The 70,155-nt window shown below is 46.0% G+C and overlaps 4 protein-coding genes and 1 long non-coding RNA gene across 6 annotated transcripts; 3 read left to right on the forward strand and 2 right to left on the reverse strand.

Annotated features, from left to right (window-relative positions):
- The first annotated feature begins 10,435 nt into the window (after nt 1–10,435).
- Nucleotides 10,436–12,403, forward strand: LOC136472512 (uncharacterized). Of its 2 annotated transcripts, none has more exons than XR_010762371.1 (3): nt 10,436–10,902; nt 11,591–11,820; nt 11,894–12,403. It is a non-coding gene; the product is annotated as an uncharacterized lncRNA (long non-coding RNA). The 2 variants fall into 2 exon arrangements; XR_010762372.1 differs by having other exon boundaries at nt 11,609–11,820.
- Nucleotides 12,404–15,745: 3,342 nt separating this feature from the next.
- On the reverse strand, nt 15,746–17,279 carry LOC136472523 (indole-3-acetate beta-glucosyltransferase). The gene is made up of 2 exons (XM_066470222.1): nt 16,611–17,279; nt 15,746–16,510 (listed from the first exon to the last, which is right to left on the reverse strand). The coding sequence occupies exons 1-2, from the start codon at nt 17,277–17,279 to the stop codon at nt 15,746–15,748; spliced, it is 1,434 nt and encodes a 477-aa protein (XP_066326319.1).
- A 27,367-nt stretch (nt 17,280–44,646) lies between these two features.
- On the forward strand, nt 44,647–47,781 carry LOC136540578 (uncharacterized). The gene is made up of 3 exons (XM_066532609.1): nt 44,647–45,242; nt 46,654–46,716; nt 47,479–47,781. The coding sequence occupies exons 1-2, from the start codon at nt 44,703–44,705 to the stop codon at nt 46,672–46,674; spliced, it is 561 nt and encodes a 186-aa protein (XP_066388706.1). The 5' UTR covers nt 44,647–44,702; the 3' UTR covers nt 46,675–46,716; nt 47,479–47,781.
- A 53-nt stretch (nt 47,782–47,834) lies between these two features.
- LOC136540482 (uncharacterized) lies at nt 47,835–52,425 on the reverse strand. Its single transcript, XM_066532516.1, has 4 exons — nt 51,812–52,425; nt 51,089–51,190; nt 48,687–48,953; nt 47,835–48,329 (listed from the first exon to the last, which is right to left on the reverse strand). The coding sequence occupies exons 1-4, from the start codon at nt 52,331–52,333 to the stop codon at nt 48,114–48,116; spliced, it is 1,107 nt and encodes a 368-aa protein (XP_066388613.1). The 5' UTR covers nt 52,334–52,425; the 3' UTR covers nt 47,835–48,113.
- A 12,345-nt stretch (nt 52,426–64,770) lies between these two features.
- Nucleotides 64,771–69,725, forward strand: LOC136472532 (uncharacterized). The gene is made up of 9 exons (XM_066470232.1): nt 64,771–65,040; nt 65,369–65,455; nt 65,600–66,001; nt 66,825–66,960; nt 67,065–67,227; nt 67,730–67,858; nt 68,592–68,786; nt 68,956–69,078; nt 69,190–69,725. Exons 1-9 carry the CDS (start codon nt 64,794–64,796, stop codon nt 69,289–69,291), a joined length of 1,584 nt encoding a protein of 527 aa, XP_066326329.1. The 5' UTR covers nt 64,771–64,793; the 3' UTR covers nt 69,292–69,725.
- The last annotated feature ends 430 nt before the right edge of the window (nt 69,726–70,155 follow it).

The raw sequence follows: 70,155 nt of genomic DNA on the forward strand, positions 1-70,155 counted from the left end.
GTGGTCTTTGCTATGTCTTCTTCAGCCATGAAAATTTGGTTGTATCCTGCATTACCATCCATGAAGCTAATAACCTTGTGCTCGGCTGCTGCATCTACTAACATATCAGCTATCGGCATCAGATAACCATCCATAGTTGTGGCTTTGTTCAGATCCCTAAAATCAATGCAAACTCTCAATTTTTCATTCTTCTTATATACAGGGACAACATTCGATATCCACTCTGTATATCAGCACGGTCGGATAAATTTTGCTTCCAGTAACCTTTCAGTCTCCTTTTTTATATCATCAAGCACGTTTGGGTTGAATCTCCTTAGAGGTTGTTTAAACAGCCGATATCCAGGTTTGATTGGCAACCGATGTTCAGTAATTGACTGGTCTAAACCATGCATCTCATAGTATTCCCAAGCAAATCAGTCTTAAAATTCCTTTAATAAATCAATTAATTCCTGCTTATACTCTGGATCCAACTTAGCACTTACGTACGTCAGCCTAGGTCTATCTTCAGGACCAATATCTACTTCTTCTAATTCATCGGCCAATGTGGAGCCATATCCTAGTTTGTCATCTGTGCCATCTATTGGATTATTCATTAATGCAAATTTTCAAAGCCGACTGCTTGGATCGACTGTTGGCTTTTACCATTGACTTTGAATTCTGATGGCAACAGAAAAGTCATTTGGATATTAGCCGATGATTGCTTTCTATCGGCTATTTGCTTGGTACGCCACACATATTTTCTTTCATTGCCTTCCTCTTCATGATCAGCCTAGTTCTGATCAACGACTCTTTTTCCAAGCCGATCATGAACACTTTTATTTTTTAAGCGCCGATCTATGTTATTATGATGATATACATCTTGAGCATAGATAGACCGGTGGTTGGTTTGAGATTGTCTATACTCCCATTATTGATTGGTGCATTCTGGACAATCATGTCTGGTAGGCAACTTCAAACCTTCATTCCAGCAATGTCTGAAGAAAGAATAATTCCAATGTAATTCGACTTGTTCCCTTTCATACCTCCCTTCTTTCAGTTGATGCTGGTATGCTTGATCTTTCAACCAACACTGATAATTCTTTTCCTTCTGTCGCTGCTATTTATTCAACAGAATCTGAGATGTGACCCACGGCTTTGTCGTCTCTGCTTTTGACGTCTTCCCCTGCTCGTATTAGCTCTTTTGCTCGGCAGGACATCTTCTAATCTCTCTGTACTCGTCAGACGATATTTGCATCTTGGGATCGACTGTTCCAGCTTCTTTTGATTTGGTTGATGTTAGGACCTTAGTTTTTCCTTTGAATAGCCCAGCATCAACCATGTTTTGATCTCCTAGGAAAGGATTATCATCAACTTTCATTTTTTGAGGCGTATCAAATTTGAGCCTCCCCTGCTGAATAGCTCTCTGTATATGTTGCCTAAAGATTCTGCATTCATTAGTGGAATGAGAAGTAGTATTATGAAAATTGTAGAACTTCTTTTTCTTCAACTGATCAGGGGGCAACATGACATGACCATCGAGCAACATGATCTGCCCTCTCTTAAGCAAGAAATTGAAGAGCTTGTCTAATTTGGTGACATCAAGTTGTCAAATTGGCTATTGAGCGCTGCTACTCGTTGAGCCAATTGACCCAAGTTGTCAAATTCTTATCCAAGCAGCTTTTCTTTCTACATTGGCAGCATTCCTTGAATAGCTAAAGCAGCTAATTGATCATTGGCCAAGTTTAAGGAGAAGCACAAGTTCCTGGTTTCTCGGAACCTCTGAAGAAATTTAGTGCCCGATTCATTAGTCTTATGTCTTATAGTTGTCAGATCGGTAATCTTCTTTTCTCCAGTCCCAGTGTAAAAATATGTATGAAACTTCTTCTCTAGGTCAGCCCAATTAGCAATGGAATTGACTGGCAATGATGAAAACTAAGTGAAGGCTGGCCCTGATCAGGACAGAGAGAAGAAACGAACTCGATGGGCATCCTCAACTGACGCTTCGCCCAATTGTGTAAGATACCAACTAATATGTTCTATCGTGCTTGTACTATCTTAGCCAGTGAACTTAGCGAATTCTGGGAGCCTATAATTTGTGGGAAGAGCGACCAAATCATATCATTTTGGATATGGACGTTTGTACGAAAAGGTTAGCCCTTTTGGCATTAGACCGAACTGATTTTTCATCATCTCGGTCACCCTCAGCAATAATTCATCAGCCTACGGATTTGGATTCCTCTACATCTACTGACTTATCTATGGATTGAAATCCCGCGTGCCTTGATATCTTGGATTTGGCATCATGTGGAGGGTGTTATAATCCATGACATAGTGATACCCTTGTGGAATCTCAATCTGTTGGGTCCTTTGCTGGCTTGCTGCTTAAAGTCTCTGATTGTAGATATAAGGATCTATATCTCTATGGATCCTTTGGATTGATGGTGCTATTTTTTGAGCCGATGATGGTATGTGACCTGATGTGCCAAAATTCATCACCTGGTTCTAACTTTGCCCCGCCGGCTGTTGCACATGCTGTACTGACAGTCTAGGATTGTACTGTGCCTGATTTGTAGTAGTTCCTTGAGTTTGTTTAGATGAACCCTAAACTGTCTGGACATCACCACTACCAGTTGGTGCTGCTTCTTGAAGGCTGTTATCGACTTGATTAGTCCTTTGGGTCGACGGATCTAGAATGTTGTAATAAGCCGGTCCGCCTTGACCAACTAGAAATCCATGAATCGCTTCTCTCATGGCATTGTGGAATATGTCCACGAAAGCTTCGTTATGGCTTGATATGGCATCACGAACAGATTTTTTTACAACTTCCTTAAAGAAACGTCTGTCTTCAGCTTTAGTTGTGTCTGTCTACCCGTGTAACAGAACTCTTGGTAGTGGAAATTTCTGAACAAATGTGTTGTCATGTGTTTTTGTGTAGGACAACAAAAACTTGTTCTAAAATTCTTCTATAGCTTTGCTGATGATACCCTTATCCCCATGAGGTAGATCTTCATAATGCAGCATAAGGATGTCGTCGTTGTTGTGAACCACCATGATGATTGTGGGGTCCCACCGGGCATGCCAGAAACATGTGTTGACACAGAATTTTTGTTCCGTGCTGAGGACACACGCAGCAAGCCGGAAGGGTCTGCTCGATGGAGCTGTAGATCCGCCTAGCTTCAGCGCAGGGATAGTCAATCTTGCGCACTCCTCCCGAGACGTGCCAGTCAATTTGACCCCATAATTGTCAAGGAGAGAAAGTTCATCAGTAATTAAGGGCAGAACTTGCCGGTGTTGCCAGACAGTCCCAAATGTGCGGCTCTGAGAGCCGATATGAGAGGAGATCGACTAAACAGCCGATTCCAGCATATTCATGAGAATAAATTGGTTAAAGCTCATTGGATTGTATAAGAAGAATCGGTTATCATTCAAGATAAATGTCGTTATTTGAGCAGATATTAATCAATGGCAATAAGATATCAACAATGATTAGGTTATGCTGAGCCAATGATTACAAGCAACTGAACTCCTTTTATGTAAAGAAACAATTCAACATCATTTAACCATTTAATAAAGATAAATCTAATAAACATGTTAGATCTCATTTATCCCTATGACCAATGGGGCATGAGACAGAATCATGCAGGCCATAGAAATAACAATAGACTCGACGACCCTAACTCATTACTAATATCAGTGGGGCATGAGATAGAATCATGCAGGCCGTAATACAATAATAAGATCATGGGGCTAACATATCTTTCAACCTATCTTTACTTCAACGGTCTCATGATACGAACTATTCGTGAAAGCACTTGATATCATCTAAAACAGCCAATTCAGGTATAGCGCATAGTTAAAGTCATGCCTTATCAGGAATAGATCTATCAAATAACGATCCCCACTCCACGGTGCTAATAGTGGGGTGTGAGGCAGAATCACACAGCCCGTGATAACGGACCATGGAATGATTCTCGCTAGCCAATAAATCTACTCAAGACGCAACATGCTTTAACCGCATGCTATGCACGATCAAGATTGAAGTAAAACAGCCGATAAAACATAACTCATCATTTAAGGTATAGATTAGATCAGTTTCAGATTAACAAACGATGGGTTAAACAAGATATAAGGCCGATCTAGATCAATCTCAATCGGGCAGAGTGATATTGCTATAATTAGATAAATAATGAAAGCAATAAGCAATATCGGTAACTTAATGAATCTACCAAAGACTGTCACTCTAAGGTAGAGCCGATAATTTGACCTTGATCTAGTTCATGTAGTGGGGGGGTCGACCGGATCGATGCAGCCATACTTGAACTAGGCAAGAGTCGATAACTAACTTATACCAGAGTCGTAGTGGAGGTCGACCGGATCGATGCAGCCGTACGAACAGAGGTATAAGCCATGACGGTACTTACAACAAGCAGTGGAGGTCAATCGGATCGATGCAGCCGTACTTGCTGAAGAACTCGCCGAGATCTACTCTACTCCTACTCCTAAGGGGTGGCCGGAGCCGAAAAAAGTAAATAACTTATATATTGGATTGATTGTTGTTCTTTACAATAGCTGGGGTTTGGTATTTATACCCGGGCCCTATGCATGACTCTTGTCTAAGCACGACTTATTATAATTTTTTACCCTAGAGAAAACATTCCTAATTTAAGATAACTTGGACTCTAATGTTTCTCTTTTTGTAGAGTCCAACATGTTTCGTTCTGGCACCGAACATAGCCTTTGTCGTTATCCGCTGGCGCTATCTGAAGAAAGCTGATTCCAGTTTTTGCACCCGAATCAGCTGGTTTTGATCTGCACGCAATTGATCCCTTGATGACATGATTTTGGGAGCTTTCGAGTCCCTACGACTCTTCTTCCAAATTTTGGTGTAAACAACAGCTCGACGGCGATCGGCAACTCTCACGCTCATGACATCGCTCATGGACACACACGCGAACACGAGGACACACAGGCTTTCGTCGCCTAATGTTGCGACCTTTTCGATGGTTCTTTCTTTCCTTTATTCCACGGTGCTTATGATCTAAGATCTGAGATCCCTGCCATGCCCACCCATGCTACGTCATGCCTGCCTAAAGCGTAGGAATGTTTCATGCGTGGCATGGCGAAGGAGCCGCTGGGCCGCATCGTAAACGCAACACGATTCTGGCCTTTACACCATTTCAGTACATGCAACAACTAGCTAAGTTTAGAATGTAAACATGAACATGCAACTAACTATTTACATCATGATCCAAGTGTGCACGGGATTGAGTTCCGCATTTCACCCCCTAATCCCGTAGCACCTCAACTACTCCTACCTGCTGACGAAGTTCCACAAACCTGACACGCCCAAGAGCCTTTGTCAGAATGTCTGCAAGTTGTTCAGTTGTGCTTACATGATCAATGTCGACTTCACCTCTATCAACACAGTCTCGAATGAAATGATACCGTGTGTCAATATGCTTGCTTCTATCATGGTGTACTAGATTCTTGCTTAGAGCAATGGTCGATTTGTTGTCAACTAGGAGCCTCACTTTTGGTACCTGAATACCAAGCAGTTCACCTAGAAGCCGGCTAAGCCAGATGCCCTGACAAGCTGCATTAGCACTAGCAATGTACTTAGCCTCACAAGATGATAATGCTACCACCCTTTGTTTCTAAGACACCCAAGTTACCAGGCTTGTACCTAGCAAGAACACTAATCCACTGGTACTCTTTCTGTCATCAACATCACCAGCCAAGTCACTATCACTGAAACCAACAAGTTCTGATTCAGATGTGCCTAGCTTCCTTTAAATGTAGCCATAGTACACTGTACCAGCTAGATATCTTAGTATATGTTTAACTGCTGCCCAATGGCTTGCTCTAGGTTCTTCCATGTATCTGCTAACAATACCCACGGCATATGCAATGTCTGGCCTCGTATTAACTAGGTATCTCAAGCTCCCAATGATACTCCTATATTTGGTTTTGTCAACAGGTGGTGACTTGTCATTCCTGCTCAATTTCAGTCTATTCTCCATTGGCACATGACAAGAGTTGCATCCCTTCATGCCTACCTAATCTAGAATTTTTAGAGTGTATGAGCTCTGACACAATGTGGTCACTCCCACCTTTTGATCAACTTGAACACCCAAATAATAGCTGAGCAGTCCCAAGTCACTCATACTAAAGCTTCTCATCATCTCCTTCTTGAAAACTTCAATGTTTGTTTTGCTAGAACCTGTGATTATTAAATCAACCACAAATACTCCCACCAGAAGGAAGCCATCATTATCTGATCTTCTATAAACAGCATGTTTTAGGGGATTTCTCACAAACCCAAGTTTCAGCAACTCACTGTCTAGCCTTGCATTCCATGCCCTTGGAGCCTAACGCAGCCCATATAAGGCCTTCTTCAGTTTGAGTATGTTTCCACTGCCACCCTTGACAACAAATCCAGGAGGCAGCTGAACATACACCTCCTCCCTCAGATCACCATTTAGAAATGCCAACTTAACATCCATGTGATTCACCTGCCAACCCTTCTGTGCAGCCAATGCAATCCAGGAGATAGCTCCCAAGTTTTGTTGGCCTGGATTGAATCCATTTCTGCTACCATAGCTTCTCTCCAACATTGCTCACTCAATGCTCCCTCCACACTCCTTGGTTCTTCTGCTGCAAGATAGCATAAACCACTATACTCAAAATCATTGACTTCATCAGTAGTGTCATTGATGTTGTCTAGTGTTCTGAATCTCATTTGCACTCCCTCTGAATTCATTGATTCTCCAGTTGGTGGTGTTGCAAACTCAACCTCTTGTGCAGCAGGGCTCCCTGGAGGTGTTGCTTGGTTTGATGCAGCACTTGAGTCAGTGTTGATTGACCACTGAACTTGGGAAGGTGATCCTTGATCTGGAAACATAGGTACTACTGTTTGTTTAGTTTCTGATGCACCTTCAGTTATTGTTCCTTGTACGGCAACAATATACTGCTCCACCTCAAACACCGTTGTCGCTGGATTAGCCCGGGCCTCTTGCTTCCAATCCTAAGCCCGGCTTTCTTCAAAGATGACATCACGAGATATGTGGAGTTCTTGGCTACAGGATCATGACCCGATAGCCCTTTGTCCCAGCCTCATAGCCGATGAACACCATTGGTGTGGATCTATCTGACAGTTTTGAGATGCCAGGCCCTATCTTCTTGACATGAACAACGCAACCGAATGTACGTAGATGGTGTACCTTGGGCTTCCTATTGTGCCATGCTTCATAGGGAGTTCTCCCCTGTAGGCTCTTTGTCGAGGCATAGTTCAGCAGATAGACAGCTGTCGACACTGCTTCTCCCCAGAACTCGCCTGGCAGGTTCTTGCTTTTCAGCAAACATCTCGCCATCTCCACCACAGTATGGTTGCGGCGCTCAACCACGCCATTTTGTTGTGGTGTGTACGGCGTGGTGGTTAAGTGCTTGACACCATGCTCATCGCAGTACTCCTTGAACTCGATGGAGTTGAACTCGCCACCGCGATCACTGCGAAACGCACGGAGCTTGCCACCACGCTCGGTCTCCTCCAATGCCTTGACGCGCTTGAAGCATTTGAACGCCTCATCCTTCGTTGTCAGAAGCTCCACCCACATATAACGACTGTAATCATCAACAATGAGCAGGAAGTAATTCTTACCACCTGGGGTTTTTGGTCGGATCTGTCCATAGAGGTCTGCGTGTACCAAATCCAGAGGCTTGCTCGCACGGTAGTTTGCCACTTGTGGGAACGGCTGTCGTTGCTGCTTGCCCAGAGCATAGCCATCACAAAATTCTTCCACCCGATCCAGCAGCGGCATGCCTTCCACCATTCCCTTCATACCGAGCTCTCGGAGCGCCTAGAAATTGAGATGGATGTATCGGCCATGCCACAGCCAGGCCACATCATCTGCCTTCGCCGCCAGACAGATAGGAGCAGCTAACTGCATCTTCAGCAAATACAAGCGGTTCTTGACACGGGGTGCTCGCGCCAGCAGAGAACGCTCGACGTCGAACACATTACAGAACCCCTCCTCAATCACAATCTTGCAGCCGCCCTCCTCCAATTGGCCTAAGCTCACGATATTGCTTTTCAGCTTGGGAATGAAATAGACTTACTGTGAGTACCTAGTGCCCATCCTTCTTAGTCCGTAGCATCACCAATCCGATGCCCTCGATCTCGACGAGTGAACCATCACCGAAACGCACCGTGCCGCGCACGGACGTGTCCAGTGACGCGAGTGCCTCGTGGCGCCCTATCATATGGTTGCTAGCCCCCCTGTCGAGGACCCAGACATTCTCGTCTTCATCGCGATCGGTGGGGTATACCTTCTTTTCGTTGAGGTGCACGACCTGACGTGTCGCGCACGCCACCGATGGCTCGACGTCGCGCGGCTAAACGTGCACGGCGTTCACCATGGCCAGCAGGAGCGCTGGCTGCTCACCCTCCGCCTACACATGATGTGCTTCCTCCTTGCGCTCCTTCTTGGGCCTCTTGCAGTCCTCCTTCCAATGGCCATAGATGCCACAGTTCCTGCAACGCCCCTTGCGCCTTGGAGTGCCTTCAGACGTCAGCTTGACGACGGGCTCCTGCTTGTCGCCGCTCCAGCCGGACCGTGAAGCCGGCAACGTCCTCCGCCCCGAGCGCCTCCGCGAGGTCAGCATCATCTCGGGCCTCACCGTCATCACCTTCGCCTTCGTCCCGGGCGACGCCATCACGGGCTACGTCGTCGCGCGCAAGCTCGACTACTCCGACCCGCGCCTCACGCCTGGGGACCTCGTCTGGGGCATCTCCGGCTGGGAGGACTACGGCGTCGTGACGCCGGGTGCCACCAGGTTCCTCGACGTTGGCCACCACGCCACTGAGCAGCTGGTCACGGAACCCGCCTTCGCCGCCTTCTTCCACAAGCCCGTCGCCGCGCTCACCTCCACATGGGGCATCGTCCGCCTCCGCGGCGCCTGCTCCGCCGCCTACTACGTCACCAACCCGGTCGCCTTCACCCGCGACTTCAGCGCGCACGGCGACCCCGCCGTCGTCATCGCCTTCAACCCCGACCCACGCGACGCCGACGCCATCTACATCTTCGAGTCCTTCTCGTCCAGGGCGTGGGCGTGGACCATGGGCACCGTTGTCGCTGACGTCGAGACTGTCGTGTCTGGCTCCGGGGTCGGCGCCCTCGACTGCGCGTTCTGGCGCCCACCATGGGGCTGCGCATTCCGCCGCGCCACCATGGGCCCGTTCCTCTGCTACGAGCCCATCTCGCGTTGGTCCGATCTCGTCCCCGTGCCCGCCGAGGTGATGCAGCGGGTGGCGGCGGCGGCACGGCAAGTCTCCCCTGGCTGAAGTGGTAGTACATGACGCTGACCACGCACGACTGCGTGGAGAAAGGGACGGCGGGCAGGCCCATCCGCCGCGCCACGGGCGGCACCCAGTCCTCGTACGAGTCGTACACGACCCACATGAAGGGGTCCTCGTATGAGCGACGCCAACGACGCCGACGCGGCGGCCGCCTGCTTCTCCAGGTACTTGCCGACCCTCGCGGCCGACGCGAACCCTCCCTCGTCGTGGCCGTCGGAGATGGCCTCGGTCACCGCCGGGTGCGCGTCCACGACGGACGTCCTCGCGATGAAATGGGTGAGGACGAGCGTGGTGGCCACGCCCTTGGACGCCAGCCTCTTTGCAAACTGTGCCATAGGGTTTATGTGGCCCTGGGCAGGGAAGGGAACAACGAGGACATGCCCCATGGCTCTTCTTTCTTTTTTTTTTTCTTTTTGATCGGGTTGTTCTTCTTTCTTGCAACAATGGAGATATACGGAGTAGTTCCTAGGGCAAAGTTTCAGCTGGTTGCAATGTTATCCGGGGCTAGAGTTCAAACCACCTCGTATAACCTGTGATGGAAAGCTTGCCAGATGCGTTTTCCCAGTTATACAAGCTGGCAAAACCTTTCTCAGACTTGGCATTTATACACCACAAAGTTTAGTAACTCTTGTCGATATTAGCCATGATACGTCACTACGTGTATGACCAAAGTTCTAAGCTAACAAAGTTTAGTAACTCTTGTCCACATTAGCCATGCACGTCACTACTCGAGAAATGCATATGTTTTTTTTTTTTTTTTGGAAAGCATGAGCTGGGTCCCATTTGAAACAGACTTGTGTGTGTTTTTCCGTTCTAAAGGGCGGCAAGAAATTGCTGCAAATCTCCTAAAATCCCTCACAGCTAAAAAGACTAAAGATAAAAACACTATTTTGGTGTGATAAAATTTCGCCTCACCTCGTCGAATTCCACCTACGACCCCGCACGGTAATAAAAGAAATCGCCATCCCCACATTGCCCGTCCGCTTCCACCGCGATTCGCCAGGACTATAGAAAAGGAAACAACAATCCCTCTCACGGTCTCCTCCTCCTCAGCCTCCTCCGCCTCGTGCGACGCCGCCGCCTCCACCTCCTCGCGATCTCCTCCTCCTCGCGATTCATTGGCCCAACGGCAGCAAGGACCCATCGATACCGTGCTTGATCCGGCCTGGCGTGACCGGCTCTATCCCTCAAATCCCCAGCCTCCTCGCCATCGCCGCCTGGGCCTTCGACGTCGACCCCTCCTCCAACTCGCCTCGCCCTCACGCCGCCACCGTAGATCACCCACCCAGTGTAAGGCCATCTCCCTTGCGCGCCCCTGCACCGGCGGCGGTGCGACCCCGCCGTCGGCTTGCCTCCTCCAGATCACCTCACCCTCACGCGGCCGCCGCGGAGCACCGAACCAGCGTTCCACCATCTCCCTCGCGCCGCCCCTGGAGCAGCGGCAGTGCGACACAACCGCCCTGCCTCCTCCAGGTCACCTCGCCCTCACATACCTGCCGCCGAGCATCGACCTAGCGTCCGGCCATCTCCTTTGCATGGCCCCTGCACCAACGTCCCCTCCACCTCAGGTATGCTATGCCTTTTTCTTCTTCTTCTTCTTTCCTGAAATGATAATATACAGGTCACTGTATGTGCAATTGGATGTCAATGTCGACTGTATATAGCCCTCTAAATTTTCTGTTTAACAGATCCGCTTACCATTGCTATGATTCAGGTGTATAATCTCACTCTACCACATATAATTTGGAACATTATGCCATTCTGCTTGCTAAATTCTTGAAAAATATGGTATTCAACTGCCGAGTGCCATTGCAAAATTGTCAGACTATGCTGACCATTAGTAAATGTGGTGACTGCTATTTTCCCTGTTAGTTATTTGCGCAAGGTTTGACATAGGTTCTTTACATAATGAATAGTTTGAATTCATGAGTAAACGATTAACTGATGTAGACATATATTTTTATATTTCTTCAAATTAATATAGATATTTAGACATTGCTGTGAGAATGATATGATAATTTACTTATTTCAATGATGACGTCAATTTTGTTTCTGCCAAATGGTATGCTGAAGCTTATCTGCAATTATTGGTTGTGATACAATCCAGGTGAAACCTGAGAGTATGGTTAGCCTTGTTAATATCAACCGTACTCTGTACATGCATGTGATAAAAAAAAAACTAGGTGATATTGACTCTGGCAAGCCTATCATTAAGTTTGTGCTGAACTCACACATAGCTGTCCATGCTCTGAAAAGGCCCATCGCCATTTGCAGCCTGTCCTGGCTCTCACTCGTCTGTACCGGGACGATCATTGGAGATTTCAAGAGCACCTTTTGCCAGAATGTGTGATGCGTCCTGGCTCTCGCTCAATTGTAACCCGGATGAGCATTGAAGATTTCAAGAGCACCTCTCTAAGAGATGGATGGAAAGTAATGAGACGGGTCAATCCAAATATGTAACTCGAGTCTTTTGTCGAAGCTTCACAGTGAGTTCTCTTTATTGGTTACTTGATCATTTCCTACCCTGCCTTGCTAATTCTTGGTCATTCAAACTTTCAGGAGACATAACCAATGCTTACATCTTCAATGTGTTACTGCTTTGTATCTAATAATTTGCAATAATTGTACATCTTTGATGTGTTATTGCTTTGTATCTACTAATTTGTAATAACTGTGCATACGTGGTCTCGGTGTTCGAACTTTCATACAACACAGAAATAATTTAACACTTTTTTCTTTAGTTCCACCGCTTGCAGTGGTTTGAACTTCGAAACCTCTGTTTGATAGCCTGAGTTGATGCAAAAAGCAAGAAAGAGCTAAAAGGATGGAAGAAAAGAAAGTCAATGGAGGCGCTTGTCCACATGGCGAGTTCGATGCTGGATGAACCTGGCCTTGAGATCAAACGCTCAAGGGCAATCGAGCGTACGCTGTGCGTGCCCAATTTGTCGTCGTGGATAGAGTGTCGGCCTGTGCGCCCGTCGACCTCAACTGACCGCCGCTCGGTCCGCGTTTAGGTCATCAGTCTCTGCACCGCGTAGTTTCCTGTGTGGCATGGTTGTTAGACCGACTCCTTTATGGAAGATAGCCAGGCAGCAAGTTTTTTTTCTTTGGTAACAATACAACACATGTCCAAATTAAAATTGACATGCCATTATTTTGTTTCCGTTGCAGCGCACGGGCATTTCATGAACTTCGTTTTTTTGGATTAAATGTCATTTTAATGTTGGTATTTAATTTTACAGTATTGTTATTTTATCGTACGATCCAATGTGTTTTTATTATAAAAGTTTAGTTATCCCGTAGCAACGCATGGACACGCTACCTATATATTAGAAGGTAGAAAAAAACGACAATCGACTTAGCTTTGCGTCCTGCGGCCCCAGACAAGCCTAGCCACTTTTTCAAACTCATCTTAAGAAAACAAACTAGAAAAAAAAAACAACTAGGAGAAAAGAAAATAAAAGGACCTGCCGATCGCCACAAGAAAAACAAGGGTTATTTGGATTCACACCATTACAATTTTCGTTATTCTGAGATGTACCATTACAATTCACCTATTTGGAAACTTACCATTACAATTGTTCCCGTACCCGGTTCATACCATTTTCTACTCTTGGAACAACACCGGACCCACTTGCAGACTGCTGTATTTTCATATAGCCAAAAATACCCCTCTGACTACCCTTTCCCCCACTCAATGACATGTGGGCCCGCATGGTCATCCCCTTCCTCTCATCGGTCACCACTTCCCACCACCGCCCACGCTGCTCCGAGCCGCTGCCGCCGCCCATGTCCTCACCAACGTGCAGCCCTTGGCTCTACCATGCTGCCGCTGCTGGCCGGCCCGGAGCTCGTGGCGCACCTCCGTATCACCTACCGTTTGCCGCAGGGCGGACTACGACGTGGCTGCGACCGCCGGCTCGCCCAAGCTGTGGCTACGCTCGCCAAGCCGGACCCGAGGCGCTGACGACAAGTGGAAGGGGGTCCGCCCCGATGTCGCGGACTGAGATGAAGGGAGAAGGGGGGGGCTCTGGGCGGACAGGGGGCGCCGGTGGGCAGGGGCCATCTCCGGCGAGGTGCAGATGGGGGGCGGGGCGGGGGCGGGCAAGGGAACGCTGATGGGCGAGGAGGAGCACTGCCCGCCATGGCGCGTGGGAGCTCTGCCAGCCATGGCCGCGCGAGAGCTCGAGGCGGAAGAGCTCCGGCCCTCCATGGCTGCGCGGGAGCTCGAGGCGGAAGAGCTTCGGCCCTCCATGGTCACACGGGAGCTCCTCCCCGCCATGGCCGAGGGGCACGACGGCGGCCGGCGCCCACTGGTCGCCATGGGAGTTGGGGAAGAAGTTGTCATGGAGAAGTCAGGGAAGGAAGGAGGAAGAAGATGACTAGTGGGGTCCACAAGTAAGTGACATAGAGAGAGTAAGGTGGAAGGGGTTACTTTTGTCCATACGAAAATACAATGATGTCGTGTACGCCTGCAGCTGGGCCCGAGGCCTCTCCAAACGTATACCGTGGCATATTTGAAACATAGGAAGAATTGTAATGGTGAGGTTCAGAATAGGTGAATAGTAATGGTATTTTTCCAAACTTTGAAAATTATAATGGTATCAATCAAAATAACCCGAAAAACAAATAGAAAAGAGAGGAGACCTTGGACGGCTCTAGTAACACAAATAACAGCTACAAACACCATCCATCGTGGGTTGTATAGTCACTCCTAACGAGTGCTGATAACATACTAGTTTGCGTATCTCTATATCTATATATCTATATACAACTAAAATATATGAATTGTCAACATCTACCTAGCAGGACCAAAACACTCATGCGATTCATATCCGGCAGGTAAATAATCACCGCATGGTGGAAGGCAAGTAAATAAAATGGAATAAAACTTACGGAATCACCGGCAGGCAAATAATCACCGCATGGAGACACTGGAAGGCAAGTAAATAAAATGGAATAAAACGGAAAGAGAATTATGGGAAGAGAAAAGAATTTATTGGAATATCACCACGCAATGATCATGATCGTGATCCAAATCTCGTTCGTCGTCCTTCGCGTTGCGTGTTGACAACAAATATTTTTTTCCCAAAAAATAAATTATTGCCATGCCTCATGCAGGCTAGGATATTATAAGTCAGAGTATATATGTTTTGGCAAGGCAGAGCATGGATAAATTCAATTCGATGTCTAGCAATAAATTTTCAGCCTTTGAGGCAACTGATGTTTGTCGTAACTTTCAGACAACAAGCTCCAAGCCTAGCTTTTATTTCAGATTCATTACGATAAGGAATGTGTTTCTAGACATTATCATGGTATAATACATGTGAAAAATTGAATTGATATACTTTTGATTTTGACTTGGCTAACAAACATCTCATTCAATCTATGTTGCACCCGTTGCCACGCACAGGCACTCATCTAGTTATTATAAATTTGTATATATGAACATCGATGGTCACTCTGGTGATTCAAGAGTGGTATGTGCTTGATTTTTTATAAAGCACGTGCTTGATTTGGAAGGGATTGGAAAACGTGTGAACCTTTTCAGGTGAAAGTGACAATGTAGCTGGTCTGTATTCAAATGTATATACACTATGAAAAATTTGAATTTAGCTATACAGTATAAAATTGGATGTTAAAAACATTTGCACGTTTGCTTCATAAAAAATAGTAGGGTACTGTCAATGGTATGGACAAGGGGTATACTACAAGTCAGCTACCTCAACCCAATGATATAGAGAGGGGTATACGTGCTACTACAAAATTGAATTTTAAAGGCACTAGGCACCCATATTTATTTTCAGAGATGGGCATCCACGTCTATAAATGTCGCCAAGGTATTGTGTATGAAATTAAGTCTAAGAGTATTTTTAAGAGTCCTTCTTCAACTCGTTCTGTAAATCATCATATAGAGAGTTTTTGAATAAAATTAATCGATCTCTATATATTTCACTCTTCCATAGTTTCTCTATTTATTGGCCTCGTTCGCCGGAAGGAATTTAGAGGAATCTGGATGAATCGGGAGGAATTTGTGATAGAGTGAACAGTGTTTTCCAGCCATGAACAGTGAATTCCGACTGATTTTAAGGGCAGGTGAACGGGGCCATTATGTGTAGTCTAGAAATCTCGCTCTTCATCTTTAACTAGCAATAAACCCATGCTTTTCTGCAAGCTCTCCACATACACATAAAAACTGTATTTTCACGTAGGCACGATGTAGGAAAACTATAAAAAAATGTATCTTTTTAAATATAATAAAAACTGTATTATTATTATGGTAGAAGCTTCGAGCAAAAGAAACATATAAACCAAACCAAACCAAGTATATAAACTGTATTATTATTATGCAATCCCTTGCATCGCCTCGTCACATGACTCACGTCTCGGACCCTGCAATCTCACCTCCCTTCAAACCAGCGCCTTGCACTTCTCCATGGCGCTGGCGCGCACAAACTGCACGAACTCGTCCAGGTTCCGGTCAGAGCTGCCGCCGGCTGCCACCGCCGCGCGAGCCTTGTCCCTCCATTTCCCCGCCGCGTTGCGCACGGCAGACGCCTCCTCGCCCTCGTCCATAACAGCGCGGACGCACCGCTCGACTTCCCCGTGCAGGAACATTCCCGCGCCAGCGTCGCGGCGCGCGCGCACACCGGCGCGCCAGGCGAGCTCGACGTTCCGAGCGTTGGTCGGCTGGTCCGTCCACAGCGCCATCGCCACCATGGGCACGCCGAAGCTGAGCGCCTCCAGCATGGAGTTCCAGCCGCAGTGGGTCACGAAGCAGCCCACGGCCGGGTGAGCCAGCACGTCCAGCTGCGGGCACCAGGGCACGACCATCGCTGCGCCCGACGCCGTCGCCTCGTCCAGGAGGTGGCGCGGGACCTGGTGCTCGTCGGTGGCCCTCACCACCCACAGGAAAGGCTTGCCGGCGGCGAGGAGGCCGCGGGCGAGCTCCTCCGTCTGGGCGGCGTCGAGGGACGCGAAGCTGCCGAAGGAGACGTAGGCCACGGAGCGGTGAGGCTTGGTGTCTAGCCACTTGATGCAAGCGTCCTCCGGGTTCACCAGGTTGGCGCCGTAGGTGATCCGGCGGCCAGTGGCGCCGGCCGTTTCAGCGGCGGGCAGCGGCACGCACGGACCGATGGCTCGGGCCTTCATGTAGTTTGTCAGTCCAGCCAAAACCTTGGCACATGAACAAGTGGTCAAGAATTCAAGATCCTTAGTCCATTTCAAAGAATTGAACTGATTAAACGAAATCTTCCAATTCGTGATTAACACTAACCTCGCTTTCCAGATCTTCAAACGAGTTGTACAGCACCCAATCATCCTTTCCCTCATGAGCGAACTGTTTCAGCGCTTGCTTGGCAATCATCGGATACGGCCCATGGTCGAACACGAACGACGGGAACTCTGACCTCTCCATCTCCGGCAGCCCCAGGAACGCCTCGCTCCGGGCAGCAGCGGCACCACCGTCGCCGCCGTCCGCAACCGGTGGCGGCGGCGGCGGCACGGCAAGTCTCCCCTGGCTGAAGTGGTAGTACACGGCGCTGACCGCGCACGACTGCGTGGAGAAAGGCACGGCGGGCAGGCCCATCCGCCGCGCCACGGGCGGCACCCAGTCCTCGTACGAGTCGTACACGACGCACGTGAAGGTGGCCGCCGCCGACGCGCGCGCCTCGATGAGCGACGCCAGCGACGCCGACGCGGCGACCGCCTGCTTCTCCAGGTACTTGCCGACGCCCGCGGCCGACGCGAACCCTCCCTCGTCGTGGCCGTCGGAGATGGCCTCGACCATCGCCGGGTGCGCGTCCACGCCGGAAGTCCTCTGGATGAAGCGGGTGGTGACGAGCGTGGTGGCCACGCCCTTGGACGCTAGCCTCTTGGCGAACTGTACCATGGGGTTCATGTGTCCCTGGGTGGGGCAGGGCACGACCAGGACATGCGCCGCCATGGTTGTTTCTTCTTGCTTTCTTGCAACAATGGAGAGGTGGAGTTCTAAGAGCAATGTTTCAGGTTGCAATGTTACCTGGGGATATATGTCAGATCAAAGATCACCTTGCAGAACATGTGACGGCCGGCAAACTCGCTGGATGCGTTTCCCAGTTATACGTACAAGCTTGCTCTAGCGACACCCTTTTCAGTGGTGGTATACACCATGGAAGTCTTGTCCATCTTAGCCACGCTATGTGCATGGCCAAAGCTCGCCTTCGACTACGGGAAATGCATGAGGTGGGTCCCATTTGTAACTGATCTGGATTCATGTGTGCTGTACCAGTAGATGAATTACACATTTGCCCGTTTGTTTAGAACACAAAGAATACTTTTTTTTTATTTTGAAACAAGCACCCAGTCAAACTTTCGAAAGTGCCTATTAAAGGGAAGGCAGTTTTTTTTTTTTTTTTTTGCCCTTAAGGGCATGAGCGAGCGTGTGGCCGGCGCGGTGGATGAAGCTCTGGCTGCGCTTGGGGAACGCCGAGGCGCGGGAGCTCATGATGGCCTAGGCCATGGAGTGGTCGAGCCCGAACACGGTGTTGGGGCCGACCATGGGCGACGTCGGCATGTGCAGATGCGTGTCCGCCATGGAGCTGTACGCCGGCATGTCGCCGGCCTGCTTGAGCGACAGCGCGTGCAGCTAGGACAGCATCGCCGGTCGACGGAGCCGAGCAGGTCCGTGTAGTCCGGCACGGTCCTGGTCGAAGAGCTTCTGCTGGTACTGGTCGAGCGCGAGCAGCTCGAGGTCGAAGTCCAGCTCCCCGCCGGCGAACGCGTTCTTGAGCCTGCTGGCCGGGGAGGAGGGCCAGGCCGGGTTGAGCATGCCGTCCCCCATGTGGAGGCCGTTGGGCGGCGAGGAGTGCGGCGACGACACGGTGGGCTGCATCCCGACGGAGACCGCGGAGGGGTTGACGGCGCGGAGCTCCTCGGGCTTGTGCGCGAAGAAGCAGATGCGTCTCGCGCAGCCGACCTCGTCCTTGCAGAGGCGCGTCCGGTACTGCGCTGGGTGGAGCCAGCACTCGAAGACGCCGGGTTGCAGTTGCAGGAGATAAGCACGAACTGACTGCCATCGAGCTGAAACTGGGCACGCACTGTCTCTGTGACTCTGTGCCCGCGCCTTGCCTGCCTAGGTAATTATCGATGACGATCCCATCTGGGGCACCATTTGTCATTTTGATATATATCGCGATCTGCAACAAGACGGGGAGGGCAAACTGCTTATTGCAGGAAAGATGATGCGTGAACAGAGCATGTCATGCTTATGCTGAAATACATGTGCTTATGCAGACAGCAGCTGCTATCTGAATGAATATATGTTTGGAGGATTGCAGGGTCGGATATCAACAGCTCGGATCACACGAACGGCCCTGATTAGCCGAGTTCACTTAATCACCGGTCACCATGGAACTGCCAATCTGTTTGGGAGACTGGGCCAGCATGGCCATCAGCAGATCAACTGCCTGTCTCACTATTCAGTTAGTAATGGGTATATCATCTATGGCTTTGTTTAAATTCAGGGCGTAAAGTTTTCGGGTGTCACATCGGATATCATATGGGGGTGTTGCATGGAGTGTTCGGACTAATAAAAAAACAAATTACAGAATCCGTCAGTCCGTGAGACGAATTTATTAAGCCACATTGTCAAATCATGGACTAATTAGACTTAAAAGATTGGTCTCGCAAATTAATCGTAAATTGTGTAATTAGTTATTTTTTAATCTATTTAATATTCCACGCATATGTCCAAACATTTGATAGGATATGGAATAAACTTTAGAGAGAGGAACTAAACAAGCCTATATCTTCCTTCCAACATCTGGTTTTCTGCCGTGGTCGGGCCGCATCTGGGCGCGTAGGCCCTGCGCCACCACGACCGACTCGGGATCCTTCGCGTGCGCCATCGCCGACTATGGCTCGGGCACTGAGTGCTCCGGCCGCGGCGCTGCACCGCCGCCCACGCTGGCGTGCAAGAGCATGAGTGAGCCTTCCACGGCGGCTACTACTATCGTGGCGTGTATATATGTGTCCCCGGCAACGTGCGCGCCCACGCCCTACTCCCGCTTCTTCAAGGCCATGTGCAGGGGAAGGCGAGGGAGAGAGGGGAAGGACTGGTATGTGGGCCCTACTTGTCAGGTGCACAGTCAGCAGCCATGCAGACAGCTTAACGCTAACACATGATGATTGGGACCTCACATGAATTGATTAGCAAGTTTAGGGACCTTTCGTAGGCAGTTTGAAAGTTTGAGGACCACAAAAAGAACGAGACCCCACATGGCGCAACAAGTTTAGGATTTAACTCCCCAAAAAGCACCACCAACAATTCAATAGTAGCATATTGGCATGGCAATCTAGATATATGGAAGGAACAAAGCTAAAGGATTTTTTTTTTAAATATAGTTTCCAATCAGCTCTACGGGTGACCCGGACAGCCAAAGATGACATCAACCAATCAAAGAGTGTGTTTCATTATATTCGAGCATTAGATTTTTTATGTCGTGGCTCCCGTTCTTCTTCTCTAAGTTCTTTAGGCTCATTTTTTTCCTACCCTCGGATCATTTCCCTTTGGGTTTTGGATGTGTTGCTGGATCCCTTTGGGCTTTGAAATTAGCATGTACTGTGTTTTGAACTCTCTTTTCTCTCTTAATTGAAAGACAGAGTTCCTATTCGTTTTTTGTTTTAAAAAAAAAAGGCCAACACTACACAACCTAACTCCATCTAGCTGTATGGACCAGGGACTCTAGCTTCATCTCTCTCGCTTGGATCCAAAGCTGAACCACGGAGTTGATTCTAGCCAGCAGATCTGTGACGGAGGTGACCTCAAGATTAAACAATCTCGTGTTCCGTTCTTTCCAGATGCACCAAGTGATCAAGGCAAACAGTGAGTCAAATCCTTCCTGATAGGCCCCATCCAGTTGCTCCCTAGAGTTCGCCACCAATGCTAGAGGGAGTAACCTTGGTTCATGTTTGCCATCGGTTAGTTTGCTAAGAGCACACAACACCAGAACCAAACTTGGGCTAAGAAGCAGACAATGGAAAAATTGAACATGTGCTCACTAGTTTCCAATTATTGGTCGCATAGAAGGCAATTCTAATGTGTTTCCTATCAGCTGCCCAATTACGGCGTTTGAATGCCACGCGTTTGAATGCAAGGCATAGGAACAACTTCATTCGCAATGGACTCCATGAGTTCTAGATCAGTTTAAGGTCATTGGATCAAGTTGCACCCAAATGCGGGCCCGTTATAGGGTTGAGACGGCGGACTAGAGAGGGGTGAATAGTCCTTTCTAAAATCTTATTGCACCGGCTAACCGAAACAAATACGGAATTAAAACTATCGGTCTAGCCGAGACTACACCCCTCTGTCTAAGTTCACAAGCATCTTAAAAGGATCCTAATAAGTCAACAAAAGTGCTGGGTTAGCTAGAGCTTACCTAATCAATTCTAGAGCAAGATCATATAAACCTATGCACTAGTACTTCAAACAACCGGAAAGCTCCTACACAACTAGTAAGCAAAAAGCACAAAGCTCCTAAGCTCACTAGCAATGCTCAGTAACAAGGCTGCACAAGCCAAATTAGAGAGCGCAAAAACTTAGCTACATAAACTAAGCAATATGACTAACAAGGTTACTCAAACCAAATTAGCCACGCAAGGGAGGTACTTCTATGCTACACAAGCTAGAAGGTAACTAGCTAGCTACACAAGCAAACTAATTGCAAGAGCAACTACACAAGCACAAGTATATGAAAGTAAATACAAGCTTGTATAACGAGGATGTAAACCAACGGTAAGACAAGGATGACACGATGATTTTATCCCGAGGTACACGTGCTTGCCAACACGCTAGTCCCTGTTGTATCGACCGTTCACTTGGTGGTTCGGCGGCTAATTAGCATCACCCGCCATGCCCGCACGTCGGGCACCGCAAGAACCTACTCCAAAAGTGAGGGTAGCTCAATAACATGCTCAACTAGAGTTGCTCATCGCGATCCCCACGGTGTGAGCACAATGCCCCTCATAAATCCTCCTCCGGAGCATCGCACAATCTTCTCTCGTGCTTCAACGGAGTCACAAGTCACCAATCCATCTAGGAGGTGGCAACCTCCCAGATTAACAAGCACCACTGGCTTGCAACTCGATCACCTAGTGCCACTCAATACAACCTCACGATGCAATCGCACTAGAATCACTCACTAGCTCTTAATTCGCAATCAAGCAAGCACAAGTGAGTTGGAGGGCTCCCATGCACTCTCAAGCATGGACACAAAGTCGCCCTAGATGTTCAACCTCAGCCATGGCCGAGACACTCCTCTATTTATAACAACACAGCTCAAAAGCGTCGTTGCCCCTTCACTGGGCGAAATTCGAGGAGACCGGACGCACCACCCCAGTGCCCGGTCGCAGATCGCCGTCCACGTGGCGCCCGCGTTTGACCGTGGCCGCCCGATCCCAACGGCCGGCAATGCGCGCCAACGGTCAAAAGAACGACCGGACACACTGTTGGCCCGACCTGACGCTCCAAGCCGTGTCTGATCACACGTTTGTCCGCGCTGCTGAGACACTGACCGGACGCGCTACTCCGGCACCTGACGCTACGCCACCACCGAGTTAGGTTGACTCCAGAGAGGGTCCAGAGCCAGCAAAACACAACCGGACATGTCAGATCCAACACGACCGGACACAGCGTCTGAGTCCGGTCCTTCGCTGCTTGTTACACGTCACTACCACTCCTCACGCCATAATGTCAGCGTACGTCAACCTTCACCGGACACACCCCCTGCGCATTCGGTCACTTTTCTTTCTCAGCGTCCGGTCACTCGATCGAGGCAATGCCACCACGTGCAAACTGACTGGACGCGCCCGGTAGAGTCTGGTCCTGCTGAGGCCAGCGTCCGGTCACCTCCAATGACCTCTTTTCGCTTCCTTTTCTTCACCAACTTCTTCTCCTTTGTAAAAGTACCAACACCACCAAGTGTACAACAACTTGTGCAAGTGTGTTAGCTTTTCACAAACATTTTTATCAAAGGAGTTAGCCACTCAACTTGCCACGCCACTCGATCCTAGCAATGATGCAAAGATAGATCACTCGAGTGGCACTAAATGACCGATATATAAACAAGTTTGCCCCTCTTGATAGTACGACCATCTATTCTAAACCCGATCATGAACTTCTCTACACACCTATGACCGGTAAAATGAAATGTCCTATAGGTTAACCTTTGCCTTGCACATTCCATTCCATCTCCTCCGATGTCAATGCAACACATGCACAAACCATATCACAAATGATATGATCCACTTCATATCATCACATGACCTTGTTGGTTCATCGATCTTGACTTCACTCGCTCTTCATCATTGCCTCAGTCCATCGGCGCCAAGTCATCACTCAACTTGCCCTTCACACTTGCAACCGGTCCGTCGAGCCAAGTCTTGTCTTAATCTTCTCCACCTTGATCACATGACTCCATGTCATGTCACATATGCAATGAGCTCCTTCATTACATGTGTGAGCTTTGCAACATATCCAAGCCATTTCACCTCCATGGCAAAGGTTGCTCACACATGATGTACCACATAGGTATCTCACTCAAACACATATTAGTCCACCGAGGTTGTCACTCAATTATCAAAACCAAATAAGGACCAATCACCTGTAAGCGGAACTCGCTAAATAAGTGTCATCGTTCGACATCCAATGCCGAACCATGCGGTCCTCAATTCCCTCTTGCAACTGAGTCTTCCCTAGAGCTTCCCAGAGCGAGAGGTATATGTAACACCCTCGGTGTTACACCGTAAATCATTTACGAAAATATGTCATGAGCGTCATGTTTATGTGTTAATGCATGTGATAAAGTGTGTAGATCAATTTCTATAACTCAAAACGAGCAACTAGAATGTGAAACGAAAGTTGATTCGATAGACATATCATATCACTTAGGGTTTAAAACCAATTTTTATTAAGCAAAAATGTTATAGAACATGTATGTGGTACTTAAATAAAGTTTGAAGTACAAACTTTGTAGATGACAATGAAATACTTGCGGTCAAAAAATGATATTGCTAGCTAATATTTCCACTAGATTAGAAATCGCAAATGGAAATCTAATTCAGCTCAAAAACTTAGGAATTTTCAAGTCTACCAACAATTAGACACTGCTATGTTTAGCAATTTATTGTGAGAGATTGGGTTAAGGAGTGGGGTATTGTTATAGCTCGATTTGGTAGTCTCATGTGCCATCTTGAGCATGGTAAAGATGGTTTAGGTCCTAAAGCAAATATTTAGTCGTGTTGAACGCTTTAAAATTCGTGCGTGTCACTGTCTCGGGTTGGTTGGCGTCGGGTGCGCGGTCACCACGTCGCCTTATCACGCCACGCACATGGCCACGTCCCGCGCGGTCAATCGTGCCACCGCGCTTGGCTAGTTGAGCCGCCTAGACTTGGCTGAGGCTGGCCGCAGTGAGCCACTGGCCCCACGCCCTGCTGCTCTGCCTCACGCTGCCATCTTGGGTTCTGTCGTGGCCGCACCGCGCTGTCGTCGCGTCCGCACTATCGACACTACTCGTGTCGCGACGCTGCCACTGTCGTCGCATCGTCATCGTGTCCGCGCTGATCCGCTACACCTTTGAGCTATTGCCGGCCCTGTGCGTGTCGCCTCTGCCGTGCGCATGTGGGCGAGCCGCCGTCGTCATACCATTTATGGCACTACGGTGCGCGGGCCACGTCGGTTGGATGTGTGCGCGTGTTGTCCGTAGCGCCGGTGTGTGGGTCTCCTGTTCTCATCGCTCGCGTCCCACCAAGGCATGGAAAAAGCCGAGCCCACCTACCTCGCCGTCTCTCTCTCTTTTCTCTCTTCTCTTTCTACTTTCCGCCACCATTGTGTCGCGTCTAAGGCTGGATAACGAGCTAGCTCAACTCGGCTTGTTTTGGCTTATTAAGATAACGAGCTAGCTTGGCTCGGCTCGTTATCCTAACGAGCCAGAAAGCCAGCTCGGCTCGGCTCGTTAAAACCTCGAGCTGGCGCGTTAAGCTCACGAGCTAGGTATAAAAAATACACAAAATATAATATTTGCATTTATCTAAAGTTTGAGAATAATAATAATATAAAAGAAATGCATCTAGACCAGTTACCAATCAATTTATAGGGTCTAGACCAGTTACCAGTCAATTGTAAAGTGTAAGACATGAAGTAATACAAAAACTAATATAAGTTTTGATACTTTTTTTCCTTGGAAGCTTGGCTCGTTTAGCTCGCGAGCTGGCTCGAGTTGGCTCGTTATAGCTAACGAGCTAAAATCTTGGCTCGGCTCGGCTCGTTATCATAACGAGCCGAGCCGAGTCAAGCCAGCCATGAGCCGAGCGAGCTAATGAGCTTCGAGTTTTTCGTCCAGCCTTAGTCGCGTCACAGTGAAGCCAGAGAATGAGCACCTCTCATCGATTCCTCATGCTCGTGTCTCTGCCTTCACATCCCCTCTCTAGCCGACCCCACCCCGCCTTGACTCGCGTCACGCCAAGCTCCAATTTTGGAGCTTTGCCCGCCGCCGTGTCGTTAAGGCCCGTCCCCGCCCGCGCCGGGGCTAGCCTCCACCACTTCACCCCGCGCGCAATGCCTCTGCACCACAAGCTCACCTTGGCTCCCTCTTTGTTGTGCGCACGCTAGTCACAGCTCTAGGGATGCCTTCTCGCCACTGACATGGTCGTGCCTTTGTGGTCTATCGTTCGCCTCGCAACGCGCACGTGGCCAGCCTCACTTGGGTCATCTCCGGCCAAGTCGGCTTCTCGGTAAGGTCACTAGTGAGTTGTCGTTGCTCACCCGCTATCCTACCGCCTTGTTGTTGTGGCAGCTCACCAGAACACCGTCACCATTGACGTAGGGTGCCCGCCGTCGTGGAGAGGTCCTTCTACGGCATCTCGGCTCGTGCAACCACCGCCCATCATCTCACGTCGAACCCTAGGTGAGCGTCGGCCTTGTAGATAGGTCAACGTGGGTCCCGTGTGTCCAATGCAAGCGCCAGTGCCACCGCTCGTCGTACTGAAGCGTGCGGGGAGGGCCGAGGGCCTTGCCGTTGTAAAGAGGAGAATGTTCTTAGGGTTTCATTGTAAAGTCATTGTCTATAGAAATAGTAACATGGACTGTGAGTTGTTTTTCTCATAGTCCAGGGGCGTTTTTCCTAATGTGCCAGCGCGCGCAGGATTCCCCCGTCGCGGGCCGCCTTGCGCTATAGGCAGGCCTTGCGTGGGCCGCGCTTGTGGGCCGCGCGCACGCTCATGCGCTCGTGTTGCGTCGCGTGGGCCGCGTTGGGCCGAAATCAGTTTAGCTTTTTTCGTGGACAATAGAAATATCTTTTCATTTATATTTCGGAGTTGATCTTTGGTAAATCATATAAAATCATGTAGGTATCTAAAAATTATGAAACCAATTTTGTTAAGTTCCTAAAATTATGCTCTATCTGTTAGTGTATTTAGTTCATATATATACATGTTGATACCAGGAGCTATTAAATCATTTGGGAGTGCTTAATATTATTAGGTTAAATATTGTAGGAAATTTTGTGGTAAAATGGTGATAGCTGTAGCTTTGAAAATTTTACAATAGCTTCATGTTATTATTATGTGTTCACTGTAATTTTTGTAGCTTTAGAATAGACTTAACATAAGGGTAGTTAAATGCTCTTTGTTTTAAATATACATTAAATCATTAGTAGAAATAAAGATATATCCTTCATTTGTAAAGCTAGGTGTTTGTTAGTTGAACCCAACAGTTTACTTGATGAAGATGATAGTTAGCTTAGTATCTTAGTCATTAGAGCTAGCTTAGTAGTTTACTGTCGACAAAAGATGCTCAGCAGTCCACCGAGGAGTATCCCGCGATGGTAGATTGATCGATGGAGGTGCGCGTGATCAGGAACCAGATGGTGACACAATACGCAGAGCACAACGATTTAGACAGGTTCAGGCCGTCTGATCGACGTAATACCCTACGTCCTGTATCTTTAGTGTATTGTATTGAGATGTATGGATCGTGTTCATTAGGGGACCCCTGTCTCTCCTTATATACTCTGTAGGGGTAGGGTTACAAGGAAAGTAGCATATTTGGTACTGTACAATAGCTTGCGGTGCACGCCGAGTAGCGCCGTGCATGCCTTGATCTTATGGGTTGGGTCACCTCTGATGGTGCGGCCCATGTGTTGTCTTGTGGATACCGAGAGCCGTACCCCCACATTTACCATGTGTATTCTTATTTTAAGAGTTATTGTTGCCAAAATGCTAAATGTTGCATCATCACCGCATGCATGTAGAGAACGAGTTGATGGAGATCGTGACCATCGAAGATCATGAGTTTGAGGAGGTGATCGAGGAGTACAAGGAGGAGGTCCTCGTGCAGGAGGAGGTCTAGAGCCACCACTGACTGACTGAGCTGACACCGCACCTGCCCAAGGCAAGCCCCGATGCATAACCCTTATTTTAAATAATCATTGGATATATATATGTGATGTGCATTTATATTACAGGCTTATTGTTGAAACTACATGCATAGATATACCTACCTATGAGTCCTACTAGTTTTGGTCGAGTAGCTACAATGCTTAGGTTTTTTGGTAGCGTGAGTAACCTGCCGTTACTCACAATAGATGATTATTATTATCACTCTCATGATAAAATGGTGAAAAGAAATAGAGATCGGGCAGGGATATGGTACGGGTATTGATGGGTGTAATAGGTTGTGTCCCATGGCCAACGGGGCATAGCTTGGTTACATTGTTTTCCCTGTCCGTGTCGGTTAAGGACCAGTCGTTGCATTGTATTCTAGTCAGGTCACAGACTTATTATCCTGAGCACATACTTATTTATGGGAGCAGGGAAGGCTTGTTGCTCTCTTATCGTGGGTTTTGGCTCTTTCTGGACCGATTGATTGAAGGCGGGGATGGTGGAGGTCTAAGCACCACACTGAGCTCAGGACTCAGGTGTGGGGGCTTAGAGTCTAAGTTTGGACGGGGACCTGGACCCCTTGATAGGAGAGTGGTGGGTTGGTCCTGCTTGTGTCTGGGGTACAAGTGGGGCATGTGTTTCAGGGTACCCAGCTGGGCTGCATTGATTCGTGAATCGCCGTGTAATACAGTATGACTTGTCTATGATCTAGCGTCGTAGTAAGAACTGGAAGACGAAAGATGATGAAATGGATCTGATTGCTCAACTCTTGCTTGAAAGTAGAACAGGTGCTTACATAGAATGGTTAGATAATGAACTAATCATGACTGCTAATAAGGAACATACATAAGGATTCACTACTAGTATTGCTTTTCGCAAAAAGAAAAACACAACAAACCATAAAGCTTATCATATCCTTTGGAGTCAGGAAATTATTCCCACTAGTCGGGTAAGTCTTGCGAGTACATTATGTACTCAGGGTTTATTTACCCCTGTTGCAGGTGCAGCTTGAGGAATGGCTATTGTGTGGAGGATTCTTCTGGTGGGTACAGACGGATCCTTGTATCTTATCGTTAGATGTTTATTGTAATTCTGCTGTTTAAATTCCACACTCTGAACTTAGTATTATAATAATGTATTTCTAAGAACTCTTGTCGTATGAAATGGACTAAGTATTGTAAACTCGTTCTCATTATTGGATCATGGAGGAAAAACATGGATGGTTCAAGTTCTCCCTTGGCGTGTGCTCGACGGAACCGTCCGATGTAGCCAGCTTTCGGGGGTGCTTAGTGTCTGGTGGAAGACGAGCGCCTCCGGAAACGTGCTATTTTTGGGCGGTTCTGCCACAGTATACCATGAGTACAAGAACCGAGAGGCCACCAATTATCAGTCTTATAGTCTCTGGAAGCTATCACGTACTCCATCCTTACAATCTTTTGAGGTCACTCTCTCCCCTTGATTTGGGTGCCATGATGCTAGTGTCATCCTCTCTCGCTTCCTCTACTATGTTGTAACTCTAGTGCATATGTCGCGCCTATGCCTTTATCATGTGCTAGTGGCCAAAAAAATCCCACAGGTCCCCACGGGCCACACCACTTTACTCTCTGGCTGTCTAAAATACTTCTTCCGTTTTAAATTATAAGTTATTTTGGCTTTTCAAGATAGATAGTTTTTGCTACTATCTAGATACATGCTATGTCTAAACATACAATAAAGAATGACTTACAATTTAGAATGGATAGAGCAATAAAAGAAAAAATATATCGTGACAAGCACATCATACATGAAGGAAGGTTCCCTATACGGCTATATATACATGGGCATTCTTGCTGATAGATTTAAATTTAAACTATTAAAAGGGCGATGACTTTCAATCAAAAGTTCAAAATGATATAAATGATAAATTAGGTTCTAGAAGCGACGGTGCATTCTGATCATCAATACCCAAGAAACGAGCAAGACAAGCACTGTTAGCAATGTGATAGTAATGTTACATGGCAAATGTTGTCAATTAGATGTGGATGAGCGGGAGATAAAGGTTGGGGAGGAAGGTGTCGATGTTTTACCACCGATAGCCTGCCACGGGGGTCCCCGGGGCAGTATTGTTCAGGCTTCAGCGTATGCAGAACTCGATGGTGAACGCAAGAGACAAACGACTTATCCTGATTCGGACCCTCGATCGTTGATCGAGTAACAGCCCTACGTCCAGCCGGCGTTAGCCTCTACGTTGGATTGATTATGAAGTGTCGTACAATTATTGTTCTATTGTCCTCTTCCCCAGGAGCCCTGCCCTCCTTTATATAGTCAGGAGGCCAGAGTCCTAGTCGGTTTACAATGAGAGTTCCTAGTAGGATTACTGAATAGTACTACTACTAAGATTACATGGGAAGAATCCTAGTTAGACTAGATCTTCTCTCTCCCTTGTGGGGTATCCTGTGGGTCCTGCATCGACAAGCCCCCGAGCACTTCATGGTTGAGCTCTGAAAGTCTCGTTTTGCTCCTTCAGGTCTTGTTGAGTAGGAACAAACGTCATCCGAGTGCTTTCTGGAGTGAAACCTTGTAGCGCTTCTTGGGATCTTCGAGTGGTGAGTGCTTTTTGAAGAAAAAGTACATCCATCTGGTTGTAGCCCCCGAGCCTCTTGCTATTTGGAACAAGGAGCTGGAGGATCTTGTCTTGAAGTTGCTCTGATTGTTCGTTGAAGTTTTATCAAAAAGAACTCAAATATGGCTCGTTCCGGGTTCTTTTTGTCGTAATGTCTTGAAGTGGTCTACGTTGAGGAAGTCTTTTGGTGACGTGCGCTTTTTTGAAGAAAAAGTGCACTCACTGAGTGTAGCCCCCGAGCCTCTTGCTATTTGGAACAAAAAGTTGGAGGGTCTTGAATCTTTATGTTGTTTGAAAATTTGTGTTCTGAAGTAGTCCCCGAGACTTGGATTATGTCATCATCCGAGTAGTTTTGCGGCATCTTTCCGAAGCAGCACTTTAGTCTTGGATTAAACCATCATCCTTGTAGTTTCATGGCATCTAGCCTCCGAGCTTATGTCCGGGTTCTTTTATTCGGAAAGAACTCGGTTACATGGCCTTGGCATACTCTCCGCTAGTCTTCTGTTGTCGGATGTGGTTGTGTGGAGTTGGTTGGGTGTAAATGCTGTTTGTTGACAGGTTGTATCGTGGTGGTATATCCTTCCGAATATGCTTGTCCTTGGTCACTGTTCCTTCATGCCTGAGTCCTTTTTCATTGAGTTCTATCTTTTCACTGTTTCCTTTGTCAGGTCTTTACCTTTGGTGCTCCCGGTTCATGTGCACCGCTCTTTTGGTCTATAAATACCCTCCTGTGGTGCTTGTTTTTGAATCATTGAGCATTCTGTTGTGTGGCCTGAAGTCTTTGTAGTCATGGATATGGTAGTTTGTGAAGTTGAGCAGCCCCCGGGCGTATGTTGTAGTTGTTGTGTATCTCGTCATAGCTGGAGGAAGTCTTATGATAGGGGTTAGAGGTAGACTAACCCCGCAGTGGCGTTGCATCAGGAAGTTGGTGGCGGTAGTTGGAGGAAGTCTTGTGATGTGGGCTTCGTTCCTTCATCCGGCAGTTCTTGGCTGGCGCTCTTTGTCTGCCCTACGGCTGTCCGGTGCAGATCAACACCTGATCCTACATCACGTCGGGCTTGGGTAGACAGATGCCTGCCAGCCTCCTTTGGTCCATGCTTTCCTGCTGTGCTGCTGATTTCCATCTTGGATGCACTGTGTTCGTCCTTTGAAGAAAACAGTGTAGCCGATGGCGGTTTGTTCTACCTGGCAGCAAATTGGAACACGTAGTCGTTCCAGAGCCTAGTTGTGTCTGGGTTCCTCTTTGCTACCTTGCTTGTTGTAGTACCAAGTTCGTCGGATCTTGTAAGATGTGTAATCTTGTACTTCTTGATTTCATTTGTAATAAAAAAGATTCTTGCCTTCTTAGTTGCCATGCTTTCTCCTGCTGTATTGCTTATGGAATTTCCGAGTTCTTTTTATCAAGAACCGGGTTCTTTTGTTCCTTCAGAAGTTACCCTCCCTTTCTTCTTTGAGGATGGGTTGTTCTTGCAGTTATCTGATGGTTCCGCAGTAGTGCTGGATGGATAAGTCTGAAATCTGCCCGTTGGATTGTACCGTTGTGTGGATTTGTGCCCTCCGTCGTTTTAGCTGCGTCGGTAAATGGACCGTTGCGTTCTCACACGGTGTTTTAACAGGCCTGGTGGGCCGTTTCTAATGCTGTAAAATTTATTTATAGACCCTTCGTCCTCTTTTTCTTTACTGCCTTTCTTTTGCCTTCAAACCCTAGCTCTTAATCATCCGTCGTCGCCATTGTCGCCATCACCCGAGCACCATCATCCTAGCTTCATCTTCCCCAGTACCTTTTTGCTTCCGCTAGTTCATGGGTAAGAAGAAAACCGTGAGCAAGTCCAAGGCGACCTTCATGGACAAGGAGTCATCCCTTTCTTTGATCAAGAACCAAGAGTTCGTGGCCATGAGGGCTGCTCAGAAGGTTTGGCCGGCTCCAACAACAAACGAAGACCAACTGCGCGAGCTCGTCAGCGACGGCTTGATCCAAAGCAAAGACATCGCTGAATAGAGAGTTCCGGGCGAGCATCGGGTTCCTGCTCCGGGTCCTGGTGAGATTGTCCTTTTCGTTTCCTTTGTCCGCACCAGACTTTGCCTTCCTGCTTCCGCCTTCCTTCACCAGTTTCTTGGTTATTTCGGGGTTAGTCTAAACCATCTAACCCCTAATGCCGTTCTCCATCTTTCCATTTTTGTTCATCTCTATGAAGCTTTCCTTGGAATCCCTCCTTCTCTATCTCTTTTTTGCTACTTCTTTCGTCTAAAGCCTCAACCCTGCCGCGAGGAAACCAGCGTTCTTAGCGGTTGCGGGATTCAGTTTCGCTAGGGTCTTAAGAGCAAGTTCTTTGATTATGACCTGGTTGATTCTGTAAAAGATTGGCGTGTCAACTAGTTTTATGCTACCAATTTGATCCCTTCCCTTGTCGTCCACTCTGGATCTGGTCCTGTGGTGAATGACCGATGGAATAAGAAACTTGAGTCACCTACTAAGATTCAAGTGATCCAGCCATTCCTTGATAGGATTAGCACGCTGAAACAGCAGGGTTTAACCGGTTTTGGTATTGTTTCGAGTTTTCTTCGTCGTCGAGTTCAGCCTTTGAAAGGGCGGGAGCACCTTGGCTTCGAGTATTCTGGGGCCGAGGATCCTTCATGCATGGTCCTAGCTCTTGAGCTGACCGATGAGGAGGTACTCGAGCGTCTCCAGAAGATGTTGAAAGGAGTGAGCGTTGTTCCTCCTGCTGTCTCTGAGTTCTCTGCCAACAACCCACCCCCAGCTGTGAGTTATTTATCTCTTTGTTTGGGTACTTTATGTACTCTTGCTGTATCCATTTTTGCTTAGCTTTTCCTTGTCTTGCTATTTTATCCTTTTTCGTAGGAGCTTGGGCAAAACTTTGTTGACTCGGTCCCTCTTGATGTTCTCCCTACCATGGCGGAGACTGGGGATAAACTTGCTGGAACTTCCGTAACTAGTAAGTTCCCAACCTCCACAGCGCTTCCTAGAGTTTCTTCCAGATTTGTTGATGTATATGAAGAATATGTTCCTCGTCTAGTCCCTCGCGGTCCTCGTAGTGTCCCAAAGAGGGGACGAACGGATGGGTCTTCATCCGGCCTGCCTGTCTCCAAGAAGTCTCGCAAACCAAGTAGTCCCTCAGGTACTCCAGTTGTTGCTACCATGCTCTTAGGTGAGCATATTCAATACTCTTTGTTCCTTTGTTTTCCTGTTTCTCTCTTGAACCGAGTACTTTTTATTCTTTTTTCAGCAGGTGCTCTGGTTTCCTTGGCTGAGGGAGAGGAGGATGACGAAGTACCCCTCATCATGCGGCGGTGAGTTGTTTTCATATTCCTGTTGCATTGAATTTCTCTTCTTTGTCTTGACTTTTAGTCTTGAACTTTTTGAAGTAACCGGACGTCAGGTACGAGTTCTTCTGAGGCTCCTGTGCCGACTTCTTCTGAAGCTCCAGTGTCGAGTTCTTTGGTAGCCTCGGTACTGAGCTCTACCGCTCCTCTAGTGCAGAGTTCTTCCACGGCTCTAGCTCCAGCTTCTTCTGTGGCTCCGGTATCTGCTATCCCACTCCCGTCGTCGGGTGGCGGGGACGTTTTGGCCGTCGTGGTCCCCCCTGCGAGGCCTTCTTTTGGCTTCGCGAAGAAGAAAGTGGCTGGGTGAGTAGATTCTGGTTTCATCCTTTTGCTTCTGTCTTCCTTCTTCTGGTTCTCATCGGTGATTTCTTTTATCAATTTTTAGTCTTTCGTCTTCTCTCGTTTCTTCATCGACTTCTTCTCAGCCTTCCGCCATGCCATTGAGTTCCGAGCCTCCGAACTCGCAACATACTATTGGTGAAGTTGCTGTGGGGGCTTCGGAGTTACTTGGCGAAGTTGCGGACTTGGCTGCCCCGGAGGTGACTGTGGCCGTCGCGTCGGGTCCTTCTAAGGGATTGGCTTCGGCTTCCTGGGAGGTTGCTTTGGTCGTTCCTTCTTTGCCCCAGCCGACCTCTCCTTCCCCTTCTCTTGCTTCCGGCGGTCCCTCTTTTACCGATGACGTGGTGCAATAGTTCGATGCTACCCATCGGCTATTGGAGCTGACCGCAACCTGGGGGAGCTTGGCGTCCTCTGTGACTTCTTTTAGGGAGAAGCTTCACGTAAGTTTTTCTAAGATTCTTTCTTAGGCCATTTGTTTTGCCTTCGTCCTTACGCTTTATTTTTCTCTATCTTTAATTGTTTAGACTTTCTCTTGTGACCATACCGGCTTCTTCTTTTCGTCTGAAACCGAGAAGAAGTTGTCCTCCGAGGTAAGTTCTCTGAAGACTGACCTTGACCTCCTTCGGGCCAAGTTGGAGACTGAGCATAAGTCGCATCAAAAAGAGGAAAAGGCTCTCCATGCCCAGGTGGTAGAGGTAGAGAAACAGAGAGACACTGTTGCCCAGGAGTTGGAGAAATAGAAAGATGCTGCTATCCGGGAGGCTTCAAAGAACTCGGAGGCCATGAAGAGCTTGGAAGCCATGAAGAAAGAATGTAAAGGTATTCCGGGTTCTCTTTGTTTCTTTCAGTATTCAAACCTTTCCCCCCTGCTGACTTGTTGTTTGGTGTCTTGTCCAGCTCTCCGAGTTGAAGGAAAAAAGCTCTCGGAGGGCATTGATGAAATGAAGACTCTTGTTCGTACAAGTCATAACAAGGCTGAGGAGGTAATTACTCATGCTGAAGAAGAGCTTGCACTTGCTAAGTTGATCAGGCGTGGAGCTGATAAAGATCTTGTGCAGGCCCAAAAAACTATTGAAGACTTGTCTGGGAAGCTGGCGACGGCTACTGAAAATTGGAACGTTTTGTGGAAATCCTTTCGTTCAGTAGCTGATGTTCTCCGAACTCCAGCGGATGACGGGCAATCTTGGGCTCAGTTCATTCCTCGGATTCTGACTCGTTTCCAAGAGTTCACGAAGAAGTGCGCTCAAGTATGTACCAAGAATGTGCTGGCCCAGGTCCGGGTCCTTGCTCCAGAGGCGCCTCTGTCCAAGATAGCAGAGGAAGCTGATAGCCAAGAATATCTTGATGCCGTTGAGAGGATGGAGCCTGAGGTTGAAGGTTTAGCCAGTAGGGTTGTAGACAGTCTTAATATTGATATTTCCCTTCCTGATGACAATGCCTGATCCAATTGACCAGCCTCTTGTAATATTACACTCCTCTTCAAATGAAGATTCTTTATTTTCGTTGATGTATTCTTTGCCTGGGTGTGGTCGGAGTTACTTGTCTTGCCGAGTACTTTGTCTCGTTTTCATCTCTGCTCTGTAAACAACTCCGTGCGTTATCCTGACGAAATCCCTCGATTTGTCGAGTACTTTTCTTTTCTTCCTCTTTTGTGATTCGTCGAGTGCTTTGTCCGCGCTATGACTTGTTAGGTGTAGATCTTTGTGTTGACAACCTTTCGTCTACGCTATGTAAAATGACTCGGCATAGAATGTTGCCTTGACAAACTTCGGCATCCAAGTGCTTTCTTGAGTGGCGGCATAGAATGTTGCCTTGACAAACTTCGGCATCCGAGTGCTTTCTTGAGTGGCGCTTGTGCTTTTCTAAGGAAAAAGTATTCCTATCTGGATGTAGCCCCCGAGCCTCTTGCTTTTCGGAATGAAGAGCTGGAGGGTCTTTTTAAGCTTAATTTTGGTCGACTAGTTTTAGGTGTTAGCTTTTAGCTACCCTCATCGGCGGGCTCAAGCGTCTTTTCAGCTATTTTGCTCTCGGCCGGGATGCTCAGGCATGTTTTCAGCCATTTTGCTTTTTGTTTCGGATGTTAGCTTTTAACTACCCTTATCGGCGGGCTCAAGCGTCTTTTTAGCTATTTTGCTCTTCGGCCGGGATGCTTAGGCATGTTTTCAGCTATTTTGCTTTTTGTTTCAGGTGTTAGCTTTTAGCTACCCTTATCGGCGGGCTCAAGCGTCTTTTCAGCTATTTTGCTCTCGGCCGGGATGCTCAGGCATGTTTTCAGCCATTTTGCTTTTTGTTTCGGGTGTTAGCTTTTAGCTACCCTCATCGGCGGGCTCAAGCGTCTTTTCAGCTATTTTGCTCTCAGCCGGGATGCTCAGGCATGTTTTCAGCCATTTTGCTTTTTGTTTCGGGTGTTAGCTTTTAGCTACCCTCATCGGCGGGCTCAAGCGTCTTTTCAGCTATTTTGCTCTCGGCCGGGATGCTCAGGCATGTTTTCAGCCATTTTGCTTTTTGTTTCGGGTGTTAGCTTTTAGCTACCCTCATCGGCAGGCTCAAGCGTCTTTTCAGCTATTTTGCTCTCGGCCGGGATGCTCAGACATGTTTTCAGCCATTTTGCTTTTTGTTTCGGGTGTTAGCTTTCAGCTACCCTCATCGGCGGGCTCAAGCGTCTTTTCAGCTATTTTGCTCTCGGCCGGGATGCTCAGGCATGTTTTCAGCCATTTTGCTTTTTGTTTCGGGTGTTAGCTTTTAGCTACCCTCATCGGCGGGCTCAAGCGTCTTTTCAGCTATTTTGCTCTCGGCCGGGATGCTCAGGCATGTTTTTAGCCATTTTGCTTTTTGTTTCGTGAAAACAACTCGTTGAAAGTCATGACAAGACATGCTATGGATGAATATCATCTTTATTGATCATGAATATAAACTAATACATATGTTGTCGAGGAATATTGTCCTTTGTCGATTATGAACGTTGGTCCCTTGTGTCTTGCATATCTGTTTTTTCTTGAGTTGTTTTTACGCGTAGAATCTTCTTAGCTGGCTGATGTGCCATGTATTGTTGACTTCTCTTCCATCTTCGGTTATTAACTTGTATGTGCCTGGTCCGGTGACTTTTGTGACAATGAACGGACCTTCCCATGGACTGAGTAGCTTATGTCGTCCGTCAGTTTTTTGTATCCTTCTTAGCACTAAGTCTCTGACTTGTAATGATCGAGGATGGGTACTCTTGTTGTAGTGTCGTCTTAAACCTTGTAGGTATCTGGCTAATTGGAGGGTAGCGTTTATTCTGACTTCTTCTGAGCTATCGAGTTCTAATCTTCTTGTGTGTTCTGCTTCTCCTTCATCATATTGTTCTATCTTTGGTGATGTCCAGATCAAATCGGTAGGTAGTACGGCTTCTGACCCGTAAACTAGGAAGAAGGGTGAGTAGCCTGTTGCTCTGCTTATTTGAGTTCGTAGCCCCCATACTACTTTAGGTAATTCTTCAATCCATTTGGACCCATAGTCCACTAGTTCTTCGTATAACCTTGGTTTTAATCTGGCTAGTATGAGTCCATTAGCCCTTTCTACTTGTCCGTTGGCTTCTGGATGTGCAACAGACGCGTAGTCTATACTGAAACCACAGTCTTGTGCCCAGCTTTTGAATTCTGTAGCTGTGAAGGGGGAGCCTAGATCTGTGATGATTCGATTGGGCATGCCGAAGCGGTGCATAATGTCTTGGATGAACTCGACTGCTTTGGCTACGCTATATTTTGTGAGTGGTTTGTATTCAATCCACTTGATGAACTTGTCGATTGCTACAAAGATGTACTCAAAGCCGACTTTTGCTTTCTTCAGAGGTCCTACTTGATCCAGCCCCCAGTAGGAAAAAGGCCAAGCAGGTGGGATGCAAATAAGATTGTGAGCTGGCACATGGGCTTGTCTTGCAAACATTTGGCAACCTTTGCATTTTCTAACAAGTTCTTCTGTGTCTTTCAAAGCGGTTGGCCAGTAGAATCCGGTGCGAAATGCTTTGCCAACCAGTGTTCTTGAAGCAGCATAATTTCCACAGCAACCTGAGTGTATTTCGTCTAGGATCTCTTTGCCTTCTTTAAATGAGACACATTTTAGGAGTACTCCTGATGATGCTGCTCTTCTGTAAAGTCTATCTCCTACTAGAACGTAGTTTTTGCTTCTGTGAACAACTTGGGTGGCTTCTGCTTTATCTGCTGGCAATTTATTTTCTTTGATATAGTTGATGAAAACTTGGCTCCATAAAGTGTTGATTACCAAGATCTGAACGCCTTTAGCCTGAATTTCATGGGTTGTTTCACCGAGTTGTTTGATAGAGGGAACTGATAGCTCTTCTATGAATACGCCGGGTGGAACCTTCGCTCTATCTAATCCGAGCTTGGCGAGGACATCTGCTGCAATGTTGGAATCGCGCAGGACGTGTAGAATTTCTAATCCTTGGAAATGTTTTTCAAATTTCCATATTTCAGCACAGTAAGCACCCATGTTTTCTTTGGTGCAATCCCAATCTTTGTTGACTTGGTTGATGACTACTGCTGAATCGCCGTATACGAGTAATCTCTTTATTCTGAGGGTAATTGCCACTCGTAGCCCATGGATGAGGGCTTCATATTCTGCTTCGTTATTTGTAGCTTGCCATAATATCTAAAGGACGTACTTGAGTTGTTTTCCTTCTGGAGAAATGAGGAGAACGCCTGCACCGGCTCTGCCTAGTTTGAGTGACCCATCAAAGTACATCTTCCAGTGGTCAAGGATTGTATCTGATAAAGGCTATTGAATCTCTGTCCACTCGGCCACAAAATCAGCAAGGACTTGAGATTTGATTGCTTTCCGCAGGGTGAAATCGATGTTAAGAGCTCCGAGTTCAACTGCCCACTTTGATATGCGTCCCGTCGTATCTCTGTTGTGTAAGATGTCTCTGAGCGGGAAGTCTATCACCACTGTGATCTGGTGGCTTTCAAAATAGTGGCGAAGCTTGCGTGACGTGATTAATAGGGCGTAGAGTAGTTTTTGCACATGCGGGTACCGTATTTTTTATTCAGATAATACTTCGCTGATGTAGTATACGGGTCGTTGTACTTTATACACGCGTCCTTCTTCTTCTCTTTCTACGACTATTGCCGTGCTGACTACAGCAGTAGTCGCCGCAATGTATAGCATCATATCTTCATCTTTCCTTGGGGGTGTGAGAATTGGTGAGGATGTGAGGTATGCCTTAAGTTTCTTGAAAGCTTCATTGGCTTCTTCTGTCCATTCGAACTTATCTGTTTTCTTTAGTAGTTTAAAGAAAGATAACCCTTTTTCACCGAGCCTTGAAATGAAACGATTGAGTGCCGCCATGCAGCCCGTTAGCTTTTGCACATCTTTGATGTTTCTAGGTGGGCCCATCTCTGTTATGGCTCTAATTTACTTGGCGCTTGCTTCGATTCCGCGATGACTGACCAAGAAACCGAGTAGTTGTCCTGAAGGAACCCCAAACACACGTTTGTTCGGGTTCAATTTCCATCTCCACTTTTTCAGGTTTTCGAAGGTTTGTCTTATGTCTTCAATCAGTGTATCCGGGTTCTTTGTTTTTACAACAACATCATCCACGTATGCTTCTATGTTTTCACTGATTTGATCACCAAGGCATGTTTGGATAGCTCTTTGGTAGGTGGCTCCAGCGTTTTTGAGTCCAAATGACATAGTCTTGTAGCAGTAGGCACCAAACGGGGTGATGAAAGATGTCTTGCTTTGGTCTTGCTCTTTTAATGCTATCTGGTGATACCCTGAATAGCAATCAAGAAAGGATAATAGGGCGGATCCTGCTGTTGAATCAACTATCTGATCAATGCGTGGCAGCCCGAACGGATCTTTCGGACAGTGCTTGTTCAGATCTGTGTAATCAACACACATGCGCCATTCGTCTGTGTTTTTCTTCTGTACTAGAACTAGGTTTGCTAGCCAATCTGGATAAAGGATTTCTCTAATGAATCTGGCCGCCATTAGCTTTGTGATTTCTTTTTTAATTACTGCCTTCTTGTCTGGTGAGAATCGTCGTAGCCGTTGCTTTACAGGCTTAGAGCTTTCATTAACATCAATTCTGTGCTCAGCCAACTCTCTTGGGACACCTGGCATGTCGACCGGCTTCCAAGCGAAGATATCTTTGTTGTCCCGAAGAAAGTTGGTGAGCGCGAGTTCCTATTTTACCGAGAGGTGAGCACTGATGGTTGCTGTCTTGGAGGTATCGCCAGTGCCCAAGTCGATTTGCTTGACATCGGCTTCTTTTGGTGGTGTGATGATGCTGGGCTTTTTAGCTGGTATTTCTAATTCTTCTTGGCTCATCTCTGCAGCAATTATGGCTATTTCTTTTCTTCCATTGTCGGCTTGTGCTTTGGCTGCGATTTAGATTGCCTGAACGTCGCAGTCAAAAGCACGCTTCAAATCACTTCGAAGAGAAAGGACACCGTTGAGTCCTGGCATCTTAAGCAGTAAGTACGGATAATGTGGTATTGCCATGAATTTTGCCAATGCTGGGCGTCCAAGGATTGCATGATATGACGAATCGAAGTCTGCAACCTCAAATTTGATAAACTCTGTTCGATAGTTCGAAGGAGTTCCAAAAGTAACGGGTAAAGTAATTTGTCTGAGTGGCATGGCTGCCTTGCCTGGTACTATGTCGTAAAAAGGTGTACTTGTTGGTGTAATCATCCCGGCGAGTTGTAGTCCCATCTTCCTTAGTGTTTCTGAAAAGATGATGTTGAGTCCGGCTCCCCCGTCGATTAGTACTTTGGTGACAGTCATACCAGCAATAGTTGGATCTAGAACCAGTGGATAATGGCCTGCGTTTCCCACGCTAGTCCATTAGTCTTCTCTAGTAAATTGGATAGGATACTGTGACCAATTGAGATATCTTGGTGTAGCCGGTTCTGCTGTCATGATAGTCCGTAGTGCTAGCTTTTCTTGATGTTTGCTTCTGCAATCTGGAGCCCCTGAGAAGATCACTGCTACCGTTCCCCTGGGTTTTTGGAATCCTTTGTCCTCATGGTTGTCTTCATCTTTTTTCTGATTGTCCTCTTTGGTGTTTTCCTTACTATCTTTTCTTGTGTATCGATCATTGAAAGTGTAGCAATTTTCGATGGTGTGCCTCCCATTAGGGTGCAATGGGCAACGTATGTTTTCAATGTCATCATATCTTCTGGGTTTGGAAAACTTCTTTGATTTGTCGGCCATTGCCACGGTATTGTATGGTCTACGTTTTCTTTCTTGATGTCTGCTATTTCGATGATTTTGCTTGTCCGGGTTGTCCTGGTTGCTTCTATTCGGGAACCTCTCTCGTGTTTTTTCTTCTGCAGTAATCATGTTTTCTACTGTTCGTCTGAATTCTTCATTGTTTCTTGGATTTTCTTTGCAGAAGTCTTGAAATTGCCACCTAGCCATGATTCCGTGAGAGAAAGCTTCAATTACTTCTCGTTCGGTGATGTCATGCACTTGAGCCCGTAGTTTGCCGAATCGTCGATAGTAATTTCTGAGACTTTCGCCTCCCTTTTGCTTGAGTCCTTTTAGTTCTGCATGAGTGATTGGGTGTGTAATGATTCCTGCGAAATTTTCACAAAAAGCTCTTTGCAAGTCTTCCCAATTTCTGATAGATCCTGGATTTAATTTGTCGAACCATTGGAGGGGCATGGCTTCTAGTGCCATGGGAAAGAACAGGGTCTTGATATCGTCGTCACCTCCGGCTAGTTCAATTGATTGTGAATATATTCTGAGCCATTGCCTTGGTTCAGTTTTGCCATCATACTTAGAGTGATTAGACGGTTTGAACTTGTGAGGTAATCGCACCGATGCAAGCCTGTTCGTGAAACAGGGGAATCTGTCGTGTGTTCTGGCTTCTTTGAATTCAGATTTGGCACCTCCTTCTGGCCAACTATTGTTTTGATGGGAATAATTCTACGAGGCTATCTGGGTAGGCACCCTACTCTTGGTCTTTCTTGGTTGTTCAAATTGGTGGCCTTAATTATGTTCCTTCCTACTTTCTCCGTTATGGCTTCTGCCTGGCCCAAGTCTTTCGAAAGCGGACTTCCTTTGATTTTGATCTTCTTACCTGTGGGTTGTTGATCTGGCGGGTAGTCTTGATTGGGCTCTCTCTTCATGCGTTCTCGGGATCGTCGACCGGAGCAAGTCTTGGAGCTGTTCATACTTCTCGCCGGGATGTGAAGTTGCTCTGAGTTCTTCTAATGCTTCTCGAATCTTATCGTAGGGCGTATTTGTTGTGCGCCTTCCTTTGACTTCTCGTTGTGATTTTCTTCTGTCGTATTCAGCTAACTCTGACTCATATCTGATCCAGGCTTCCCTACGCTGCCTAGCACGGTGTTGGCGCCCTTGCTTCAACTTGTTTTTTCTTTCTCTAGCTTGTTTCTGACTCTCGGTTTCTCCATCGTAGCCCTAGGCAAAGGGTGATATGTTGGATTCTGATTCATCTGATGACCTAATGTCAGGTGCTTCTGGTGGGTCCAAAGGTGATCACGGACGACGAACCATGAACACCTCCCGCGTGTGAATTGCTTCGTCATAGGTGTTGTTTCCCATGCTGTCACAGTTGTTGATAATTTCAGTAGATGCTTCATGATTACAGATCGAATCCCCTTCTTGATAGGGTAGGATTGCTGTTGTTGTTGTGCCGACTAGTTGGGTTCCGCTATCTTCAGGAACGGAACCTGGCCAGTGGATGATACAGTCTTGCGATGTTATCGTTAGCACGAGACCCTCCTGGGCTCCTGTCAGTGGTATCCCAAGCATTGGATTGAAGGATCTTTCGAACTGTCCCTGATAGGATTTTGCCATGTTGTCGAGCCCAAATGGAAAAGAATTCGACTTTTTGAAAGAACTCTGAGTGTAATCCGAGTTGTTTTGGGTTGTGCTCTGGAACCCTGCCGAAAAAGAACTCGGTTTCTTGAAAGAACTCGAATAAAACTCCACCTTGGACACGGAACTTGAATTCAAGTTGGATGCGCATAGCCGTGAAATCTGATTTGAATCGGATATCATGAGCTGCGCGAATCTTCTGGTGAGCTGATCCGTCGTAGTTGTCGAAATAGGAAATTTTTCATGATGATCCGGATCTTTGAGGATATGGCCTTGAAGCTTGCCGTAGTTGTCCGCCTCGCAGATCCATGAGCCGAAGATGAAAGTTGATCCCGTCGGGAAGATCATGTTATCGAGGTCCATCGAGCTCTCGGATGCAAAGTCGCCGAAAGCCCCTACCTGGCGCGCCAGCTGTCGATGTTTTACCACCGATAGCCTGCCACGGGGGTCCCCAGGGCAGTATTATTCGGGCTTCAGCGTATGCAGAACTCGATGGTGAACGCAAGAGACAAACGACTTATCCTGGTTCGGACCCTCGATCGTTGATCAAGTAACAGCCCTACGTCCAGCCGGCGTTAGCCTCTACGTTGGATTGATTATGAAGTGTTGTACAATTATTGTTCTGTTGTCCTCTTCCCCAGGAGCCCTGCCCTCCTTTATATAGTCAGGAGGCCAGAGTCCTAGTCGGTTTACAATAAGAGTTCCTAGTAGGATTACTGAATAGTACTACTACTAAGATTACATGGGAAGAATCCTAGTTAGACTAGATCTTCTCTCTCCCTTGCGGGGTATCCTGTGGGTCCCGCATCGACAGAAGGCAACAAATGGGTAGGTTTAAGAGGCGACAATGCATTGTGACACGGTGACGAAGTATTGACACGACATTGTTCACAAAAGAGACAAAAGATTTAGGTCTACGTAAATTTCACAAAAGAGGCAAAGGTAAATTTCAGATTAACGACATTGTTTCATGGAACAGTTTTATGAGGTCGGACTTCACTGACCGTAATAACAATGCTTTTACCCTTGAGTCAAATCATCACTCCCGATAACTCTGTCGTTTCTTCTGTTTTTTCCTCTCATTTGGGCTTCAGGGTATGCTTAGATGCTGTTTAGATTCATTATTTGCTAATAGTTAGCTGGCTAATAGCTCATATCTAATATTAGCTAGCTAACTATTAGTCATCTATTAGTTGAAGGGTGTTTGGATGCACAACTAATAATAAAAAATGCTACAAAGATAGTAATAGCTGCTATTGTCTGATTTGGTTCAATTAGTAGATAATTATTATCTATAGGTTCAGCTAACAATTATCTATTTTATTAACCGTAGTTGTTTAGATCCAAAAGAAATAACTATGAGCAGATAAGTATTCTCTATAGGGAACCAAACAAAGCCTACAGAAATTTCCCAAGTGCGGATGCATTTCTCGCTTAATAACAGAAGAAGCCCAAGTGAAGATGCATTTCTAGTAGTAAGGCCACATTTTTTTGTTGAAGGTGACATGAGTTTTCTTACCGCAGTTACATAAGTCCAGCACGCCTAGCTCGTCTACTTGAACGACGACGTGGATGTTTTTTTTTTCATTTCTTTAGATAAAATAATAAATGATCCGGTCTGGCCCCGTACGTTTGGCTGATAAGCCATAGCTGAAAGTACTGTTGGCTGATTTATTGGCCCCGTTCGCTTCGCTGAAAAAACGAGCCGAAACATTGTTCCGGCTGATTTGTTGTGAGAGAAAAATATTGTTCTGACTGAAAAAACAAACTGAAAAAGACGGATTATAAGAGAAGCGAACAAGGCCATTGTGAGAAAAAAATATTGTTCATTCGTTGAAAAGTACGGCTTATAAGACAAGCGAACAGGACATCTACATTCACAATAAAGCCCCGTTTGGTTGACCCGTTTCCGGGTCATTTCTGGTGGAGAACAGTTCCAACGGTATATAATTTATCGAAGTAAGCCTCCGACCAGAAATTGTTCTCAACCAACCGAACAAGGCCTAAATATATGTAGCCACATGATTAATATTTTATAGTCTAAAGTTTATTTAGTTGGCTAAAATTAAAGACTAAACTCTAAGCTACTTTAACTCAGTTGTGTGGTATGATAAATTAATTATTTTTTTATGAGTTTAGCTAAACTTAGACAACAATAACATGTGACTACCTATTTAGAGCTTCAAGAGCTAAAATAATCTAAAGTTTAATGGCTAAACTTTAGAACATAGAGGCCTCGTTCGGCTTACCTTATATTTGGCTTGTTCGGCTTCTTTTTTTCAATCGAAACAGTATTTTTCTCTTACAACAATTCAGCCAGAACAGTATTTTTCAGTCAATTTCAGCCAAAATTCTACCAGCCGAAGGACCTCTAGAATCTAAAGATGATCTTAGCCTCGTAAGCATGAACACTATTTGTTGTCCCTCAAAGGCAGAGACATATCCGTCCCTGGATTCCATCCAAATCGAACCTCATGTAATCTTGTTTACTTGAGCAATTTCCCAAATCCTATCAATCTTTAGCCTGTTCGTTTGATCATATTTAATTTATAAACCATAATTTATCGGTCAACGAATAATATTTTTTTCTCGTGCTAAATCAACCCTCCATGCTTTCCGCCATGGTTTATAAGCTAGCAGCCAAAACGGCCTCTGAAACCTCGTGAGGAGGAAGTGGACCCAGGCCCGCGCAGGCGCGCAGCCAGCCCATCGTGGCACCTACCCGCCGGCGACCCCTGCTTTACTAGTAGTCTAGTACTACCCGTTACGACGCTCCACCGAGGCGGAGAAAAAAAAAACGTGCTCTCTTTCCGTCTCCTCCCAATGCGGCGTCTCGCTCTCCTCTTCCTGCCACTCCTCCTCGCCGCCGGCGCCACCATGGCGTCGGCGGAGCCCGCGACCCCTCCCGCCTCCTCTCTTACTCCCTCTCCCTCTCCCTCTCCCCCTTCGCCTTCGCTGACCCTCGCCGAGCTCCTCCCGAAGTACGGCCTGCCCCCGGGCATCTTCCCCTCGACCGTCACCGCCTTCTCGCTCGCCAGCAACGGCAGCCTCACCGTCGACCTCGCGGGCCCCTGCTACGTCCACTTCGAGTACCTCACCTACTTCGAGGCCCACATCACGGGGGTGCTCCGCTACGGCTCCCTCTCCGACCTCCAGGGCGTCCAGGTCCGCCACTTCCTCATCTGGTACAACGTCGTCCGCATCAAGGTCGACCTGCCCCCGCCGCCGCGCTACGTCTACATCGACATCGGGTGGATCACGCGCAAGCTCCCCGCCGACGACTTCCAGTCGCTCCACGCCTGCGAGGACTCCAGGAGGTGCAGCCTCTCCTCCGCGCTCGCCGTCGCCGCCAAATGGTTCCAGGTACCTAACCTACCCGAGTTCTTCTTCAGCAACCTGACTGCGTTGAAGCAGTTCGTTGTCTGTGTTTATCGGATATTATTAGTATGTTGGTAAATCTAGTCCAGGATGGGAAATTGAGTCGACGACAAGTATCCAGTGAGTTTGATTCCTTGTCTGCGTTTTGTTTGTCAAACCCGTGGATTCGAGTGAAGTTATCCTAGGAGGATGTGGTCTAATGTGGTAGTTTCGTACGGGGCTTGTGTTCTTTCTAGAGGCTTGCTCGTTGTTTGATGTTGATGGTGGTTGGTTTTGACATTTCTGTAGACTGGATGTAGCGTGGTTGTGAAGGGAAAACAAGCTGAGAATTACTATTGTGTGTAAATAAAGTTGACATGGCAATTAAAGGGACGGCACGTGACTGTAAAATAATATGCATGACTTCAGGGCGTGGAGGTTCTTGAGAGGGTCCTAAATATAGTTTATCTTTCAATTTTATTGCATGTTGGCTTTGAGTTGGGAGAGTAATACATGTTAGTTTTTAGGACTTTGGTATTGAGGATCAGTGCGGTTACTGTTTACGGTGCTGGTGAAAGAGGTCAGAGGATTGGTGTATAACTTGATTTGAGATCATTGTTTGCGGTATTGCCCTATTACTGAACGAGAGGTTGTGCTGGTAGTATCAAACTATTACTGAAAGAAGAAGACACTTTACGTATACTCAAGTGATTTCTTTATTGGTAGTACTTATGGATTTCTATGCTTATGGTTCCTGAAATTTACTTTGGTATGAGTTATCTTTTTGAACTGTAGTCCAGCCCTATTGTTTAGTTTTTAGTGACAGTTCATATGCACCACTGGACTTTGATGTGCACTTGCTTGCTCGACAATTGCCAAATTATACAAATGAATTTGGTTTTTAAATCTCTCCAGTGGTAAACTAGAAATGCATAATATTCGAGAATTAGACATGAAGGGGGCACAGCAAGGGGTCAATCAAATTGAACTTGATTTATTGATTTGTGGTATTCTGTAATACTATGCACTTAATGGCTCAATAGAGTCACTGACTGAAGGTAATAGGAATTATTATTGCTTAGAGTGATCAATCTGATTGAGTTTTTTTTTAGATTCTCTTAGTTCATTTACTATCAGGATAAATGATCCCATCTATGGGGAAATTGCTACAGGTTAAACAGATTTTGAGAATCTGACATGTCACCATTCACCGTCGACATTAAATTCCTTTTGAAATGATGCATGTGACCTGCAGACATGATATTATGACATGATTTTCAGTATGTATGCAATTGATGCCCTTGGATGTATGTCACCTTCCAACTGGGAAGATGACCTTTCTCCAGCACCGAGTTCGATATGGTATTTGGCCCCTATGTTAGTTTGCTTGATCTAAATACTGTGTTGGACCTTGCAGGACTTCTTTGCCCAATTTTAGGGGATGGGGAAGGCCTACGATTTGACAACAGCATTGGATGAGGTAATATAGCATTTTTATTATGAAGATTTGCATCACCTGTTATCTTTCATTTTTATATTGCTAATAAACCGTCATCTACAGTTTACAAATAATCTATGGCAGTTTTAGTTGATAAGGTATATTTTGCTCAGAGAACAGTTTTAGTTGAGTGGAAACTTATTTAGTGGGGCATATGTTTGTTTTCTTATTTCCAAATGAAACAAGCTGCCTGATCACTTTCTAGAGTTTGTTTCACTTATTTCCTTCTCTGTGTGTGTGGGTGGTTGCACATCTCATTATGCTAGCTCTCAGCAGTATACATTTATCAGTTGGTTCCCCTACAAGCTCTAATTCATTTTTTTGGGCCCACAGCAATTTATGTGTATAGTCCTAGACTCCTAGTGCTCTGATAATGCCACCTCTATCAGTATGAGGTTTCGTTGGGGTGGTGTTAGAATAACAGAACTTACTACCTGATTTATTTATCCAAAGTTTGGTTCAGATTGGTCATATTTTACACATGTTAAGTCTTGTTGCTGGTGTCAAGACCAGCTAACGCAGAGTAGTGATGTGTCTGGCATGCGGCCTTCAAACAAAATTTGAGCCTTTAAAATACAAATAGAGTTGCGGTCAGATACTCAGATGTTCCATTGATTGCCCTCTTCGTGCCCATTTCATGATAACTCGTTATCTTATCTACTAATGTCATGTGTTTTCTATTTATATGCCTCTAAACTTGGTCTCCAGTTACTCTACTAATTTTTTTCTTACAACTTCCTGTAGTTCCCTGCCTTCGACGCCCTAAAAGGATTGTATGAACCTTGAACGAGCTGGAACACTGCCATTTGTTACCCTCTCTACACGCAATGCAGCTAATCAAGCTGTTGTCTCATTCGTACATTTGTCGACGATTGATTGCCACATGATCTTGTTGGTTGTGCATCGGTTACTTCTATAAACATGTTGAGAACAGGTAGCAAATATGAAGTTGCTTGTTTCGTCGGAAGCTTAAAGCAGTACCGCCCAAACAATGAAACGATCGCTCAGCAGTAAATAAAGATGGGAAAAAGAAGTTTGCAATTGCAATTTCAGCACAAGCCTTGGTGACTGCAACGCAACTCAATTAATGATACGAATACTTGAGTAACTGCACAGTGCATTGACACTTCGAATCTAGTAATAATACATTTACCTAGCACATTGTCCAGAAGATCTGGCCCCCTAGCACCTAGCAGGAAAACGAATATCCTAATTTTTACATAATTTTAGTGATGTTGCATGCTAATTACAGTACACACATAAGAGACGAGTTTTGGTTTTCCACTAGTGTTGCCCGAAGCACAACATTATCTAAATCCTTGGGTAGCTAAGAGATTTTAGCAACATTGTCAATAAATAACACCCATATGGCGGTACAACTACGAACAAAGTAAGAACCTATGTAGAGTTGGGCGAGGGTCCCTGAACACCGAGGAAGAACCACCAGATGCGGCCGGGGAAGGTGATGAGGCTACATAGTTACTTCCTGGCAATGATGCTGAATAAAGAGCAGGAGGTTGTCCTTGGTGTATATTTGTGGCGTAGCGTGATGGACTTGCCGTAGAGAATGTTGCCGGAATCCTTGGAGTGTGGCCCTGTAACATTAGATGTGGTTCTTTAGCAATGTGAAAATACTAAAACCAACCCAACAAAGAAAGTCAGAAATGGTATATAAACAAGCTGGGCAGCATTTAAAGAATCTGTCTTTATTTACTACTTAAGTTATCAGCTGATTTGGGGACCAACCCAACAAAGAGAGTCAGAAATGGTATATAAGCAAACTGGGCAGCATTGAAAGAATCATATTTATTTACTACTTAAGTTATCAGCTGATTTTGAAGTCTAACTCTTGCAATTTGCTACCATTTAAACACTTGCCAAAACATGTAACACAGACAAAAGTAGAAATGGACTTACAACAAGACTATTGAATGAGCATTCGAGCAGCTTACCTGTAGAGAACCAAACGGTGACCTCGCAAAAGAGGCTGTTGAAGGAGAGATACTGTGGAAGTGAAGCAAGGGGCGTCCAGGAGTGCCCTGGTTAGAACCAGCATCTGAATCGCCAGCAACATCACCAAAATTGACATCAACAGTCATTCTAGGGGCCAACCTAGAAACAGAACTTCCATCTGTTGCATTTTCTGACGGCTGAGGCATGGCAGCACGCAATGAAGCCTGCATGCTACGCCTTTGGATTTCTTCTTCTGCATTTAAGACCTAGTCATTCAAACAGCCAAAACAATGGCATTTAGTACCCTGACGATGTTCTCAATCAGAATAAAAGAGAGCAGCAAACCAACCAAATAACTGTGCATGCATTTGCTGCTACTTATTCCTTCTAAAATGGACTGAGGAACAAAGCAACAAGTATAATATTTATTTGAAAAGAAAATACTTCCTCGGATCACAAATATAAGTCCATCTAGGTCGTCCCTAAGACAGTTAGACTAGTTATCTATAACAATGTATTATTTAAAATGAAATTATTTATATATTGTAAAAGTATATTTCCAAAATGAATCTAGCAATGTCTTGTGTCATCAACTACATACTTTTCGGATATTGGTAGCCAAAGGTAAAAAGGTTTGCCTTAGAACAAACCTAGATAGACTTATTTTAGGTTTAGAGGAAGAAGATACCAAAACTTTGGTAGTGACATTATGCTAAAGCAATTCAAGGCCCCATGCCCATAAGAGGGTTACTTGAAATGTCCAATCATAATGTGAAGCATCTGCATGCAATGGCATATGCAACATCAAGGTTCAAGAAAACGCTAGGCGCTAGGCAGGCGCTAAGACACTGATTAGCGCCTGTGTAAGCATAGACTAAACGTGATTAAATGTTTACACGTCTGCTACGTATTAGGAGATTTAGTTGTATAAATGTGAAATAATAAACAGAAAAGGAAGAGCAATGTCATAACAGCCCACTTGGACCACTTGCCACTAAGGCAGGAAGCCAATCGTCCAATCCTCTCTCATGCAGCCGTGCCGCCACCACTCTGCCACCCGCCCACACGTTCCTGTCCGTCGCTCCCCCTCTCGATGGTGTGCCCCCTCTGCTCCTCCTGCGCTCACCCCATCCGCTCTTCCATGCGCCCACCTCTACTCCGCCCACACGCAGCCTATCCTCTCCCTCTCCATGGCAACCCTGCTTTGGCTGCGCACATGGAGAAATTGAGCAGAAGGGGCTCAATCTAGCAGGGGGTGAGCGAAATCGGGCGACGTGGACACCACGAGGTAGGCATAGATGGAGTCATAACCCAACGAACCATTTTGCCATCCTAATCTCGTCTCTTCTCTTCCTTTCTTTGTCATCCATGGGTTCTGGTAGTTCATGGTGCGTTTAATTGGACGCCTATGGCCTAGGCGAGAAGTTGGGTCTCCGCCTAGCATTTAAGCGCGCCTAAGCGTGCGTTTAACCACGTATTTTTTAACACTGTGCAACATAATGATTAAAAATTGGCCAGACTATTATAACCTATCCAACAAAGAATAATGAGCGGACCATATTCATACAGACTAACTTACATTTGCAAGTTACACATTTACAATGGGTATATATGCAACTCATCCTAGTTTGCAGCGAATTTTTCCTACCACTGATAGTGAAGTTGCAGAACAACACAGGTTGAGCTATGCTTCATTTGGGGTCAACTGATATTTGGAACTGAAAGGTTATTTTTCTCGAACTACGCAGGAGAGGTGTGTATCATTTCATTAAGATAGAAAAAAAGATACAACGAGCCGAGTTTAGGAAGAACCCGGACCCGAGGTCCCCAACATACACACAACACTGAGAAAAAACAGACTATGCCTTCTGTCCAAGGAAAAACACGACCACCTGACCACATCGGAGACTAACTACCCAGGGTCAGCGACCTTGCTAAGAGAGCGCTAAGCCATGAGACTCCTGCCATGCACCAAACACTACACTCGTCCCCTACAGACTGGAACAGCACTTGAATGTTTGGTGAGGCTCCATCAAACACACAGGAGTTCCGATGTTTCCAAATTTCCCAAGAAACTAGGATGATGAGGGAAATTCAGCCCCTTCCTCATCTCCAAAGGCACCCTTCTGATGGCCGACTTCCACCAGCCGGAGAAATTCAAGGCCGTAAGTGAGGGCGCAACAATGACCAGGTTCAAATGTTGAAGGTTATTATTGTTTCATTAATTCCATTCAGACCAATATGTTACCAAATTGGTCATCACGCAAAGTATAAGATTGGGTACCATGTGACATATCTCAATACTTATTCAGCTGATGAATATGCAGCAAATTTCCATTTGTTTTAAACTATAACCACACACAAATCAACCAGAAATATAAATAATGGCACAAATAGATACCTGCTTCAGCATCTGCACAAGGCCATGCTTCTTTTTATTTAGGACGTCCAGCTTTTCGTTAAGCTTTCTCTTCTTCTCATCAATTCCATCAGGATAACTCACCTGGAATAAATGTAAAACTATGGTTGTTTCAATAAAGCCACGTAGATAGATAGTGCTTGCAACATAACAAAAACAAAGCACAAAGGTCAAATGCTTAGACACCTATTCAGATGCAAGCAATATGCAACCTTACTTGGTTCTACTCAAGTACTTGTGCCTTAAAAAAGCATGAGAGAAAGTCTCCAAATAATACAACAGCCTTAGCTAAATTTGTGTTCAGTGGCAATCAAGTATCCCAAGTTCCTAACAGAAGGAAATAATCCTCTTTTGGGCAACTACAATGTTTAGTGCTGATTAATCTATCTTAGAAGCTTCATTTTTCACTGCAAGATGGAAATAGCTGCCATTTTTTGCCAGATTGAACATGTACGCAGATGCCAAATCGTAGAACCTAACTCTTCACATCCATCGATATCCTCCTACAGTCCTAGGAACTGCAACACTTAATTTCTTTCCAGCTTAACTTTCAACATACAATCTCAGTATCTACACAGTTCCCTAAATTTCCGATCGCTATTAGCAGTTAGCAGTGGCACAGACCCATAGCAATTGCACACGGATACAGATCATCAAACAACGAACTGATAGTGAAGTGGCAATGAATAATTCGGACGGCCTCACCTCCTCCTGGTTTGGGTCAACACCTTCACTTTCACCCTGACCTTCTTCAGCATCGCCATTACCATCCCCTTCAACAACTACCTCCCCCGCATCTTCCATGTCCGCGTCCTCCACCGCCCCCTCCTCCTGCTCCTCCTCTTCCTCCTCCTGCTGCTCCTGTTGCTGTTGCTCCGCCTCCCCATTCCCCTGTTCCTCCTGATGCTGCTGATGTTCACGTTCCTGGTCCTGCTGCAGTTGTCCCTGCTCCTCTTCTCCCCCCTCGTCCCCTTCCTCCTCATCCGGTGCCTCTCGCTCGGGATCGGCAGCGCCACGGCCGCCATTCAAGTCCGAGGATGACTGGGAGACCTGCCGCGGCGGCGTCCCGGCGAGGCGCGCGACGGCGCGGGAGCGGTTGCGCACGAGGCGGCGGAACCGCTTCGCGTCGAGCGCCGGCCGGGGCGCCTCCCACCGGCGCGGGGCAGGGGCGCCGCTGTCGTGACCGCCAATGTGGAGGTTGCCGCGGTACATCGAGATCGCCACCATCCTCCAGGATCCCTCCCCTCGCCGACCGCCGCGGCGACGTAGGGCTTGGTGGGTTCTGCTGCTCCGGTGCGGCGGCCGTGGGTTGGGTTGGTTGCGGGCTTGTGGACACGGCTGGACCGTTTGGGTATGGTGGACTGTTCGCGTTTGTCTGCGGGTGTCGGCCATTCGGGCCGGCGTTTCACTGTCGCTGACCATTGTGTTCACGTTGCGCTGGGGCGGACTGTTGGGCCTACAAGGTCTAGGAGGCGTGGGAGCCCATGGGCTGGTATGTACCACTAAATAACCCATGGGCCTAAATCAGAAGAAAAGGCTTTTCATTCAAGTTGCAGGTGGGGCGGGTCGTTAACGTAACCCGTCCGCTCGCCCCGCAAAACTAGTCTTCGTGGCTGGTGTGGACTGGCTGTAATTTTTTCGTAGCCCAAAGACTTCCAACCCTCCAAGCCCGTTGGGCGAGCGAGAAGCCTCGCAGCAACCCGCAACACCCTCCTCTGCTCTCCCTTCCGGCTCGTCCTGAACCCTACCGGCCCTCCCGTTCAAGCCGCGCCGCCGCGCTGGCCACACTCACCGTACGCGCTGACCGCACCGCCGCAGGCTGCGCTCCTGTTCGCGCAGGTCGCGCGCCCCGCCGTCGCCGTGCCTCCGCCCCGGCTGTGCCACCGGCAGTCTGCGCTCGGGCGTGCGGCCGTGCTCGCCTGCTGGCCGAGCTGGCTGCGCTCGGCCGCGCCACCGTGCTCGCTCGCTGGCCGCGCTTGCCCGCTGTCCACGCTCACCCGCACTCGCTCGAGCCACCGCGCTGGCCGTCACGCAAAACTGCATGTTTGTCAGGGCTTGTGAGTTTCTTGAGTTTGCATATTGAGGTTTTCATGATTATGTCAGGTGTTACGGATGCCTGTAGGTGACTGGTTCTGGAAGCGAGGTGCCTCCATCCTCAGGTTCTCCTGGCTTCCTGCAACCACCACACTGATTGGTTCATATCAGTTGCATCTTTCCTGCAAGAACAAATGCAGTGCAATGCGCGGCGGTGTTTACAGCAGTTGAGTTTTATAACTCCTCTCTATCGGAGATGCCTCAGAAGAGCTCGAAACCTGACGACGATGGGTCCGTATCATATGATGTTCTCCGTCTTCATTTCTCAATCAAAAAACAAAATGGGAGGAACAAGAGATACTGATTGTACCGAGGGCTGAGAGATTGTCTCTAGTTTGTTAGAGCATCTGCCTCCTTGTGTCCGTCAATCGAACACTTGTAGTTAGTGATAAGGACAAAATGGAATCCAAATCGTGCTGGCTGTTTCGGATTGGATAGAAAATTCCACCAGGAGCCAGTGTTAGCTTTGTAGCAGCAGCAGCATCTTCCTGAATAGTGTTGAGCCTAAGGAGAAGGGGCCAGGCTAGGATGTTTTCAGTGGTGCTCGCCAGCATGGGAGAACATAACACACAGTGTTCAAGCATTGTTAACAACAATCACTTTGGACTAATTACTTGGTCACCGCGGGGAGAGGATCTCCACCTGAATTTATTGAATATTGATCATAACCCGCCTTTAAGGCGTTGGATTTTACAAATTACACCGTTTTCTTTGATTACATTACATTACACTTGGAATCGTTGCATTCTCAGCTCTGAAAACCACTCCATTCCTACGCTTCCAAAGTTGCCAATGAGGGTGCTGACAGGTGCTTCCTTGAGCTTCAGGTTGAGTCCGCGGAACACTTGTCGGGTCTTGCGGGTTTTGCATACAAGTTTGTTGTGTCCGCGGAACACTTGTCCGTAAGATCCGCTAGCTTTGTGGCAAGCCGCAAGCCCGCTAATAAACTTTGCGGCAAGCGAGGCGGGTTAGCGGCCGGCCGCGAACGAGCCCGCCTGCAAGTTGACTTTTCATGCTCCAATAAAAATTTACTTTATTTGCCTTCATCTCTTCTTAGTGCTTTATATAAAGCTTTAGGGGTGTTTGATCCGGTGACTAAAGTTTAGGAGGTGTCATATAGGGATGTCGCATGGGGTGTTCAGATACTAATAAAATAAATAAATTACAGAATCCGTCAGTAATCCGCGAGACGAATTTATTAAGCCTAATTAATCCGTCATTAGCATATATTTACTGTAGCACCACGTTATCAAATCATGGACTAATTAGGCTTAAAAAATCATCTCGTAAAATAGTCTCAATCTATGCATTTAGTTTCGTAAATAGTCTATATTTAATACTCCGCATGTGTTAAACATTCGATGGGACCGTGATTAAAGTCTAGGAGGTGCAACCAAACACCGGCTTATTCCGGTGCCCTTCGTGACACGCAAAATATCGCTCGCAAGGGCAGAGCCTACGCACGCAGTAGTGCCACTGGCCTTAATCAAAAGTTAGCTGCCATGTAGATAAAAAATGGTTGATGTCGTCTTCTCTGCATCGCAGGCTAATCACTTGTTTGTTGCTATCTCATTATTTCTCTCTCTATGCAGACAGCTGCTGGCTCGTTAGCCTTTGCTCTCTCCTAATATGTTCCAGCTTTTCTTCCAAAAGCAGTGGCTTGCACCTTTTGTCAGTTGAAGCATTCGTACCATCTGTAGGACACTCTGTCATGCTGTGAAGCCGTATATATTTGAGATGGCATGGATGATCGGTGCAGAGGTGGAGGTTGGGACTACAACCCACGGTGGCACGGTGGAGAAGAGGCCTATGCCCGTCTCCAGAAGTTTAGTGAATTATTATGCAACAGACAAAAATCGAATTTAGTACAAGCATACGCCTTACCAAAATTGGTTTATTTATTTTGTCATTCCTAGACATTTGATAATCTCCCACTCTCATCGAATTACGTGATACCGGAACGAGCGCTTTCCACGCAGGAGTGTCCAACCAACTGCCTGCTGCCAACCAAAAAGCAAAGCAAGCGCAACGCGAGGAAAGACAAATCCTGAGCGGATTTTCGACCCGGGATACCGACAGCTGACTCGATCGGTCCATGTCAGAAATTCTGGTCTGACAGGGTGACTGGCAGCGAGCGGATGCTGGACACGAGGATCGGCCCTCGTCGTCTTCCTCCGAGCAGAGCCGAGACGCCATGCCCATGCGGCACCAAATGCCGTGCCGGTGAGGCGCCCGTTCGGTTCGGTCCCGCTCCCTCCCGAAGCATGGCCTACTGTGCTGGCGGCCGCCGTGTCCTGTGTCCCGATCGGATCCCCGCAGCCGCACGGGAGGAAATGATGACATCTCGCGGGCGGGGGCGGGTCCGACGTCCGAGCACAACTGTTCCGCACGGGAGCATGCATGCGAGTGCAGCAGCTTTTGGTGGCTTGGCTTTGTTCAGTTCAGACAAGGACGACACGCCAGCGAAAAAAAGGCTCAACTCTTTCCTGCTGCTAGTACAACAGTATTTACCTTTTGCTGCCGCGTGGCTTCTTCTTTCTGATCTGGTTGAAAAGTGTGACTCGATCCGGTGCGGCGTCAGTTCTGATTTCTGGAGCAGCCTGGATCGATCGCGTGATTCGCGTCACATGAGGTTGCCGTCGTTGGCGACCGCGCAGCGCAATTCGGTGCGGTGCCGATCCATCGAGGACGACCCCCCTTGCAAATTGCAACCCAAGGGCGGCAGGAGTAGGACGACTTTGAGCTAGCAAGTACTAGGAGTACATCTTGTCGGTGAGCCACGTGAACACTCAAATTATACGTAGTAAGTACTGTACGTATCACGAGTGATGATGATCAATAATCATAAGCTCTCGTCGGTTGATGACGTCAAAAGTCAAAGGATGGCATTCTGGATCCCATATTCCCATGCACTGATGATCACCATGTTCACTTATGCTGAAATTTACCTTAGACTGATGTTTATACTGATTCGTTGAGAGAAGAAAACACTTGCGAACATGGCCGCGTTGTCCCGTGTTTCGTGACCCGTTTCTTCGTGCAGCCAGCAAAGTGATTTTCCTAGTTCATCCTGCGGCCTATAATACGTATATCAACAGGCTGTTCGCTTGTTGGTTTCAGTCAGGGCTTATTAGTCAGTCAACAATGTTTTCCTCTCACAACAAATCAACACCAGCCGGGCTTATCAGCCCAGAAACCAACCAACGAACAGGCTGCAAGATGCCTCCGTTCTTATCAGGATTGTATCACTCTCCTGTTTCAGAGTTCAGTCTATTCTGTGCAGTGCGTGAATATCTTCGCCTGCCCTTCCAATCAGTTCCAGTCTTGGAGTACTTAAAAACCGCTCAGGTCCATGACATCGGTTCTAAAACACCCCCTGGCCCCCTCTGTTCGTTTTTCTTATAATCCGTCTTTTTTAGCTTGTTTTTTCAGTCGGAATAATATTTCGGTTTATTTTTTTTTTCAGCGAAACGAATGGAGCCTATTTAGCTTAGCATATATGCATCTTCTGTTTCATTATTGGTATGTGTTGTGTTTCATTCTCTTGTTTCTTTGCGAATGGTGTTCTGTTTCCTTTCAGTATGTCGTGATTCTTTTCTCGGCATCTAGGTTTCCCCTTTTTTCTCTCTCTCTTGAATAATCTGGAGCTACACGGATCAGCTTCGACAATGCTAACTGCACTTTAAATTAAAATTGTACAATTATTAGCTGACGTGTCCTAATGATAATTTCAGCCGCCTAGTCACCCGTTCCCATTCACAAGGTCGAAGACGACAGCAGATTAGGGCTTATTCGCTGGTCTTATAAACCATATTTTTTCAGCGAACAGATAGTATTTTTCTCTCACAATAAATTAGCCAAAAATATTTTAAACCATGGCTTACGAACTAAACGAGGAGGCCTGGGATAAAACACAGAGGCAAAGGGCGCGGGGATAACCGGCGCCAGACAAGAGTCCAGTTGCTGCAGTGTCGCTATCCAGGCATAAAGTATTGCCAATTCCGTGAAGGCTTCGGAATTTTTTTGCAGGTTTAGCCCAAGTTTAGTTCTAAAAACTTTTTCCAAAAAGTGCTACGGTAACCACCATATTGAATCTTATGATACGTGCATAGAGCATTAAATATAGACGAAAAAAAAACTAATTACACAGTTTGGTTGGAAATCGTGAGACGAACATTTTAAGCCTAATTAGTTCATGATTGAACACTAATTGTCAAATAAAAACGAAAGTGTTACAGTAGCCAGATTATCAAATTTCACCCAACTAAACGCAGCCTTATCCACACACAAAGTAGTAGTATTTGTGTAGCACGCAATTTTATACATACACGTACGTGTACGTACAATATACTTGCATTCGATGTGATGTACTCCGAAAAGGAGTAAGTATGTGGTACAGTATGATCGTTAAAAAATGACCGGTGGCCAACGGTGGCGGCGCCGTAGACAGTAGACCCGCGTTCACGTACGCCGAAAAGGCACCGATGAAAAGGCACCGATGTGGAAACAACCGTCGAGCTGAGGGAACAATGAATTGGTGTGAGTGTGACGTGCTGGGATCAATTTGCATGGTTGTCATGACGCTTTCATTCTTCAAGCCTCGTTTTTATTACTCAGACCTTCTTGACATCCAGCTCGTAAAGTTTTGAGGTATTACATCAGATGTTATATAGAGTGTCGTATGGAATGTTCGAATACTAATAAAAAAATAAATTATAGAATCCGTTAGTAAACCGCGAGATGAATTTATTAAGCCTAATTAATCTGTCATTAGCACATGTGTTACTATAGCGTTTTATTGTCAAATCATGGACTAATTAGGCTTAAAGGATTCGTCTCGCAAAGTAGTCACAATCTATATCATTAGTTATTTTTTAGTCTATATTTAATACTTTATACATGTCCAAATATTCGATCGGATATGACGTGAAGTTTCAGAAAAGTATCTAAACAAGGCCTCACTCGGCGTTCGGCGGCGTTCCTAAAGTCAGCTAGGGAGTACGGAGTACTACTACTTGCTTGATGAAGAACTGCTCTGAAATTTGTGGTTCAGTTTTGGAGCTTGAAAAATCGCTAAAACTGGCTAGAAGCCCGTCACAGTCAACGCTCTGAAAATTCCAGCACGCACCACTCGTTGCTTCGTCTTGAAGAAACAGCGTCTCAAATTTCGGCCACGGACCGTTACTCGATCTACGTACTCCTAGCCGGTAGCCGCGACCTTTTCCGTCGCGCTGCTTATCTGACAGGGCACCGCATGGAAGAGAGTTTGCAGTTGATTAACTGTTGAGGGCGACCTTATTACATGTGCTCTATTATTTGTGGAAATTTATAAGTACGAATAAGTACACTAGTTTGTTTGTTTTTCCTTATTGAACCACAACCACATGCTAGTAACCTGGAATAGTCACAGGAAGTACGATCCCACTTGGCGATAGAAGTCAATAGTCCAAGCCTCAAAAGGATGACCCGATCGAGCTCGAGCAATCCACCGACGGCTGTTGGTGCAGATATTATTGGTCAGTTAATAGTATTTTTTTTTCTCATAACAAATCAACACCAGCTAAATTTATCATTCCAGAAATCTACCAGCAAACAAGCTCGTTCTCTTCTCTCTGATCTACAGTAAAAGCAAGAGTTTATTTTTTAAAACAGTTCTCCGGTCGACGTGGACACGTGTACACGTCCCAGTATGCCACGCTCCACCCAAACTACCCAGCACTACTCGTCTGCGGCTCCGCCATGCAACGCGCGCGTACGTACGCGCTACGACGCGGGATCTATTATAGCTCCCTCTTCGTGATGCTTTTGGTTGCAACCTCTCGGACAGGTTTGTCATAAAAATCAGTAGACAGGTTAACTGGATTGAATCAGAGGATTTCACGTCTTACTCACCAGTTTTCTAAGGTACAATCGACGTTTTGAGTTTTGACACATGCAACTACTATACCCTCAACATCAAGTATGCATCGGTCCAATCAACTTTTCCTTTTTGTGTTCCTTGCAGAGTACTCCGTATACACTTCTTCCAGCTTGTTCGCCTGCAGGAAAAGTCGCTGCTGCTGCCACTACAGGATTTAAGAGAGGGAAAAAAAAAACTATAGCTGCAGCAGCAACGGCTTTTTTCCAAGGCCAAGCCGCCAAGGTGTATCAGTATACCATCTGATTCTAGCCCGGTTCGCTTCGCTGAAAAGTTATGGCTGAAAGTACTATTCGTTGATTTGTCGTGAGAGAAAAACATTATTCCTTCATTGAAACGGTACGGCACATAAGAGAAGCGAACATGGCCTCTTTTGATTTCGCGGCACTGATGTGTTCTTTTGGTCCAGCTATTTAGAGCTACGTAGCGTCGGAATCGAGTTCATTTTCTGTGGAATGAATACGGGTTAGGGTCAAACAAAGCAGGATCGTATCGGAGTCAAGTTGTGATGTCCCGATCGAAAGCTACATTACAATTTCTCTCGTGATAGCACGTCCAATTTCAGCATCTTTCTTCCAAAACTGAGCCATATGGGGTGTACAACACGTAACATGCAGTATATGGCCTTATGTTTATTTAGAGATCAGAACACAACAGATTTCCAAATATCACTATAGGCCTACTATATCGGCTTTGTTCGCTTATCTTATGGTAATACTTTTTCAGCGAATAAATAGTATTTTTCTCTTACATCAAATTAGTCAACGATGTTTTTAAGCTGGTTTATCACCCACGTGAACAGAGCCATCGTCTGGTTATTCGTACCCATTCCAACAACACAGAAGATGCGGGTTCAAGAATCAAGATAGGCTGCTGCTGCAGTGTTTGGTGACGCCACCTGCGCATCGGAAAATCATGGGTTCGATTAGGTGAGGTGATGCAAAGACCGTAGGCACTAGTTGAGACGAAGAAATTTCTTCAGAATTGATTTTTCCCTTGAACAAAGGGCATGTAGTTAATAACAGCATCTTTTTTCTAGTGCTTCCGTATAAAAAATAGAGTCGCTATGGAAATCGTGCTGGTGAAACTTTTTCAACTTTAATTAGGTTTGTAGAAAATACGTGCAATATTTATATATCAAATAAGTTTATTATGAAAGTATATACAACGATCTACCTAATGATACTAATTATGTACCATAAATATTAATATTTGGCACAATAGTTATTTTGGTCCCTCAACTATTACTCGAGGCTCAATTTCATCCATAAACTTTCAAAACATCTGTTTAGGTCCTCAAACTTTAGTTTCAGGCTCAATTTTATCCTACAACTACGAAGATGATCGCTTCGGTCCTTAAACTTTGCATTTTAAGTTCAATTTCATCCATAAACAATCAAAGTGCATTTAATTTTTATTTTCAACTCAATTTTGTCTATTAAAAAAGAAAACTTTATATTTTAGGCATAATTTCATTCATAAATTATCAAAATTATAGATCTGCTATTGTTTCAATATATCCATGTATTCTTAAAGAATAAATAGTGTTCGATGCAACTAAAATTGCTCCCACAAATATCATTTAGTCAGATATATATAAATGGTACCATTATAAGGTAACACACACAAAAATAACAGTTTGAAATTATTAATGGTCACGAAAGAGTTTTGGATGAATATTGTTTTTCTATCTTCAATCCTAGTGGTGTTGGAGCTAACTAGGTGCAACATTATAGCGTTCCACGTAGAACGTAGACAAAGTTGAGTTAAAACAAAAGTTTAAACAATAAAATACACTTTGATAGTTGTAACGTCCTGCCTCCTCGAGGCCAGGCCCGCTTACATCTGGTAGCTTTCCTAGGACATAGACTACCCTCACAGACCACTCATGCGCCCTCGGGAAGAACTTCTCGGTCGGTCACCCATCGCTCTAGGCCAAGCACGCTTAACCTTGGAGTTCTTAAAAGATGAGCTTCTAGAAAATAAGTTACAACTTGTTGTTATGAGTATCCTATTAATCCTATTAAGCCCTAGGCCGGGGTGTTACATCCTCACCCCCTTAGGAGACCGACGTCCTCGTCGGTCAACCCCAGGCCAGGAACGTCCCCTCTTGGCCATGTCCGTGTGTCCAGTGCCAGCGCATGTGCCATGCTGGGTGACCACTCTGGGTCCACACCAGCCATACGCACCATGCCTGCGCAACTGACACACGCGTCCGTGAAATCGCAAGGGTCGGCTCTGATACCATTCTGTAACGTCCTGCCTCCTCGAGGCCAGGCCCGCTTACATCTGGTAGCTTTCCTAGGACATAGACTACCCTCACAGACCAACATCAGTCTTTTCTGCGCACTTTGTCCTCACTCATGCGCCCCCGGGAAGAACTTCCCGATCGGTCACCCATCGCTCCAGGCCAAGCACGTTTAATCTTGGAGTTCTTAAGAGATGGGCCTCTAGAAAAGAAGTTGCAACTTGTTGGTATGAGTATCCTATTAATCCTATTAAGCCCTAGGCCGGGGTGTTACAATAGTTTATAAATGAAATTGAGCAAAAAAATATAAAGTTTGAGGACTAAATCGATCATCTTCGTAGTTATAGGATGAAATTGAGCCTAAAAATAGAGTTTGAGAACTAAAACGGCCGTTTTAAAAGTTCAGAGACGAAACAGAGCCTCGAGTAATAGTTGAGGGACCAAAATAACTATTCTACCTTAATATTTTGTTAAATATATTTGGTCAAAGTTAAAAGTTACTGACTTTTTAGGAAGCGAGAATGACTCTTTTTTGACAGATGGAGTAGAAAAAAAAATAGATGTGGCCTGTGGGGAAGCCATCGGACCAAGGGAACTTTAATCGCCGTGGCCCGTGGAGTTAATCGTCCTGTTCGTTTGAGCTTATTCAGAATTATTTTCAACCATAGAACAATGTTTTTCTCTCATAATATTTCAGCATAAGCCAAATTTCAGCAGTGAATAGGGTTAAACTTTTAAAATACTTCTAGAATGGTAATTGATAGAGTTTTAAAATGATTATGAACTATTAATCATAGACACAGCTATAGAAGTTTTTTCTTTGCGAGCAAGCTATAGAAAGTTGAATGATAGCTACTTATCAAAGACTACTAATAATTTAAGTAGAATTAAAAGTATTATTGTTATCTAGTTATAATTAAAATTAACTAAATTTAATCATTGTACTAAATTAGTAATATGTAATTCAATATAATTAGTGATAGAGACAACTTTTAAATAGTTTAGATGAAAACATTAATTGTATTTAAGTTGGCCTCAATAAAGAGCCTTTCTCAATTTCACCCTCTACATTATCATTTGGACAAACATTTGCATAAAAATCGCTTTCTATATCTTTTCAACCTCCAAAAGTTTTAGAGAGCCATTCTCGTCTTCTATATTTGGCTAGCGAAAAATCCGGAATAGAAGATGACTATATTTGAATGACCATTTAGAAAAGCTATTGGAGGATAGTTTTTCCACCAAAACCTCTATTCCTGGCATTTAGAAAGAATATGGAGAGTCTTTTGATGATGTTATTATTAGTTATAGATATATTATTCATAATTTCATCGAGTGCTTAATTCTTCACCCATTCGGTATTATATTTATATTTTTTTGATATGTTTCGTATTTAATAAAATATATCTATATTAGAATTGGATACTCGCATGCTCCAATCGTCTTATAACAAAAGTCATTCTAACCTTATAGAGTTGACATAAAATATTTATTATTCTCATTTTTAATGCATATTTCTCTTTTTCCAATAATCTCAATCTCTATCCCATTTCCTATGCACCATATTTTTTTTTATTTTTACTCCTTATTAATTCACCGTATGCTCAGAGTAACAGAGTTAGAACAGCAAACAATGTGGGACGTAGGAAGGAGGCCAGGAAGGAGTACCCATCAAACATTTTTCGCTCCTACAAGCATGATGGGACGGTGGGAGTGGGACCATGTGCCCCGAGGTGCACGTGCACTCGGATGATCCGTGCATGAGGTTGCACGTGAATACCGGACTTTCTGTCAGGTCCATTGTCATCAACAAAATTTACCTATCTTCTGTCAATTGTAAGATTCAGTATCATCTTTTGGCATGACCGTCTTTTGGATAAACATACTACGCATCTGGTGGCAGTGTAGACAAAGGCGGAAGGTGATGTTGCATTTTTTATACTCGATCAAGATCAACCCGGTAACGCCATTAGTAAAACCGGGTAAAATGCATGTGCATTTCTTATGACTTGTTTGTTACTGAAGGCTAATAATGCTAAAAAAATAGAATTAGTTAAATTTGACATGTGGGCTTAAAGTTAGTCACTCCTCTGACTCGTTGTTACTATATTATTAGCCGGAAACAAAAGCTAATAGTTTATTACGAAGAATGTACTTCTCCCATTCCAAGCAGAGGCGGAGCCAAAATTCTATACAAGGGTATTCGAACAATTTTCTCTATAACAGTAAGAAGTTATGAATACTAATAGAACTAGATATTTTAGTCTACACAACACATAACAATTCAGTGACCAAAACATGGATATTCCAAAGAATACCTAAGAATCCACCTGCCGCCGTCTCTGGTTCCAAGCAAGAGCTAGGAGGGAAAACTGCATATCTAGATGTAGCAATATCTAGGTGTGTAAAAGAAACTATGCATCTAGATAGAAAAAATTAAAATGATTCATAATTGGGAACGTAGGGTATATATATCAATCAGTTGAGGATCAACCATGCACCGTCTATAGCTAACTAAAACAATTTAATAAGTTTATGGATTCTAATATATAATCTCAAAATCATGGACTTAGCCAGCAAGTTTTAGGACCACCTTTCATATTTTCTTCTATTTTTAGATTTCTAATTGATGGGTGAAGATAATACATATATTATTTAGTAACATTTTTATCTCAGAACAATATTAGAATTAATTAGGACGTGCATACGTATCAATAAGATATTTTTTCATAAAAAATTCTCTACGAGATGAAGATATGCTTGTTCCATTGAGTAGACAAAACTAAACCGATTAAACCAAACAAGCTCGTAAGTTCCCTGGCAGCGTGACAACTGACAACACGCATTCACTTGAGCCGGCTGCCCCTGCCATTATTGCCGACTCAAATGTAACCTCACCTGTACCGGTCAACAGTGACTACGACGGACGGCATCACGTCACAGGTTTCCCCAGCCCGTGCCAACCCCAACCAGAAAGCCACCACGACCGAAACGACCAGCCGCCTACCAAGGACCGCGTCCATGCGCGTCGCGATCGCGACGACGCCTACCCCCCGCAGCCGCAGCCCCACCGCCGCGCCCGCGCTGCCTCCCTCCTCCCCACTCGTGTGGTGTGGGGAAACGAAACGAAACGGAGGCGCGCCGCACCCGCACCGCAGCCACAGCCCACGCCACCACCTCATTCTCTCCCACCACCACCCACCTCCACCACAAAGTTCGCGTTGCGCCGCGCCGCGCCGCGCGGCTCGTCCCGTCCCGTCCCTCTTGGAAATCCTCCCACGCAACCAATCGCCTCCCCGCCCCGCGCCGCACCCGCGTGCGTGACGCCGCCTCGCACTGCCACCGCCCGCTCTCCCCACCACCCCGGTCCCCCGGGGCGCCGATCTCGCGTCGCGTCGCCCGGGCGAGGAGGAGGGTGGGTGGGAGGGATGGGGGCGTGCGTGTCGCGTCCCAGCGCGTGCGTGGGCAAGCCCCACACGCCGCGGTCCGGCGACGCCAGCGGCCGCTCAGGCGGCGGGGGCGGGGCGCGGCGGAGGCGCAGCCGCCGCGTAGGGAAGGGGCGGAGGACGGCGCCGTCGCGCGCCGCGTCCATGGAGACCATCCAGGAGGCCGACGTTCCCGGCTCGCCGTCCGCCGCCGCCGATCACCGGACGTACAGCAACCCCGCGTTCCAAGGTGGGTCGGTGGGTGAACCGACGGGCTGCTTTCTCTTCTCCCCCCCCCCCCCCCCCCCCCCCCCCCCCCCCCCCGTGCGCCTTCCGCCCGCTGCCTGTTTCGGGGTCTGGATTCTGATCTCCGGGGGACCTGCATCTGGGGATCGTGTGCGTCCAGCAACAGCTACTCACTTTTTTAATTCGTAGCTCCGGAGGCTTTTGCGACCCTGTTCTGTAGAGTGGGGCTGCAGCTAGTATCTGGGGCAGTACGCATCGCAGTTCGTTGCGTCAATTCGCACTCGATACTCCAATATGACCTGACGTGATTTCGGGGGCATCTCGTGCTGCAGTGTCTGGGAGCATTGAGGAGGCATGGTACGATTCCTTGGCGATGAGCGAGTCGGACGCCGAAGACGATTTCCATAGCGTGCAAGATGGTAAGAGTGCTGTCGTAGTAGCCTTGTAGCTAGGTCCCCCGCACAGCATAATTTTCAATGATTTGTTGAACCTGCTGAATTTTCGCCCCCATTTTTAACATGCCTTTCCGTTTGACTGATGGAGCTTCTTTGTTTGTCGTGCAGATGCTTTCTCATTGAATGGCTTCGAGAACGAAGCTGCATTGAGCATGAGAGACGGCAACGGTTGGAGCTTCAATGGAGCTGCGCAATCAGGCGAGCAGCACCATAAGAAGCCAAAGTCCAGCGAACTGTCAAAGGGAAGCTCGGAAAATGGTGTGAGGACGTCCATGAGCCATGATGATGCGGTGGGTGTTTCTGGTGCTGATAGCACGCACGGTGGAGGTAGGATACTGGACGATTGCGGGCTTCTGCCAAATAATTGTCTCCCATGCATTGCCTCTGCTGTTGGGGTAAACGAGAAGAAGAGAACTCTTTCCTCGAGTCCTACACATTCAATGAAGATGCCTTCTTTGAAGCTTTCCTTCAAGAAGAAGTCAGGGGAAGCTCATCCATCTTCCACACTACGTAAGCATTTCTTCTTAAGTCATTTGGTTAAGAGTTAATAAGAGTTAAGAGGCCCTTCTCAAAAGCTGAACTGCAGTTTGTACCGATTTTCCCAAACATTTATACTTTCCATAATTCTCTGTTTGATGAGTTGAAACCTTGCCAGCAACTTGCTTGCTCTCTTTTATGACAAAGGACTATTGGTGTCCATATGGTATAGTTCATTAAGCAACAAAGAAAAAGGCAAAAGGTGGCACAGAGAACTGATGCTTTCAAGTAGTGACACATGTCAATAATCTTTCATTTAATGGTACGAAGTAGCATTGTATTGATAAAACTGTTGCATTGGTACACTCTGGAAAGTTAAGATTCCATAGCAGTACTCATTGGCCGTCTGCAGAGGTCTGGAGAAACATAACACGAATGTATGGGAGAGGGAGATGTCTTAAAAGTTACTAAAACTAAGCTGTACACTCTATCTGAATAAGATGAGGTCTTTACAGCTTTGTGAGAATAGCACTTGATTTTGCTGGTGGTACTACTCACAGTGCAGATGCCTTTTATGGCACTTAGATATACTTTTTATTTTCTGTCACTACCTGAGTACCGCTTTTGTCTGTGAAATAATTTCCAAAATATATAACAAAATAGTTCTAGCTCATCTCTGTTACAAGATTTACCGTAATGCACTAGTAACTTGATTTGCTGTAAGTTTTTTAGCTGCATTAAATTTTATACCATCTGTCAAGGTTAACATGTTAAGTTTTTAGCTCCAAAATATTATCAGTATTCTTTTTTTTTTTTTCATTTTTCCTTTATCAGTATATACTTTATTTTGTTTCAGTATCTGCGAAGGATTTCCTGGAAAGGCCTCTAGCAGGTTCTCAAGTACAGTTGTGCTTGCTGGAAACAAATATGCTCAACAGTTGGTCTCATATTGATCCCGGTACATTCCGAGTCCGTGGAGCAAACTATTTTAGGTAAATATCGTTCTTGCAGTATCAGTTCATATCCATCACCAATTTATTTGAAACTCGTGGATGCTTTTATGGGAGTGATCTAAGTTTCTAATGCACTTCTCCAGGGATAAGAAGAAAGAGCTTGCTCTAAATTATGCTGCATATTATCCATTTGGAGTTGATGTGTACTTATCACCACAAAAACTCAATCATATATCTCGATTTGTCCAACTTCCTGATATTCAACTCTCCAGCAAGCTCCCACCTCTTTTGGTGGTCAATGTACAGGTAAGTCATAAGTACACCAAGGATAAAGCACTGTTTCATGGTGAAAGTTTTGTATACAGCCCTTTTGTTCATAGACTTTCTAACTCGTCAAAGATATGGAGCATTTGTCTGTTTATTCATGCCACTCCTTTTTTTTCTCATTGGTGCTCAATTTGTCCAATTGTTACACTTGCAGACACTTGTCACTTAGTGGTGAAGTGAACATGTCAACTTGCTTTAAACATATTCAGATGTGTACTTGCTGTAGTCGATGCCTATTTTTAGTACCAATAAGTTCATCTTAGTGAACTAGTACAAAGGGCTGGACTGAAGCAATCGGTGAGCTCTGTGTAGGATGTTATTTTTGTTTGCCTGCCTGAAGTAAGCCTCAACAGTGTGCCACCATAGCAATGTTTGTTTTAAGAAATAGTTTACTGTAACATGGATTTCTGTATTTTTCTGTGAGTTTTATGCTCTTGCCATTATTCAGTTAGTGTATTGATATTTTGTATACTTTTCTCAGGTCCCATTATATCCAGCTTCATTATTTCAGAATGAAACTGACGGGGAAGGGATAAGCTTTGTTTTGTACTTTAGGCTTTCTGATGGTTACTCGAAAGAGCTTCCACCTTCATTCATTGAAAGTATTAGAGTAAGAGCTTCACTGGTCTTTAATATATTTTTTCAGTAATATCTGTTACTATTTTTTGTACTTTTTATATATATGCAGGTATGTACTTTTAGTCAATGAGTATTTGAATCGTTTTTCTTTTTATTTTGGAAGCAGTGAAAGCCTTGGAACAAAAAACGTCTAGCTAGATGAAATAAATAATAGTAGTCCATATATAGACTTTATATCAATTCATGCAGGTGATGCTTAACCATAGTGGAGAATTTATTGGCAGGGTTCGATGATTGATTTGTTATAGGTTATGTAGAATCTTGAACTTTTCCCCTGCATCTGAGCTCTGAACTATTAGTTCAGAGACATACATTTTCAGGGTCGTAACTTTAGGGTGGACTGCAGCTGAAGTCCCCTTTGGGCTCCTGCAATTCTTTGAAGTAAAGAGTCCTAGCCTCCTAAGGTTGAACTCCTTAGGCATATAGTTGATCAAAGAAATGATGCATAGCACTTCTGTAGCATTGACTGTTTCACAAGAGAAAAGATAAGGCATTTTTTGCATGTATGCAGTTTCAGTTATTGAAATCGGTTTAGGATATGTAGACTGGTTCTTTTATATTGTCAAGTTAATTTATATGGTTATGTGATTGATGATAACGTTAATTGTCAGCTTTGGCAATTCTCATAGATATGGAGTAGAAAGGTAGTTATATTTCAGTTCTATTTATTATCAGTCAATAATACTTCTTTTCATCCCCAACAGAGGCTGGTTGATGATCATGTAGAGAAGATAAAAGGATTTCCAATGGAAACCACTATACCATTCCGAGAGCGGCTGAAGATACTTGGCCGGGTGGCTAATCTGGAGGATCTTCCTTTGAGTGCAGCGGAGAGGAAGTTAATGCATGCGTATAACGAGAAGCCTGTCCTTTCTAGACCACAGCATGAATTTTACCTGGTTAGTTGTGTTTATTTCTAGAAATTGTTGTAGTTATGTAGTATTCATCTACATTATTGAGCCCACCATCTCATAAATAAATGCAATAATAGAAATATCTTGTTCTAGACATACTTTGAACTTTGATTACTGCTTGAGGGATTATTGAAACATCCTTGCTTCTGTGCAGGGTGATAACTACTTTGAGATCGACATTGACATGCACAGATTTAGCTACATATCAAGGAAAGGTTTTGAAACGTTTTTGGACAGGCTAAAAGCATGCGTTCTAGATGTTGGGCTGACTATTCAGGTATCCCAATTGTAAACAATAATTTCATTACTATGCAAGATTGTACTTTCCCAGAAAATTGTTCGAGAAAAAGTAGGCCAGGTCACTTACTGTGCTCGCTTCTAACTGCAGGGAAATAAAGCTGAAGAGCTGCCGGAAAAGATCTTATGTTGTGTTAGGTTGAATGGGATAGATTACACCAAATATCAGCCTCTTTTGACTCACGGTGCCTGAAATCAACGCTTACAAGAACCAGCTAACCGTCATTTGGATGCTGAGAGGTAACCATATCAGGACCAGACTCCTGGAGATTTCAGACCAGAGCCGCTGTCAATTATCACAGCTGCCGAAAGCCTGAAACTCCATTGTCCGAGCTTAGTTCGTACAAGTAACATTAACAGAGGAGCAAGTGACTCAGTGACCACTGGTTGGTCCCGTTCGATCCATGGTGCTAATAGAGCCGATTCTTTCTGAAAATTTGGGGGGAAAAAAGGCGCATGTAAATCTGTAAATCATTGCTGGATAGCTACGGTTGCCTCCCTTGCTGCTACCCAACATTCTAGATTTAGTAAATATCACTAATTTTGCCTATGATCGAGTATGTTTAGGCGCACTGAAACTTGTAGAGGTTCCATTTTAATTCGTGAATACAAGCCGTTTGACTTATAGACCAGTGTTGTAGGATATGAACTTCATAGAGTTAAATGCATCATTGATCTGTTAACTTTTGTCTATGTTTCACTTGGGTCCATCAACTGTAAAAGTGGTTTTTCGGGTCCATAAACTTTTGAAGTGATGTATCTCTAGTCCATACCCATTCGTTTCTTTTTTTAATCCGACGTGGCGGTCCATAATGGCGCTGACGTGGCCTTGGAGGCAGTTGTGGCTCACGTGAGCAGTAGACGAGGGATTGGTTGATGACCTCGTGGCACTGGTGGCGCTCGCCTGCACCGTTCACGGCAGGCTGCCACGCCGGCGCCCGGCGGTGGCGTGCGGCAACAGCTCCGCCACCATCAGCCGCCCCACCGCCACCACCGCGTCTTTCCCGGGGCACTGCTTGTTCCCCTCCGCGGTCGCGCCGGTCTCCGGCCTGTTCGA

The sequence above is a fragment of the Miscanthus floridulus genome, chromosome 1 (assembly GCF_019320115.1).
Source record: "Miscanthus floridulus cultivar M001 chromosome 1, ASM1932011v1, whole genome shotgun sequence".
Lineage (NCBI taxonomy): Eukaryota > Viridiplantae > Streptophyta > Magnoliopsida > Poales > Poaceae > Miscanthus > Miscanthus floridulus.

Bases quoted from the DNA above. Each gene is read 5' to 3' on its own strand.
- LOC136472532 (XM_066470232.1), top strand. From the start codon at position 64,794: ATGGGGGCGTGCGTGTCGCGTCCCAGCGCGTGCGTGGGCAAGCCCCAC. The intron at 65,041-65,368 runs GTGGGTCGGTGG...CTCGTGCTGCAG, and splicing joins CAGCAACCCCGCGTTCCAAG to TGTCTGGGAGCATTGAGGAG. The intron at 65,456-65,599 runs GTAAGAGTGCTG...TTTGTCGTGCAG, and splicing joins TTTCCATAGCGTGCAAGATG to ATGCTTTCTCATTGAATGGC.
- LOC136540578 (XM_066532609.1), top strand. From the start codon at position 44,703: ATGCGGCGTCTCGCTCTCCTCTTCCTGCCACTCCTCCTCGCCGCCGGC. The intron at 45,243-46,653 runs GTACCTAACCTA...TGGACCTTGCAG, and splicing joins TCGCCGCCAAATGGTTCCAG to GACTTCTTTGCCCAATTTTA.
- LOC136540482 (XM_066532516.1), bottom strand. From the start codon at position 52,333: ATGGTGGCGATCTCGATGTACCGCGGCAACCTCCACATTGGCGGTCAC. The intron at 51,191-51,811 runs GTGAGGCCGTCC...CATTTATTCCAG, and splicing joins TTGACCCAAACCAGGAGGAG to GTGAGTTATCCTGATGGAAT. The intron at 48,330-48,686 runs GTAAGCTGCTCG...CTAATGTTACAG, and splicing joins CACCGTTTGGTTCTCTACAG to GGCCACACTCCAAGGATTCC.
- LOC136472523 (XM_066470222.1), bottom strand. From the start codon at position 17,279: ATGGCGGCGCATGTCCTGGTCGTGCCCTGCCCCACCCAGGGACACATG. The intron at 16,511-16,610 runs GTTAGTGTTAAT...TCATGTGCCAAG, and splicing joins TTGAAGATCTGGAAAGCGAG to GTTTTGGCTGGACTGACAAA.